At 31.0% G+C, this 72,089-nt stretch overlaps 3 protein-coding genes and 1 non-coding gene across 5 annotated transcripts; 1 reads left to right on the top strand and 3 right to left on the bottom strand.

Moving 5' to 3' along the window:
• Positions 1–6,666: 6,666 nt before the first annotated feature.
• Positions 6,667–13,264, bottom strand: LOC100241158 (large ribosomal subunit protein eL32z). Its single transcript, XM_059738141.1, has 4 exons — positions 12,988–13,264; positions 12,332–12,426; positions 7,238–7,419; positions 6,667–7,059 (listed from the first exon to the last, which is right to left on the bottom strand). Exons 2-4 carry the CDS (start codon positions 12,419–12,421, stop codon positions 6,930–6,932), a joined length of 402 nt encoding a protein of 133 aa, XP_059594124.1. The 5' UTR covers positions 12,422–12,426; positions 12,988–13,264; the 3' UTR covers positions 6,667–6,929.
• Positions 13,265–22,727: 9,463 nt separating this feature from the next.
• On the top strand, positions 22,728–22,800 carry TRNAE-CUC (transfer RNA glutamic acid (anticodon CUC)). Its single transcript has one exon. It is a non-coding gene; the product is annotated as a tRNA-Glu (tRNA).
• Positions 22,801–27,605: 4,805 nt separating this feature from the next.
• LOC104878556 (coatomer subunit alpha-1) lies at positions 27,606–34,337 on the bottom strand. Of its 2 annotated transcripts, none has more exons than XM_059738142.1 (4): positions 34,075–34,337; positions 33,240–33,477; positions 31,377–31,871; positions 27,606–31,010 (listed from the first exon to the last, which is right to left on the bottom strand). In XM_059738142.1, the coding sequence occupies exons 2-4, from the start codon at positions 33,445–33,447 to the stop codon at positions 28,057–28,059; spliced, it is 3,657 nt and encodes a 1,218-aa protein (XP_059594125.1). In that variant the 5' UTR covers positions 33,448–33,477; positions 34,075–34,337; the 3' UTR covers positions 27,606–28,056. The 2 variants fall into 2 exon arrangements, with proteins under 2 accessions (XP_059594125.1, XP_059594126.1); XM_059738143.1 differs by having other exon boundaries at positions 33,240–33,520.
• Positions 34,338–42,487: 8,150 nt separating this feature from the next.
• LOC100266654 (peptidyl-prolyl cis-trans isomerase FKBP62) lies at positions 42,488–47,955 on the bottom strand. Its single transcript, XM_002263530.5, has 13 exons — positions 47,550–47,955; positions 47,334–47,420; positions 45,025–45,285; positions 44,858–44,932; positions 44,680–44,760; positions 44,365–44,559; positions 44,179–44,271; positions 43,910–44,085; positions 43,689–43,811; positions 43,449–43,595; positions 43,234–43,361; positions 42,942–43,062; positions 42,488–42,753 (listed from the first exon to the last, which is right to left on the bottom strand). The coding sequence occupies exons 1-13, from the start codon at positions 47,728–47,730 to the stop codon at positions 42,706–42,708; spliced, it is 1,716 nt and encodes a 571-aa protein (XP_002263566.2). The 5' UTR covers positions 47,731–47,955; the 3' UTR covers positions 42,488–42,705.
• Positions 47,956–72,089: the final 24,134 nt, after the last annotated feature.

The following is a 72,089-nucleotide window of genomic DNA, read 5'->3' on the forward strand; positions in this document are numbered from 1 at the left end:
TACTGTTTCAACATCTTCGACTCAAACCCTCTTTTGTAAATAATTTTTAAATTCTGTTTTTTTTAAATAATCCTAAAATCTATTTTTTTTTAAATTTATTTATTATTATTATTATTATTATTTTCAAATAACTTCATTTTTTTTTTTAATTTCATCATTAGAGTTTTTAGGTCCCGAAAATCCGTTTTCCAATAAAATTCGTTGCCATTTTTCTTCGGCATACATTTTTAGTTACTTCCATGCTTTTAAAATATTTTAAAATAAGCATAGATTCAATTCCATAATTCCGAATAATGGGATTTATGGAATTAATTCATGCAAAATAAACGGGCTTTGGTGGGGGCCCCACATATGTGATTTATGATCGATTAACTGATTGATTGATTTAATTGCCATGCATGATTGATTTATTCTGCTCTATGACATCCTCGAAATTATTTCTTAATTGTGCACTAACCCTTCTCTTGATAGCGCATATTGGTTCGCCACCCAGGTATGTATTTTCTCGCATCATGGTCACTCCTTATGCTTGTTTCTAAATCTCATACGTGCATGATCGATTTGAGTATTCATTGATTTTCTCATTGGTTGCCATGTCAGCTTCATTTTATTAGTAGAGACCCGACTTTAGGGACTTAGAGGGGTGCTATAGTCTTTACCGTACCTTCTCGATAAGTAACTTGACCCCCGAGCCCGATCCGATTTTTCGTAGATCACCTTTTCCAAAATAAGGAGTCACACTTAGGGTTTTTCCTTCTTATTTTGTTTACCCTTTAAAAATAAAACAAAAATAAGTGGCGACTCCAAGTCATTTTCTTAATTAATAAAATCATTTTTTTTCAAATTAAAAATCGAGCTTGCCATCGAGTGGGAAACGCATTGAGCCGAAATGCGGGGTCCACAATTTGTTTAAATTATTTAATATTCATGTAATAGAGGAAAATAAGAAAAATGAGATTAAAGAAGTATGTAAAAACAATTTATTGAGTTTAAATCTATTTTTTAATTTCTTCTATTTTTTTCTCTCTATTTTCTTTTCCTCGTATTCTCTCAAATTTTTCGAGAACCAAACAAAGCATTATAGTTTACAAGCTCGATAAAAAAGAAATTAATAAAAAGTAATTTTCAAAATGATTGACCTACTTTGGTATTAATTTTAAAAAATACTCAAAATAAAGATTTATTTGACTATGTTTTTTTAAACTTATTTTTAAAAACTTATTTTTATTTTAAAAATAACTTTTTGAAAACATAATAAAAAACGGGTTTATGTTTTCCTTTTGTTTTTAAAAACTGATGAAAACAACTTCTACTTATTCTCTAAAAATTGTTCTTTATTTAACTTCGTTTTAAAAAATTATTTTCAGAGAATAATAGTTAAATAGTGTTAGAAATTTTTAAAACTAATTTAAAAACAGTTTTCTATTTTTTAAAACAAAAAGCTTTTTTTAAATCATATAACCTAATAGACTCCAAAATATTAATTTTCAAACTTACAACACATTTGAAATGCTAATTTAAAAGAAAAAAAGAAAGAAAAAAACATACAAACAATTTTTTTACTATGAACTTTTTTGTTTATAAAACTAGTGTATGATAATACAAAATTTTAAAATATGTGAGACCCAAATTACATATATTAGTTTCAAGTATTGGTGGGGTAGGTTCATTTAATCTGAAAAAATGAAAGCCACATTTCTTATAGCGTGACCTTAACATATTTTTCTCATGTCTATTAAGTAAGTGAAAGAATAAGACTCGGGACATCCTGTCTTTCTTTGACCCATTTCCAAGTTGCAACAGAGAAAGTAGACTTTGATTCATACCTACCATATGATATGCCCGCTCTTGTAGACCATGAATGCCTTCACCTCCAAGCAATAGTCAAGTTCTAATCTTTTCTATCTCTTATTTCTATTCTTATGGTTTGTACTTATAGTGCATGTGTGGATCCCTATTTTTCAACGGACCACGGAAAAACGACTAAGAGACAAAAAGAGAGTAGGAGGAACATTTAAAGTTACATGTGTTAGGAGGATAAAATGACGGGTCTACACATGAAAAATAATTTATTAGGAAACTAATTTAATTCATTTCACCGAATCATCTGATCATAGAAAAATGGATGATGAAGGCAAGAATAGCATTAGGGTTTTTTTAATGCTCCATTATCACTTGGTGCAGTAATTTATTAGTTTCATAGTCTATTGTATAATGACGTGTCACATGAATCAACCGTAATAACACTAACCAATCAAGACATAAATGGTAAACAATTTGGTGTGCTTACATTTGTATAAAATTGCTTGGAAGTTGGAACCTCCTAATTTCCAAAATTCCAATTTCCAATTTAATTTTCAATTTCCAAAATTCCAATTTCCATTTTCAATTTAATTTTCAAAATTCCAATTTCCAAAATTCCAATTTTTACATTCATTTATTTAATCTTTATTATTTCCGTCATTATTATTATTATTTTATTTGCTTGTTTATTTATTTATTTATTTTTAAAATTTCACTTTTAAATAATTTTTTTAAAATTCCGATTTCCTAATTTAATTTTTAAAATTCCAATTTTTACATTCATTTATTTTATCTTTATTATTTTCGTCATTATTATTATTATATTTATTTATTTATTTTTCAAATTCTTTATTTGAATAATTCTTCACAATTCCAATTTCTAAATTTAATTTCCAATTTCCAAAATTCCAATTCTTAAATTTAAATTTCAAAATTCCATTTCATAATTTAATTTTCAAAACTCCAATTCTCAATTAATTTCCAAAATTCCAATTCTTAAATTTAATTTTCAAAACTCTAATTTTTGAGACTTCAATTTTCAAATAAATTTCAAAACTCCAATTTTCTTTCAAATAGTTTTAAGTCCACTCAAATTTTCAAATATTTTTAATTCACAAATTTTCTTTAATTTTCAAATAATTTTATGTTTCTCTTTATTTCAAATAAGCAAGAATGAATTTTCATAATTCCAAAATAATGAAATTTGTGGGATTAATTCATGCAAAATAAATCGGGTTTTGGTGGGGGCCCAATATTCACAACATTTCTTTTAAAAATAATTCAAGTGAATTGCATGATTGATATTGTTTGATTTTGATTGGTTTTGTGTGAGATATTTTACATTTATCATTATGCACTAACTCTGTTTCATGATAGCGCTTTATTATTTACTGCTAAGGTACGTTCCTACTCCTACTTCATTTATTTCTTCGTTCTCATGCTCGATTCACTTTATTATTTGATTATTTCATTGGTATCTATTGATTTTCTAGTCCATTGTCATATTTGATTTACCTTATTTAGTAGAAACCCATTTTTAGGGGCTTAAAGGGGTGTTACGGTTTTTATCGTACCTTCTTAATAGGTAACTTGACCCCTTAATCCAGACTCGATTTTTCACAGACCTGCTTTTCCAAACAAGGAGTCACACTTAGGGTTTTCTTTCTTATTTTGTTTTCCCTTTAAAAATAAAACAAAAATAAGTAACGACTCCAAGTCTTTTTCTAAAAATCAACGTTTTCATCGAATAAAATGAAAAGCGAGTTCGCCATCAAGTGGGAGTGCATTGAGCCAAAATACGGGTCCATAATATAATAATTTAAAATTGTTCAATTTAAAATGTGACATCAAAAAAATTGTTTGAAGCTCTCATTTATTATTTTAATTAATGTTTTAATTATAATTATTTTTAGTTTTTTTGATGAAATATGTAAAAATTTTCATCTTAGTTATTATTATTTTTTAATTACATAATATTTATAATTAAAAAATATTTAAAATTTTTAAATATATAAAATTATATAACTTTAACAAGTCATAAACAAATAATTTTAACACAATTAAATAGATGGGATTGACAAATTGAATAATCAAACACAATCATTGGATATGACACAAATATCATTACGCTCAAATCAAACAAGTTAAAATTGGTGTCTTTTACTTTGTTCATGTCAAAATTACAACCCCTACATTTAAGTCATTTCAGTACACTATACAATTTAGTTTTTAAAAGAACATATGTGATTGACTTTAGGGGTAGAATTATTTTTGTAATAATTATTTTAGGCTATGTTTGATCGGGGAAGTACTAAGGAAATAAAAACAAATTTTAAGAAAAATGGTTTTTTTTATGTTTGGTTTTACCATGAAAAATATAAAATATAATTAAAAATTATCAAAAATTTATATTTGTTTAAATTATTTAATATTCATGTAATAGAGGAAAATAAGAAAAATGAGATTAAAGAAGTATGTAAAAATAATTTATTGAGTTTAAATCTATTTTTTATTTTCCTTCACTTTTTATTTTCTTCTATTTTTTCTCTCTATTTTCTTTTCTTTGTATTCTCTCAAATTTTTCGAGAACCAAACAAAACATTATAGTTTACAAGCTCGATAAAAAAAAAATTAATAAAAAGTAATTTTCAAAATGATTGACCTACTTTGGTATTAATTTTAAAAAATACGCAAAATAAAGATTTATTTGACTATGTTTTTTGAAACTTATTTTTAAAAACTTCTTTTTATTCTTTAACTTAAAAATAGAATTTAAAAATAAATTTTTGAAAATATAGTAAAAAACGAGTTCATGTTTTTCTTTTATTTTTAAAAACTGATGAAAACAACTTTTACTTATTCTCTAAAAATTGTTCTTTATTTAACTTCGTTTTTAAAAATTATTTTTAGAGAATAATAGTCAAATAGTGTTAGAAATTTTTAAAACTAGTTTAAAAACAGTTTTCTATTTTTTAAAACAAAAAGCTTTTTTTAAATCATATAACCTAATAGACTCCAAAATATTGATTTTCAAACTTACAACACATTTGAAATGCTAATTTAAAAGAAAAAAGAAAGAAAAAAACGTACAAACAATTTTTTTACTATGAACTTTTTTGTTTATAAAACTAGTGTATGATAATACAAAATTTTGAAATATGTGAGACCTAAATTACTTAAATTGGTTTCAAGTATTGGTGGGGTAGGTTTATTTAATTTGAAAAAAATGAAAGCCACATTTCTTATAGCGTGACCTTAACATATTTTTCTCATGTCTATTAAGTAAGGAAAAGAATAAGACTCGGGACATCCTGTCTTTCTTTGACCCATTTCCAAGTTGCAACAGAGAAAGTAGACTTTGACTCATACCTACCATATGATATGCCCGCTCTTGTAGACCATGAATGCCTTCACCTCCAAGCAATAGTCAAGTTCTAATCTTTTCTATCTTTTATTTCTATTCTTATGGTTTATACTTTATAGTGCATGTGTGGATCCCTATTTTTCAACGGACCACGGAAAAACGACTAAGAGACAAAAAGAGAGTAGGAGGAACATTTAACGTTACATGTGTTAGGAGGATAAAATGACGGGTCTACACATGAAAAATAATTTATTAGGAAACTAATTTAATTCATTTCACCAAATCATCTTATCATAGAAAAATGGATAATGAAGGCAAGAATAGCATTAGGGTTTTTTTAATGCGCCATTATCACCTGGTGCAGTAATTTATTAGTTTCATAGTCTATTGTATAATGACGTGTCACATGAATCAACCGTAATAACACTAGCCAACAAAGACATAAATGGTAAACAATTTGGTGTGCTTACATTTGTATAAAATTGCTTGGAAGTTGGAACCTCCTATTAATAAAATGTAATTGTTATTGGGAAAACCTCATCAAAACCTTATGGAAGATTTTATATTTGGTCATAGTATTTAACACCTGACCATGTTATATCGAAATTTTATATCATTGGTACATTGGTCACCTTGTTCATACTTGATTATTTTTTTCATTTTTGATACTTTAATGAAATCTATTATTTAATCTCTCATCCCTTTTCAGCCCAAAGGACATTTGCAAACACAAGGAGATTAAAATAGCAATGGTAGGTAGTTGGTAAGGTTCCATTAACTTGATTCTTAAGTGCCAAGGTCTAATTACATTGACAAGTTTGGAGACAAGACAAAAACCTGATATATTGTCAAACACCCTTCCATTCTTTTCTTCTTTACTCTCGTCAAATGCACTTCCGCTTCCAACACCTTTTTTGCCCCTCACTGCATTCATAATCCAACAATTTGCCTTCCCAAATAGTTGAAAGGTGTCTCACCATATCCCATGCTTTTTCCTTTTAATTCACTAGAGTCATGTTTAAAATTGTTAAAAAGAATAATTTTCCTCTTGTATGGATGTCATAGAAAAAAAATATATATATGAGAAAACAAAAACGCTAAAACTATGTTTTGATATCTGAAAAATTACTAATAAAAGGAAAGCATTATTAAAAAAATGGTTTTTTTTCTATATTTGAACGCTATATATATAAAGGGTGAAGAAACTAAAGCAAACAAGAGGAAAAATGATAAAAAAAATAAAAATAAAAAAAAAGATTTTCTAGTAAATTTTCCTTAAATAAATGTTGAGCATTAATGAGCAATATAATCTTCTTTCCCTCAATTTTTCCACAAACAATCCTGTAAAAGGAAAATTATATAATTTTTTTAACATTTTTCTTCATTCTCTACTCTCTTACCCTCAAAACCTTTTCGAGAGCCATTGATAAATTATGAAGAGGGGCAAACCATATTTAACTTATTTAAGGGATACCAATGACCAAATAGAGAAAAGAACATTAGCAAAAGCAGTAAGAGTACGATTGATACGATATTTAGAGTGCATTCGCAAAAAATTACGAAGCAAATAAGCTAATGATTTCCAGATCTCATCATCAAGTGAAACCCTAGACCAAAAAGTAAAGACAACTACATATTTGGCTTCAATACCATAGAATTCAAAGCAAACCACCCAAGAACTATTGATCAGCCCAGATTCTTGATGGTAGCTTATGTGCCAAGGGAACAAAAACAAAATCAAACAGAAATATTGCATCAGACCTTACTCATCCTCCTGGCTGCGCAACCTGGCCAATTTGTTGGTAACAACAACATCCAGCTGTGCTGCACGCTCAACAATGTCCTTCCTCTTCCGGGTTGAAATATTGTGCGCTATCTCAGCACAGTAAGTTCTGAAATTACATCAACCAGAATGAGGTAATGGCATGTCCATAGGAGATTATCATGTTTCAATTTTCATTCAATAGATTGAACTCAAAATCAAAAACCTTTGATGGGGAAATTTAGAATGATAAGCAGAGCACATTGAAAGAAGAAAGTAGTATAAGAGACAATAGGGAAGAGTACTACCTGTTGTGCATCATCAAAAGTTCAAGCTCTTGTACATTGTGCACAACAAATTTCTTAAATCCATTGGGGAGATAATGGCGAGTCTTCTTGTCTGAACCATAACCAATGTTGGGCATGAGAACACATCCCTTGAACTTCCTCCTCACCTGAGAATCAATTCCCTTGGGCCTTCGCCAGTTAGACTGTCACAGAAAAGTACACATTCTATTAGTAGCAAACTAGCAATTCAATTGTTCTCCATTTAAAAGGAATATCAACAAGCCAAGATAGCACACCAACAAATGTGGTAAGAACTAAATAGGAAATGAATAAACGAGGAAATCAACATAACCACATTGGTGTTCATATTTTCTCTTTGATAGTCAAACGCTGAACATCCATCTACCCATCAACACACATAATCATTTCATATTTCACATGAGCAGGCAAATATCAGTAACAACCAGCAAATGTTGAACCAAATCAAGTTTTATACAATCACATCCTGCAGTACTGACTTTCAGAACTGAGAGATTGTCGGTCCTCCTTTCAAATATTACTGAAGATGAAGTCACACATAATTCACTGTGCAGTGTGCCCATGTTATTTGCCATTTCCTCATTCTGGCCTCAATTGCTCAAGGATTGCTAATTTACAGGCTTTTAATGGTTCCTAATTACCATGAGAAGAAATGTTCTTCCTTGAAAACCTAGAATTACGTAAGGATCCCATTATATCAGAAAGCCGTTATCACAGGGAAAAAAAGCCACTGGCCATATCACTGTTTTTCTGGATGATATTTAACTTCTATTTTGCCAGTCCGTATTGGGACTCAAAAAATTCTTGCCACTTGAACCAAGACTCAAGGACACCATTTATGCCACTGTAATCAGTTCACACTTCTGTGAGCATTGATTGTATAACAGTCTCTTTGGGTCAATTTTAATTAATGGCAAGGATCATCTTTGCAGCTAGTGAATGTTAAATAAAAGAAATTAAATGTTTGCATGAAGCATGGGGGTGCCCTTTCTTTTCTTGTTTTAAATATTTTTTTTTTTTCTTGTCTTCAAGCGGCTAAAAGTCTCATAGCAGTTACTTTTACTGGGATACCAATTAATTTTTCTAACTATAAGGAAAAGCTCTGGGAGCTGTGCCTTTTAAGGGTTTACATCCACCCTTTCATTTTTGTCTACAGTATGTTATGATGTTCCCCTTTTCTGTAGAATAGCTCATCCTTCTTGGATTGTTGCATTCATCTATTATGAAGCAAATTCCTTATTTCTTAAGAAAAAAAATTACTAAGCAAATAAATACTTCATCCTGCACAAGCAAAGTGCCTTCAGTCAGAAACATGATCAGGAGCAAGTAAAAGAGTGCAAATTTTTTCTGGTGCTTCTCAATCCCTTCAACAGTACATCATTTATTGTTTTATTTTTTATTTTTTATCTTCTTTTTTTTTTTAATTTTATTTTATGAACTATTGATTAAGAGTAACCGATCAAAAGAAAATAACTTTTCATCAAAGTTTAATTATATTTTTTATCAATGCTCCTTGTAAGGTTAGGCATGGGCCTGTCGTTTCTTATAGCCCTTCTTTGTTGCCCATTGTAGTGGGTTGAGCCTTAGCAAAAAAGGGAAAGCCCAATTTCAACCTGTTTACAAAAAAGGAGAAAAGCCCACAAGAATTCCCAATCCTCTTCTTTGTGCAAGGTGAAGCAGTGTGACGTGTCTCTACTATTTGATCCGTGTGCATCAACAATGCGTCAATGTTTAGAGGAGCCAACCTCAGTTGCTAAAGAAGCTTAACACTCGAAGCTACAAGATAAGATACTAAAATAGGTGGCAATGGTTTGAAGTAGGGGTGGTGAGGAAGCTAACCTCAGCTTCCCATTTCAAGAGGGAGCTCCCAAAGTCGGAATACTTAGTTAATTATAGAAGCCTTGTTGGGACAAAGAGAAGGCATGGATAGAGCAACTATGATTTAGCATCTGTTAGTTAATGAAGTTTGGGATTATTTCTTGGAATGTTAAGAGGATCCAATTACAGGGAGAAACATAAAACCATTAAGCCTTTGGTTAGATCTCAAAGGGTGGATTTAGCATGCATATAAGAAACAAAGGTACAAAAAATGCCAGTGCAACTAGTTCAAGAGTTTGGGAGTAGGTAGATGCCCAAAATGAGGACCAATGGAAGCTAGGGGTTTAGTGGGAGGTACTTTGGTGATTCAGGACAATAAGATGTTGGAGTTGATTGACATGGAAGTATCAATGTTCTTTATTTTTTGTCATGTCAAAAACTATGAAGACAACTTTAATTGATATTCTTAGGGTGTAAGGGCCAAAATCCAAAGGGAGGAGACAGGATTTTTTAGCAGAATTAAGGGATATGAGAGATACCTAGGAGGACCCTTGGTGTTTAGGAGGAGACCCTTAGATTTCCTAGGAAAGGATGAATTGCACAAGGTTGTCTTCAACAATGAGGCATTTTTCTAAGATCTTAGCGGACCTAAACTTGAGGGACCTTCCTCTGATGTGCAGGTTAGGGATCTCAATTAGCATCAAGGCTGGACCCTTTTTAGTTTCAGAAGAGTGAGAGGATCGCTTTCTAGGCCTAACTCAAAGTGTCTTACCAAAGCCAACTTTTGATCACTCTCCTCTTGTACTCAAAGATGGTCGGTTGATGAGGGGGGAATCTCCATTCAGATATAAAAATATGTGGCTTAAGATTTGGTGGTCGAGAGATAATGTGAGTGATCCTTTCAATTATATTCTGGCAATGCAGTTAAGGCCTTTGAACAAGACCAAAAATTGTTGAACAAAAGGTTTTTGAGAATGTCTCAACCAGAAAATTAGATGGAAGTGTCACATCTTTTGTTGGTTGATGATACCCTAATTCTTTTTTATGACAATCAAGAGCATTTGAATCATTTAAGTTAAGCCTTTATGTGATTTGAAGTAATATCGGACTTAAAGATAAAATGGGAAAAATATTAGCTAATTCTAGTTGGAGAAGTTGTAGATGTTAAGGGTTTAGTTTCTGAATCCGATTGTAGGGTGGGAAAACTTCCTACTACCTACTTAGGCCTTCCTTTAATAGCTCCTCATAAATCAACGAGGGTATGGGATATGGTGGAGGAGAGAGTTAAAAAAGGTTCACTATGTGGAAGAGCGATACCTCCCAAAAGGAGGGAAGCTCACATTGATTAAAGCATGTTTTCAAGCCTGCCAATTTATTTCTTGCCTTTGTTTGTCACCTTGAGAAGGCTAAGTCTAAGACTAGATCAAGTCTCCAAAGACTTCTTTGGGATGGTAGTGCTCTTCAAAAGATTCCTCATTTGGTAAATTGGATCATTGTCTATTCAAATAAAAATCATGAAGGCCTTGGAATTAGAAATCTAAAACTTTACTTGGTAACTAGAGCTGGAGATTTGCAACTGAGAGACAGTCCTTGTTGTAACAAGTTTTGGGAAGGGAAAGGGGGATGGTGCTGGAAGGATGTGCAAGATGATTATGGAGTGGGGTGGGGGTGGGGGTATTTAAGGCAATTAGAAACGGGCAGAATGATGTTTAAAAGCAAGTCTTGTGTATTGTTGGGAATGACATAAGGGTAAATTTTGGGAAAGCTAAATGGTGTAGTGATATGACTTTAAAGGAGGCTTTCCTAATGTGATGTTCTATGGTTATCACCAAAGACGATTGGGTGGCAAAGTTGTGGGAGGAGGCTAGGAAGGGGCGTTGATGGAGCCCTCACTTTTCAAGATAGCTCAATGACTAGGAACTTAAGGGAGTGGAGACGTTTTAAAGGTTTTTGCACACAATCTCAATTAGAAGCAATGAAAAGCATATGATGAGTTGGAAGGAAACCAAGAGTGGCATTTTCTCAGTGAAATTTATCTATGATTCCTTACCTAAGGGTGGAAGAGACTATTTTCCTACAAAAACATAGTTTGGAACCCTTGGCTGCCAATGGAAGTAAGATTTTTTGCATGGGAAGCCGCTTGGGGAAAGATCATGATGATGAATCAGCTCAAAAAGAGGGGATGGGTTGTGCCAAATAGATGCTATTTGTATAACTATGATGATGATCTCAGCTGATCATTTATGCTTCCATGTGCCAAAGCAAGAACATTGTAGCAACTAGTTTTTTCAATGTTTGGTGAGACATGGATGATGCACTCTTCGATTAGAGGGAACCTTCTAAGCTGGCATGGTTTATCTATGGGGAAGAAATAAAAGAAAGCTTGGAGGACTGCTCCTTTAGGTGTGTTTTGAACTCTATGAAAGAAAAGAATAGATGGTCATTTCAAGATGTGTAGCAGTTAGATCAAACAATTTAACATTCTTTTAAGGCTACTTTTTTAGATTTGATTAAAGTGCACATGGATCATTACTCAATATCCATGATAGGATTTGTTGATTGGCTGAGCTTCAAGTAAGGAGAGGGAGGGAGGTTGTTTCCTATTTTCTCTTTCCTTGGTTAGCCTTTTGGCATATATTGCATACATTCTGTGCACCTTGGTGTGCCTTTTCGAAGGCACTATTAACATGTTCTTTTTTATTGCTTATAAAAAAAAAATAGATTCAATAACTAGGATCCTTACAACAGCTAGTGAAGCATATAGCAAACAATCAGTAGGGAACTGTTAGAAAAATCCAACCTAAACTAAGCTTTACAGCTCATTTTTGTTCATTGACTAGCCTAGACATGGGAAACTAAATACTAATTTTGGGTTTATTTTTAAAATAACTATATGGTATTTCACTTTGCCTCTCAAGTTCACAGTATGAACTACTAAGAAATGCTAGCACATACCATCATCAAAGATTCTGTGGAAAGGTAACATCTCACAGCTTTATATAATTTGGTCATCAAACCTAGATTGGCTTGTCAGATGGCTAAAAAAGCACAAATCATCCAGATTAAGCTTAATATCTAAACCTTATGTTTGAACTTACTCTGTTATTGCTCACCTGTGACCTAGTTTTCCATGATTTCACTATGTCTTTACATATTTTTTGTTTATCCACATATCAAAATTTATATAGTGATTACCATTAAAGAAAAAAACGAATTCATTCCTACCAAGCTAGCAAGAAAGAACTACGAAAAATATACCTCCACAGAAACCTTTCGATCACTTTGGGGCCTCTTGAACTTTTTGACCCTCTTCTTCACTATCCTCTTGGAGAGCAAGGGAACAGCCATTGTTTCTACATAAATCCCAAATTTCAACCGCAACAAATAAGGATAAAATAACTCATAAAAAAATTGAGCAAAAAGAAAGAGAACATCTCCAAGATTGACTACCTGAAATCTGAAGAAAATTAGAAGTACAAATGGTTTCTAAATCAAAATAAATCCCATTAAATGACACAGATACACGCAGATTAGAGAGCTACCATTAGCACATTCCTATAAAATCAACCTAGCCATTTCTAAATTTTTCCTCAACTTTCAACTCTAAATGTGCAAAATGACTCTAGGATCCAGATTATTTGCACAAGAAAATAATTTCTATACAGATCCGCAAAGAAAATGCGGAAAACATGAAGCTAAAGCTCCGTTCGGTTAGTGAGAAAGAGAGGGAAAACAATAGGAAAATAATAGTAAAACAAATGCTAAGTCCGAAAAATCCTGCAGCACAGTCCCACGTAAATAAAAAAACTTCAAGAAAACAGAAAAGCTTCCAAAATTCATTTTTTTTTTTTCTTCTCTTTTCTTGTGCTTTCTCGCCAGCCAAACAAGCAATTCAAAGAGAGATTATAGCTCACCTCCTCGATACGACGCACTTCGGAGGAGGACCTAGGGTTTCCAGCATTTATATTTATCTACAAATTTCCTGATTCGGTGCTCTGGTACCCACCGTAAGCACTTGGGTTGCTGCTGCAATTCATCCAATAGAATCGGAATATTTTTTCAAAAATAGAAAAAGGTATTAATGTTGTTTTTAAAAATTAATCATGTTGAAGTTATGTTTGTTTCGAAAAATTGGAGAGAAAATGTGAGGAAAAGAAAATAAAGGAAAGAAAGAGCAAAGGAAAATAAAAAAATAGATTTAAAAATATTTTTTCAAACTAATTTCACTTATTTTTCTTGACTAAATAATTTTAAAATACACAAAATTTTAATTATATTTAATTTTTTTTCCATATTTTCATAAATCATTTTCCTTAACATTTTTTTTAAACATAGTTATAAAGTATCATTTGAAAAATTTGAGATTTGCAATTCATAATTCAAAATGTTAGCCTTATAGATAGTGGAAATTTATTTATTTATTATTAATTAGGCTCAATATAATATTATTGATGATTTTTGAAAACTTTGCATTTGATAAGTGGTTATTAATATTTATATTAATAAAATAATAATAAATATAAATATATTTTTTATTTTTTTATTTTTATATGTTAGAGTTTCATTGATTTATTGATAGCCAAGAAAAATATTAATTAAATAGTTTATATAAACCTACTTTATTAATCAAGGCTATTTAAACAAAATAAATTAAAGTATATATGTGACATCCGATATTGGATAGAAAAGAAAGTTCTTAATACTATATAAGTTTGGATTAAACTCTTTTAATAATATAGATATGTTTTAAAATTATGAGTTCACCCAAAGTTGAAATTATCTATACTATTGGGTGTAACTCGTTACAAATGATATCAGAATCAATCTTTGACCCCAATATAAGGGTTTGTTTGGCCCTCGCAATTCCATGGCACAATAAGGACATTATGTCTACATGAGTGGTGTTTATGATATCTCACATCGAATAAAAAAGAAAGTGTCTAACATTATATATGTATGAGTTGGGTGAGGGTCCCTTTGGACCTAAAGCGGATAATATCTATACAATTGGGTGCGGGTCATTATTGTCCATATAATTTTATATATAAATGTTTTTAATTTTAAAAAAATAATTATTGAGTATCATTATGTTAGGAGAAAAAAAATAAAATAACTCTTAATATTCATGTTTCATCATTTAAATTTTTTACAAAGTATATTTATTTTTTAATAATTATTTGTGGATTAAAATTAACACCAAGTTTAACATAATTAATGTATTATTATATCAATGAAAAAAATAACTCAAAAGAATTTCTTATGAAGGCATAGACCATGCATTCTCTATTTTGAAGAAAAGAATTTCAAAGAAAGAAGAAATACTCCTATTTATTTTATTCTTGAGAAATGAAGGAAAGATGTCACAAGTTTCACTCCAAAATTGGGTTAAACTTATGTTAAGTTGTAATATATCGAATCATAAGAAGTTTGATAACATAAGAAATGAATATCTAGTTCTTCATTTACCTTCAAATCAATGTTCAAGAGAATAGATTGTCAATTTGGTAGCAAGGACATTGAAATAAGCTAGAGGAATTAGAGATTAAAAAAATTCAGCCAAGATCATTTTAGTGAGTGAAGTCTCGTTCGGAATAGTTTTATGTTTTTCACTTTAATTAAAAATTGAACTTGAAGTCAATGTTATAATTTTAATGGGTAATAATAGTATTGTAAAAGTTTTATTAAATATGAAAGAACTTTGTGCATAAGTCAAATAAACAACATTTTCCTCACTTATATTAAGTTCTTTTTTTAAACTACAAACTCTTTAAATAAAATCAACCAAACATGTATAGAAGCACTTGTTGAGCTTTAAAAAAAATTGTTGAAATAACAATTTGTTTCAATGTTTTTAATGTTGATATGAAATATTGAGTTATTTGGAATTTGCATGAAACTTGTAATAGCAAAATGTAGTAGAGTGAAAATATATACATACACTCACTATGCATGGAGCCAAAGAATTTAGGCTACGTTTGGTTTAAATCTCAATCTCATGTTTGGACTGTGACCTAATAGGGAACAAAGAGGGATAACTTATTCGAAACTTATTTCTAATTCTCTATGTGGGATATAAAAATCTTGTGCATTGGCATAGGATATTTTCATCTAGGGATATAAGTATCTCATCTTAATATCATCTCTTACTTAAAAAACAAAACCTAATATTTAGCTAAGACATTTCCACGGGTGCACTCCAAGCAAACCAAAGGATTTTAAAGAGAGTTACAATGTTTGCATGTTCTTTAATGTCTTTAACTAACATTGAGGCCTTGGACCATTAGAGGTGACTGTTTAGTCGCCAAGAAACTTTTCTTAGAGTCTTTCAAGACTTACTTTTTTTCTATAGATTTCATCATTTATCACTTCAAATTTATTCTTCAATTTATTTATTTGTTTTTAAAAGTATTTTAATTTTTAGATTTTTGGATGGCATTGGGTTTATAGGGATGCTTCAATCTCAATGGTTTATTTTCTATAAGTATAGTAATTCAAGTTGTAATCTCATCTAATTTATAATTAGTAGACTTCCTAGTCCGAGTTACTTTAGGCACTTTATATTATAGTTAGGTCACTCTATGTTACTTTATATTGTAGTTGTTTTGTTTGTTCTTTGATATGTATGCAATATATATGACTTGTTGAAGTGTATTAATTTCTTAGAGAAAAAGCATACAAATTACTTTCTTTAGCCTATATATATGATTATTGCATCGATATTTATACATGAATGACTCAGGTTATATGTCTTAAAAAAGAAATCTAATCCTTGATTTTAGAATAGAAAGTATCTCATAAAATTAGGAAATAAAATTGGAATAAGAAAAACAACTATATCGCAACTATGAACAATTCTAACACAACTACAACACAACTGTAGCTATAATATAGTTGTTTGTTCTAGATTTCCTCCAAATTTCTACACTCTCCCTCAAGTTGGTTTGTAAATGTTGAGTTGTAATTTGTAAAATAATATGATTTTATTGTTTAATTGAAAATATGTTATTAATTTAATTGTAGTCTAGCTAGTTAGGATACTCAACTCTCACCTAAGAGGACTCGGGTACAAGTCCCGATAACAAAATTAATTTTCTATTTTTTTATTTTATTTATTTTGTTACTTTGAGACTTTTTTTTATATAGGCCCATATAGCACTTTGGGTTGGATGATCATTTTGAGATATCTTAGAATATGATACATAATTTTCATATGTTCCTCAGTTGCATTATTCATGAGTCGTCTAACTACACTAATTGAAAAAACAATGTTTGGTTTTGTGTGAGAAAGATAGATGAGTTTCCCTATAAGTCTTTGATATTTTCCTTTATCGATTAGAGCACTTCCTTCAACAATTCCTAGTTTAGTAGTGTAGTCCATAAGCATGTTTGTAAGTTTACAACTAAGCATCCTAGTCTCCTTTAGCAAGTCTAGAACATACTTACGTTTGGCGACTGTAATACCCATTTTTTATCTAGCAATTTCCATCCCAAGAAAATATGTGAGATTCCCCAAGTCTCTAATTTCAAACTCATGGGCAAGAAAACTCTTGAGTTTGTCTATTTCTTCCTCATGATCTCCAATGAGAATTATGTTATCCACATAAATGATGATAATGACATTGCTTTCGTCAACTGTGTACAAATAAAGTGTGGTCAGACTAACACTGTAGTAACCAAACCTCTTTATAGGCTTAGTAAAATAATCAAATCAAGGCTAAGGAGATTGCTTGAGATCACATAGGGATTTTTTTAGTCTACAGACTTTATAATATTTGTCTCAGTCTTAAGGCTTGAAGGAATTCTCATTTACACTTTTTCTTCTAATTCACTATTAAGGAAGACATTCTTGATGTCCAATTGATGAAGAAGCCAATCTCAATTAATAACTAGTGACAATAAAACACATATTGTGTTCAATTTGGCAACTAGAATAAAAGTTTCTTGGTACTTAATTCTGTAAGACTGCATAAATCCCTTAGCAACTAGCCAAACTTTGTATTTGTTAACACTCTCGTTTGCTTTGTACTTGACTATGAAGATCCATTTACTTCCAATCAAATTTTTTCATTTTGGAAGTTTATCAAACTCCTATTTCCCATTCTTTTCAAGAGCTTGAATCTCTTCCTCAATGGTTGTCTTCAATTCAGGTATTTGTGGGGCTTCTTAGATTTTGTTAAGAATCTAAATATTCATAAGATTGGAAATAAAAACCCGATAACCTGATGACAAACTCTTATAGAAGACAAAGTTATAAATCAGATGATTTGTGCAAGATCTTTCTCATTTCCTTTTGGTAATTGAAAAATTGAATTCATCTTTTGAATCATTAGGATTAGAATCAATGTTACTTAAATGTCTCTTTTGAGACCAAATTATGTTCAATTTCATATACTAACTTAAGATGTGTTTGTTGCTCTATATTTTCTTGATATTACTATTTTTTTTCCTTGAGTAGACAATGAACTCAATGTTATTGATAGTTTGAGATTGGTTTAGGTGAAAGTGAGTACTCAACTTAGTGTCTATGGAATCAATAATTTGGAGTAGAAAAAATAGGAATAGAGTTGTGACTATGATAGATTCAAGTGTTTGAGGATTGCAATGGTTTCTATTTCTCAAAATTGGTATTCCTAAATTTTATTCTCTCTATGAATATTGGTTTAAGGGTAACAGGGTTGATTTTCAAAGAATGTCACATCTATGGAGGTGTATAACTTTTTTATGACAAGAAAGTAATACTTATAGCCCTTCTGGTTTGGAAAGTATCTTAGGAAAATAAACTTAGAGGCCAGATCAAGCCTACTTCGATGTTGTTGGGAAGTGTGAATAAACATTGTGCAACCAAACACTTTCGATGGAGTGGAGGAGATGAGTTGAGTCTTAGGGTATGCTTTGAGAAAGACTTTACATGCTGTTTGGAAACTCAAGACATGGAAAGACATTTTATTGATGAGATAGGTTGCAGTAAATACACCCCAAAAAATTATTTGGGACATGGGAAGAGAACATTAACTTCTAATAGGTGTCTATTCTTTTTTCTGACTATCCCATTTTGTTGAGAACTTTGATGAACTATACCTTCTTATAATCCCCTAGGATAGAATTAAAACAATCTTTAGCATTCTCGATTTTCAATACTTAGTATTTTAGCATGAAACTAGGTTTGGATCATGTTATAAATTTTTTTGAAAATTTGTCCCATTTTTTATTTTTCTTTCATTAGAAATATCTAAGAAATTTTAGTATGATCATTTACAAATGACAAACTACCTAGTCCCTGTTATGTTCTTTATATTAGATGACCTCTAAACATCATTATGTATCATGGAAAAAAGATGAGATGATTTGAATGATTGAATTGAATAAGACTTAAAAAAATTCTTATATAAGTGACAAATTTTACATTGAAGAACATTTGAACTTTTAGTGAATAATGATAGAAAGAGTTTTTGAGATACAAGAAACTAGGATATTTTATATGATACTATCACAAACATCATTATCTTTATTAGAATTAAAAATATAAAGATATTGTTTTTCAACAACTATTGGTTGAGGTTGTTTTTCAATATAATAAGTAACTTTGAAGATTTAGAGTCTTGAACATACTTCAACATTGTCAAATGTTTTCCTTGAATTCAAATCCTAAAAATCATAATGGTTTGGGAAAAGTTTAATAACAAAGTTTTTTTCTTGAGTCAGTTTACTAATAGACAACAAATTCCAATCCAAGTTCGAAACCAAAAGAACATAGCCAAGAATTAGGTCCTTAAAGATGGCAACAAAACTTGTACCAACCATCTTTGAAAAAGAACCATCAACCATATGAACAGTAAAATTCCCAAAACAAAATATATAATTTTTGAAAATTTTTGGCATTTCTAGTCATTTGATCAAAAGCTCCTAAGTCAACAATCCAAGGACTTTAATTTTCCTTTTTATTTTCAAGACAACAAGAAAATTATATTTTCAAGCTAAGGATTTGAACTTGATGATAGAATTAGAGGAATTTGCCCCTTGTTAGGATTGGTTGAATATTTTTTGCAACAGTTCCAATTGCTCTTTGTTGAATGGACTAGAATTAAGTGATGCTGGGTTATCCTCAATGGTGACATGGTGTCCTCAACTTTTTCCATCATTTTGAGGATGCAATGACTTCCAATCCATTGATTTCCCATGGATTTTCTAGCAATTGTCCTTGATGTGACCTGGTTTTTTATAGTGATCACACCAAGGTCTCCCTTTTCTTGGTCAGTTATCATTAAAATAATAGAGAGGACCTCAAGCCACTAAGGTTAAATCCTTAGTGATAGGTTGATTGGTTTATGACCCCAACATGACTTTCTACTTTCTTCTTAGTGCACTTCTAAGGCAACTTCTTGGATGTTGGGTGAAGGTTTAGTTCCCAATATTTTGCCTCAAACTTCATCTAGATTTTTGTTTACCCTTAATAAAAAATTGTAGGTTTGTTTCTTCTCAACGATCTTCCTGTATTTGATTGTATTTGTTGGGCAATGCCATTTGGTGGTTTCTTACATGTCCAACTACTGCCAATAGCGAGTTAAAAGACTAAAATATTGAGTGACAAACAAATCACCTTGGTGTAAATCATGGAGGATCCATTCTATTTCAAATGCTTCTGTTATGTCTTTTATATCAGAAAAAGTCTCCCTTGCCATTTCTTGGATTTCTTGTGCCATTTCATAGGGTATAAAATTTTTCCCTACATCATTGTTCATTGAGTTAATTAACTAAGATATAACCATATTATTCTTAGTCTTCCATCATTTGAATCTTATGTCTCTTTCGTAGATTAAGGCATTGCACTGGTGAGACAGTTATCCTTCCCTTTATCACATATGAACATCATGACTATATGAGACTATTGAAGATAGTTTTGCCTATTTGATTTGTGTTCATAAGAAGAGTAGTACCATTTGATTCTCTATTGTTGCTCAAAATAAAAGCTTCTTAAGTAGGGGTGACTTTTGGGGTTAAGGAGTCCTTGGTGGCCATTCCATATTTGGTCATGGATAGATTGAATAGTCTAGAATTAGATTTGATACCTTGAAGAAATTTGAGAAAGAAACAAATTTTTTTTTTCTCTCTTATTTTCAAACTGATTACTGTAAACAATATTTATACATGAATGGTTGAGGTCATTTTCTTTGGCAAAGAAATTTAATCTTTGATTTTAGGAGAGAGTTTATCATAAAATCATAAAATAAAATTATAATAAGAAATACAACTATACCACAGTTGTGACGCAACTCTAACACAACTATGACAACTATAATTGTAACACAACTGTACATTCCAAATTTCCTCCACATTTCCACCTACTATGTTTCCTTGAACCTTTTTATATACATAAGGCTCATTCTCATTTTGATCAAAGTCAGAAGTTTTGACTATTTGATCAAAATATTTGTTCCATGAGTGACATGCTTGCTTTAATCCATAAATATATTTATGTCACCAATTTTAAATCTTCCTTGAAATCCTTTGATTCATCTCAACATCTATGAATTTATAGGATGAGTCATTTCCATGGTTACACTTATATCTTTACTATGACAAGTCTTGCTTCAATTGGAGCTTGCTTTCATGTTTATATATGAAATTAGTTTAACTATTTTACATTGAATGCAAAAGTTTATTTTGGGCATAATATAATAAATATATAATTTATATATTATTAAAATTAAAAATAATTACAATAAGTTAAAAAAATATTAAAAAAAAAAGTCAAAAACTTAAAAGTATTTTATCTTCTTTTTTGTATTTTTGGAATAAATATCATAAAGATAAAAATATAAATTTATTAATATTTGTAAAAAAAAATTAAAAAACTTCATTTAGCTTTATCACATGCTAATAGCTACATATTTAAAACATTATTACATTTGTTTTAGCTATATCATTTTCATATTGATCATTTTACAAATGATGACATATTTGTGTTATTGTGTTTATCAAGTACTTGATGAGTTTGCACCATTATTTACTTTTAATTATTTAGCTACGATTGATAAAACAATATCTCATTTGAAAAAGTAGCTTGACCTTTTGGAAATATGAAACAGGATTTTTTTTTATAAAAATATCTTAATTAATTTTTTACTCATTTCATGTCAAAATAATTTTTTAAGAAAGAATATTAAATACATTTATTTTAAAATGAGGTTATATTTGCATTTCTTAAACATGGAAGCCATTTTGTTTAAAGTAGGTAATATTTTGTATTTTTGTGCTTTTGGCTCAAATATTCCTAAAAATAATCCTTGATTATGATTTAAGAGAAATAACCTCAATTTTAAGATAAAAATTTACAGTTAAAAATATCCGCAATCAATTTTTTTATACTCATTTCATGATTAAATTGTTTTTTAAAACAAGCACATTTATGCATTTATATTTATGATTTAAAAAATGTGGAAATTATTTTCTAGAGTGAAATATAAGTTTTTTTTTTCTAAAATAAAAATAATTTATGTACACAATATATATATATATATATACACACACGCGCGCGCGCGTAGGTGACAAAAGTTTATCTTAAACCTGTTTTGTAGAATTAAGAAATTTGGAGTGTGTTTGTTAGTGATTTTAGGAAGTGATTTTAACTTAAAATGTATTTTTTTTAAATAAAAAAATAATAATAGATGTATGACAAATTTTAGGAAATAGTTTTTAAAATATGAAAAATCACTTATAATGTTTTTTAAAATATTGATATGTAATTCTCCTAAAATACTTTCAAAAAAAAATATTTCCACTAAAAATACTTTAAGTAGAAACATGGATAAATGCATTTTCAAAGTTTGAAAAAATTTATTCTCTCATGTATAGGCTACTTTTAATTTTGTAAACGTGTTTTAAAGCTATAAGGGTCTCTTTGGGTTCAAAACAAATAATATCTACATAGTTGGATACAAATCATTACAAATGGTATCAAAGTTAATTTCTGACCTTGGTGTGAGTTTATTTAACCTCATAGGGGGAGTTTTTTTATTTAACCCTATAATCTTGTAAGACACAATGAGGACGTTGTGCTTATATAAGAGGGAGTTTTTAATACTATATATATATAAGTTCCTTTTAACATATAAATATCTTTTAAAGTTATAAATGACATTTTAGGTTCAAAACGAACATTATCTACACGATTAGATGCAGATTGTTACAAAGAAAGTTTGAATGCTTTTGAATCAGCAATTGAGGTACCTTAGTTTTTGTTTTACTAGTTGCAAAGATGATTTCTTCCAATCTTTCATTTTCCTCACTGTCACATTTTGATGTGACATCGAAACTCTTCATCTATCCTCTTCCCTTTCTTCTTTCATATTATAATATACCTTTCTTTTTAACTGTTGATCCATTCCCAATTACACTTTGCCCACTTCAATTTACATCTATAAGGTGGGATATCTATATAATTTCCTTACAAATAAACACATAAATTATCACAACTGTCTGCTGATCTCCAATAATTTCCATACGTGGATAAATAATCTAACTCATAATTGGGTTTCAAGGAAAAAAAATTGCAAATTCCATGGATATGCTGCAAGTTGCTTTTGTAAAATGATATGACGTTAATATAATTTATTTAATTTATTTAATTTATTTTAATTTGAAATACTTGACCAATTCCGTTGTAGTCTAGTTGGTTAGGATACTCGGCTCTCACCCGAGAGACCCGGGTTCAAGTCCCGGCAACGGAATTATTTTTGCTGAATGGCCCATGGCCCATAGAGCATCTGAGACATTTTTTTTGTATGGGCCAGCCCATATAGCACTTTGGTTTGCGTTAGTTGACTGCCAGTCAGGTCCATATCGCACTTGGGCAAAGTTGAGAAAGCATATCATTTTGTAATTTTATCCATTAATCTCGTATTTATCCTTAATTTAGTACATTCTAAAGATTTATTGTTTTATTGTCTTAAATTTAAAAAGAACTTCATTTAACTTAAGTATAAATTGTACTTAATAGTGTTTAGTATTAAGGTAGTAATTTTTTTTTTGTCTTAAATCTGAACAAAGCTTAATTTAACTCAAGTAAATAATACTTAATAGTTAAGCATTAAATTATTTATTTTTTCATTGTTTTCTTTAACTTAAGTCTTAAGCAAGTGAGTTGATTCTTAAAACCATCTGCTTCAATTCTTAAATTATTTTTATAATGGATTATTTTTTACTTTATTATTTTTCCTAAGATAATTTGTTTTAATGAAAAAATGTATTTTTTTTACTTCCATCTTACTTAAAAAAACAACTTGCTTTAAGACTTAAGTTACAAATAAATAAATAAACAACTTCTTTTTATTGTTTTGTTTTTATTTTACTCAAGTTTTGAAACAAACTGTTTTTTTTATAAATCGTTATTTTTATAATTGTTTTTTTAACTTAATATTTTTTGTGAGGTACTTTTGTTTAAATGGAAAAAATATTTTTTACTTTTATCCTCAATCTTAAAAATTTATTATTTTATTGTTTTAAATTTAAATATAACCTAATTTAATTTAAGTGTAAACGGTGCTTAATATTGTTTAGTATTAAGATGCTAATTGTTTTTTTGTCTTAAATATGAACAATTCTTAATTTAACTCAAGTAAATTATTTGCTTTTTCTTTGTTTTCTTTAACTTAAGTCTTAAAACAAGTGAGTTGGTCTAAGAACAATTTGCTCTAATATTTAAGTTATTTTTTTAATTTATTATTTTTCCTAAGAAATTTGTCTTAATGAAAAACGTAATTTTTTTTTTACTTCCATCTTAAATCTTAAAATAACTTATTTTATGACTCAAGTTAAAAATAAATAAATTAATTAACAACTCCATGTTGTTTGTTTTTATTTATTATTTATTATTATTGTTGTTTTATTTATTTTATATATATATATACTTTAAGACTTGAAATTGAAAAAAACAAACAACCCTTAGTTTTATCTTAATTTATTCACCAAAATCATTTTAATATTAAAAGAAATGAACAAATATTTTGCCAAAAAAAAGTATAGACAAAAAATTAAGTGACTAGAAAATGTGACTGTCTAAAATTAATATAAAATAGTTCGGGAAACATGTGGAATAGGTTCAAGATTGCTTATGGTATAATATTTATAACTAGGTTGGGAGCACTTATTTTAAAGTTCGAGCAATCTATAATAGATCCCAAACACACTATGGTTGAACATTTAAGGACAATGTTAGTATTAATTTGTGACTTAAAGGCAATTGGTAGTAACTTGACTAATGAAGAACAGGCCACAATTGTTATCCACCATTTACCTAAATTATGGGGGCAAATGAAACTTGTGCTCAATTACCACTAGAATATCAAAACTTTTATTGATATTTCTTGTCATATTGAGTTGGAGGCTGAGCGCTTAACGGTGCAACACACTACACTTATTGTCCATGCGGGGCAAAGATAGGTTAATAAACTTAAGTGTAAGAGACAAGGAAAACGTGGTGTAGGGAACTCCATAATCCTTCATTCCCAAGCCTTGGATCTCATAGAGTACATGTATGCCCTAGATACATGCATGTCCAAATGACTAATACTTTATAAGAATGAGTCGAAAGATACATCTTTATGTCCTACTTATGGAATGTCAAGGTGATAGATAAACAATGTTGGGTGAGAAACACCAAGAGGATTCTTGCAAAGGTATTGTGATATATCCCACCCATCCATAGGTTTAAGAGGATGTTTCAATCTCCCAAAACAACTAAAAACCTAAAATCGCATGCTCAAGGAAGAGAAGGTTATGGTCAACTTCAACACCCAATAAATTTCTTAACATGACAACTAGTGGACCAAATGTGGCTTGAATTTACTTCAAATTCTAGAAACATTAGATTTGTCATTTATCACATGCACAAGAGAAACTTATGATCAACTTCAACACCCAATAGATTTCTTAACATGACAACTAGTGAACCAAATGTGGCTTGAATTTACTTCAAATTCTAAAAACCTTAGATTTGTCATTTCAATAAATGGTATCAATTGTCACAACTCTATAACCAATAAGCATAGTTATTAGTTTGTCCTCACAATAACTTATAACTTAATCAATCATACATGTAACAAGATTTAGGAACATATGTTTGTCAATTGTATTGACCAAAGTTATCCAGAGTTATCGTATATAGTATTGACATGTAAAAGTGGGCCCTACTAGTGGACAATCAAATGAATCGGCATAATATTATGATACAATGGATTGTGATGATGGTGTTAGTACACTACAAATGGTTCATGCTACAAAAGTTGAGTGCTTGATTAATCTAACATCATTTAAAAAATTACTAGAAGATGTTGAAAAACTTTGTATACTAAAAGCTCACAAAGCTTTTTGCATTAGTTAAATTGTACAATGTGAAGGTAGATATGGGTGGTCAAATAAAAGCTATTAAGATTTATGGACCAAGATATGCTTTCATTATATGAGCAATATCGATCTACTATAGTAGAGGGAATATGCTCTCTATGAACAATGAGATGTCTGCTTCCATGTTCGAGGCTAAGAAAACAAATGATTATGATGAAGTAATTTTTTGCATTAAGGTTTTTATTTTACTATTTAAATTTTTTTACTCTTATCTAGTCAATCCCTCACGCCTTAAATACGACATTAGAAGGTTCCATTTTCCTTATCAAATGTTAAGAAAAATGAGGAAAAAATACGTCCAATTTTTTATTTTATTTTCCTCAAAATTTTCATAAATAATAAAAGATTACTTTCTTTGCTTTAAAAATAAAATAAAAAATCCTAAAGTACCGATTTGATATCAATATGGAGCATTAAATTTGGAGGTTATAATTAGATTTAAACCATTGATGAAAGCCAAAAAATAGACTTAAATGCCTTGTTTAGTAACTGTTTTTTAAAACAATTTTCTAGTTTTCTAAATAAAAAAACAAAAACAAAAAACAAAAAAAACATTTTTCTATTCTTAAAAACAAAATCACAATTTTCAGATAACATATTTTAATTATTTTCCAATGTTCACTTATTCTCTAAAACTTATTTTTAAAAATAGTTATATAAATACGAAAAATGAGTATAAATAAAACACTACATTATATAAACATATAGAAAGATTAAAAATAAAATACTATATATAAAAATTATTTTTAAAACATATTTAAAAATATAAAAGACATAAAAAATATTTCAAGTTTCTAAGCATATTTTTGTTTTATAAAACATCATAAAATAGTTTTTTAAAAATTGTTCTCAAAAATCATTCTTCAAAATTGTTTTTTAAAATACTTCCCAAACAAAGCCCAACCAAGCATGTAAAGAAATAACAAGACAACGAAATGAGACACGAAACAAGAAAACGAAATCATTATCCAAATACGAAGACATTCGACTCTCTTAACCTCCCTTAAATACCCTAGTGCTTTTTTTATATCACGGAAAAGAAAAAGGAAAAAAAAAAAAAAACCACTAATCTTTTACCATTTTCTTTTTTCATTCTATTAACATCACGAAGGAAAAAAAAGAAAAGTCGCAGCTGCTTGTATTACTCCGCCTTTAATACGTATTATTAAATTTTGGGTAAATTTGGACCGTTCGAACAGAAGTATATAGAAACGGGACAATAATATAAATAAAATAAAAGGAAATTGGACCTAAGTAGCAAGTAATAAGACCCATTTAGCCACGTGACCACCACAAAGGTGGCCCTTGGTAGAATAGGAAAATCCTTATTACATACATCAATATTTGGAAGTAGGCTTCTCAAGGCCTCAACCCAACACAAATCTACAAAATCTTAAGCTCTTGCAAACCCCTAGCAGTTAAGCTTTGGTGCCGGGTAGAAAAAGGCAATCAAAATACTTCTCAAAGCACAAGATTAGACTCATGATCGCTATGTATAGCAGCTGCTACAACCAATTTGGGTATTGTGCAAGATGAATTCTAAAAGAGTTGAGCTCACTAGTAACCCATCCAGAGGCAGTAGAAAAGATGATGAATATGCTAAATTCACACAATCTTTTATGCTTTTTGCTTGTCGAAACAGGCTGGAGTTTCTTTCTTAGTCCTCACTGTTGCCTAATAAAAAGGACTAGAATCACACCAAAAAAAGCTATACTACCAATGAAAACTCCCCAATGTATCATTATACTGTTCTTGTTCTATCACACTCTAAACATGAAATTATACCAACATTATATACCAATAAAAAACACATACTAAATATCCTGTGAATTTGTAGAGATTCAACAAAGAATAAATGATATTTCAATCCTGCAGTTAAGAAGCAACCTCCAAGCATTCAATATACTCAAATCAAGACCATAAACCAATCTATAGGCTAATCTATGGTCTCTTGACTTCATATGCTTTGTCAGGTAGGCTAATCTATAGATCCTGCGGATAGCCACTGGAAATCACTAAACAGGAACAATGGGAATGTGAAAAACTCACATAGTTAGGGAACTGAACCACCAAAAACCCTTGGAATCTCCAATGAAGTCAGGAAGGAGAAAGAATTGAAGACTTTTGAAAGGATACCAAAAAATAAATATCAATTACCTAAACATTGCAAAAATATAGAAATTGTAATAGTTCTTTCATGGCCAACCAATAGAAACCCCGCATTCATCACAGAAATAAGCAGGTTTGCCCAATGGCATCTGCGTACACCGACATGCAAGTCGTCTTGCCTATGACACCTAATTTAACAAAGGCCCTCAGCCATTCTTGTCTATGAACAACTAACAAAAATAGCCAAAGTCAAAATTCTCAAGTTGTTTATTACATTTAAAATCATAATCAACTAAATAAAGGGGAAGAAATGGATAAAAGCCAACAAAAAGGAGAGAGCACAAACAATTCATTTGAAACTTAACTCTTTCTTTAGTATTTCTTACCTTTGCTTGCAGAGATGAATCAATTGACATGACCAGTTCCACTGCCAAAAGGATGAGTTTAAAAATGCTCCTGGTTCAGCAGCTTGATCATCTTATCTGGGAAGGAGAACAGAGCAAACCTGAAGCATCCAACCCAATAACTGCAAGATCACAAACACTACAAAGCTGCCCTTCCTGGCTAGGCACAAACCGGGAACTACAGAATGGGCAAGAGACATCCTTCTGTCCTCGATAAATCGGCACGTATGTTGCCCCACAAACCACAAATGGATTTCTGAAATCATAGTTCAACTGTGAGGCATCGGTCATGTTCCGTTCAGCAGCCTGCAGTACTTGCCTGGCTGTCTTTGCTTGGTTCTCAATAGTGGGGTTTGTCTCTAGGAGCCTCCTCGCAAAGTTAGCAGCTGTACTGAGGTTCCTAGCCTTGTAGCAAATAGTCATCGCATTCAGCAACGCAAGCCTTAAGTGAGGCATTTGAAGGTTGCAGTGAGTGAAATAGGCTGCAAGCTCTTGCTGCCGCACTGGATCGTCCTTGATTTCCCTCCTCTTAAGCTCCATTTTCAGACTCAAAACATACTCTTTGACAATAATAATCAACTCCTTAACTTCATCTACTTCCCTTCTTGACTCAACCACAATCAAAGGAATGGTGTGGAGAACACTGAGGAAAAGCCGAAGAGCCTCAGTAAACTTGCCACTTGTTGTAGCCTTGTAACCAGTCTTAAGCTTCTCTTCCAACTGAGAGAAATTGAAAACAAGTGCTGGTGGGCCCCGCACATTAGGGCTAGCAGACTCATTCCATCCACGCTCAACTGCCAGTGATATCACTGGTGTAGTTGAAAAGGCACGTAGATAGGTGTGGCTTCCACTGTGAAGATCAAGAAACATGGATCTTAAAGGAGCAAAGTTCCGTATTCCCAGTTGCCTGCTCAACAACCGCATTGCAGTATCAAAATTGCCAGCTGCTGCATGTTCTGCAGCAAGAGATGATCTCTGGGTCCAAATCTGGCTTACTGGCATCCCAGGAGTTGGGGCCACAAAAACTGAAGAACGTGCATTGACAGAAGCCCTGGGTGTATCTGGCTCTGGAGGGAGCTCCAAATCCTCAAGGTCCCATCCTCCCTCTTCATCATTTTCTTCAGGAACTTCTCCATCTTCCAAAATTGCTCCAACATCCCCATTCTGCAAGCCATCCACATCAGCCATATCAAGTTCCTCTCCCCAATCAGCATCAGCAGCCTCTTCATCTTCTTCTGGGGCACCCCTACCAATGTTATCCAGTCCACCCTCAAATACACCTCTCATAACTCTCAAAAGAGGCCAATCTCCACCACACATGATGGGGGGTGGTGGCATCAGAAGGGAGGGTACTTTTCCCTCAGGCAAAGGTGGAACATTATCTCCCAACTCAGCAGCTAGCCGCTCAGAAACATCATGTAGCCCATGGGTCGAAGCAGTGATGTATGCAAGTGGCAAATGGCCAGCATTCTCCAAAATCTTAACACGCTCTCGAACATCACCCAAATATAGAGCATTATGAAACTGACCCATGACATCATTTTTTACTTCAGCAATTTTCAGCATTTTGGACAGTTTTTCCATATTCCCAGTTATGAGATAAAGGAAAGATAACCTTTCAAAATTCTTCGTCCTCTGGTAGGCATATTCCACAATGCCTGCATTGCCCTGACGAAGAGCCTCAACCCCCAGTCTATACCAATGATCTTTCTCATCAATTTCCTTGGCTGAGGCAACTGCAATTTGGATGTTTCCACTTTCCAGTGCCAAATTGAACCGAGTTCTCTCATCTTTCACAAAATGGAGAGCAACTTCAGGGAAACCCTTCTGCTGCAAATAGGCAATCATTGCTTGCCCACAGAGCTGTGAGTTCCTTATCATGCTCATAACATGGTCATATTTCTTCTTCAGTAGTGAGAGCTTGAAGATATATTCTGTGGCATCAATAACTATTGCCCTGTTCTTTCCATCACGATCCAAGCAAAAGATAGTATTTCCAGAAACCTTAGTGATATATATGGGAACATCAAGGGTTCTAATTATCCCACTATCTCCATTGGGCAGGCAGTATTTGATGTGATTCAGGGTCGTGTAAATAAAAACACCATTATCATCCCAGGCTCCACTCTTTACACGGATTGTCTCATGAAGCGTACATTGGTGAACGAGTTTCTTGCTGGCAATAATAATAGCATGTTTGCTGAGCAACGCAACACTTTCCATGTCGTTTGACCAAACAATATACTTGACAAAGGGTGTTTGAAGATCACCCAGAACAATCCTCTGCTGGAGATCAAATATAACCACTCTATCCTCAGCCCTACACAGCAAGTTACCAGTTCCAGCATAAAAAATTGCATCAGCAGCAATAGGGAGGCTACCCTTCTTAACAATCTCATTCTTTAAGTTCTTGACTAGTACTTGGTTGTTGCTTTTGTCAAGCACAGCGAACCTATTTCGGGCCACAAAAACAGCAGATCCTCCAAGACCTCTCTTTGCCTCTTGTGCACTATCACCCCTACCAATGCTATCTTTTGGTATCACATACAACTCATAAGATCCTCCATCAACATCAGAACAGACAAGAACAGCATTTTCTGTAGGACTGTAAGAAAGAGTCCTTGGACCTTGATTCAAGCTGGTAGTACCAGGCCGTCGAATTGGAATCGCTTGTGTGTCTCTTTGAGTTGAAAACTCATAAAACCGCAAAAAGCGATCTTTTGCATAGAACAGAGAATCACCACTCACTGCAAAGGCAGGGCGTTCTCTCTCCAACTTAAATACAATCATGCCACTGTCGTGACCAGCTGCAAGGAGGTTCATCTCTGGGTGAGATGCAAGAATCCAGAATCGGTCATGCTCTCGGCGGAAAGTTTGAACACCAGTCCGCTTTGTCACATCCCACACACGGATACTTTTGTCTTCAGAATTGGAAACAATTATGTCCTGCTTTGCATGGAACATAACACATGACACATTATTCATGTGCCCTCTCAACGTGTCCACTTCCCAAGCCTTTGTGTCTGAAAAGAAGAAAAATGTGTTGCATCAATACTTAAGTTCACTGTAAGAAGTACAAAAATCACAATACAAGAAGAGGCCTGTTTGGAAGTTTTACATTTTGGACTTCCTCAGTAGGAACTTAAACCAGTTTAGCTCAATATCGTTTAACCAAGTAGGATAAATTTCAGACAAACTAAAACATTATTCTTACCAGTTTTTAAGAACTTGGCATTTTACCCTGTATTTGTCAAACAGTGGCCCAATCTTCAGGACTAGTTTTTGGAATTAATTAGCCCAGATGAACTAATTCCCCCAAAGAGCCTAAAACCTATTGCATGTCAAAATAAAACTAAGTGGGAATAAAGCCCCAGTTTTCACATATTTACCATTCATCCGCCAAAGCTTCACTTGGCGATCATCTGCTCCTGAGACAATCAGAGGCAGTGTGGGATGGAATGCAGCCCAGTTAACCCCACGGTCATGACCTTCCAAGACATACTTAACAACAGCATCAACACCACCAAAAAGATCTGCATTCATCTGACTCAACCGCAGGATGTCATCTGCAGGGGACACGGTCTTCTTTCTCAGGGCACCAATATCCCAAACACGAACAGTCTGATCTAGGGAAGCAGACACAACAAGATCTTCCTTAGGGTGGAACGAGGCGCACATTACATAATGGTTATGCCCAGTCAACACAGAAATACAAGTGCGTGATTGCCAGTTCCATATGCGGATAGTCTGGTCATCACTCGCACTCACAATCCAAGGGTACTCATGGTGAAACTGCACAGTACGAATGTAATCAAGATGTCCAAGCAGGGTAAAAAGACACCTATGCATCTTGTAGTTCCAAACTTTGATCTTGTAATCATCACCTGCAAAAGGCAGCAAGTTTAATAATACATCTACTGCATTAAAACACTGCAACAAAGTACCACTTGCAATATATTATAGTGCAAAGAAAGGAGTCCCCTTTCAACAATATTTCCAAATTTTGACATCTTGTTTTCATATTAAGCCATTTTGAAATTCTTGAATACCACTTTCTGCTATGGTTGATTCAATTAAAAATCATACTGACATTAAATTAAAATAATTCAAAAGTCAGATGCCATTTTAATTAAAGAATTGAACTCAAAGGAAGTTAACAGAAAACAGAAAAGAAAGAACTAGGGTTTCATTTCCTTTTTTCCTATTTGGAGTTGGGAAGAATATACACAAGGGAATTATCCACTAAAAGCTTTTGCCCTTAACATTCACAACAAAGTAGTAAAAAACTTTTCTTATGGTTCAGTTTTGCAGGACAGTTTTTCCAATAAAAATTCTCACAAGAAAATAAACCTTTGTTATAGAGGGAACTTTTTCCTCCAGACATAACCGAACAAGCCCTGTGAATTTAGAAATTTTGGTTAAAAGGGATGAAGTGATCCCTAAATTGTGAATCTAACAACTTTCATGTTTTTTCTTGAAAATTAATCAATTTTTTTTACATAAATGCCCTTTACCATTTCAAGTATTTACAGATAGGTTTTAAAAGGAAGGGTCATTTTTACAAGAAAATAATGAGAGCATTTTTGTCCAAACGAGGCCAAAAAATAGTAGGAGGTCAAATTTCAAATTTTGGGTTTTCAAAAACCCTTTTAGTCAAATAACCCGTGAATTTAACTCAAGTTTTACAGAAAATTTCCATTGAGTTCATTTAGCTTCCAAAGAGAAACAGAACAGATTCTTTCCAAGCCCTTAGATCCCTTTCTACTTAATAATTCAGCCCATTTCCCTTTCTTCCCAAGAGAAGGGTAAGATTGATGTTGTATAAAAAATATGTTAATAGGCATCAAATGAATCACAAAACAAAATGATATATACTCTGTTAGTTGCTGATGTAATGTAGGATAGAAAATATAAAAAAGAAAAAAATTAAAAACATTTTTTTAAACATGATTTATTTTTATTTCTTAATTTTTTTTCTTTTTTTTGGGCCAGGACTTAACTGAACCTGGTGAAGAAGAAAAACCCCATTTCCTCAGTTTTATTAGCAATAAATGGTGAGCAATTTCCTAGATCTATGGAAAATAAGCAATAATGAACAATGCAAAAACACAAATATCTTTTATCAATAGCAAAACACAGGTTTTCAACTGTCATTACTACAATTGTAATAGACAGATCCCTAATGGAATGATAGATTCATAAATGTGTAGCAGAATCAAACTAAATTCACATTCAAAACCATAATTTAATACCTCCAGACACAAACAGGGGCTGAGATTTGTGAAAATGCACACCACGAACTGGTCCATCATGCTCGTCGAATCTATCAATAAGAGTCCCCATCCGATAATCCCATAACTGGATCACACCGCTGTGAAGACTTGCAAGGATCCACGGTCTCTTACTGTGGAAACTCAGTCCCTTCACCCTATTACTCTTCGTTTCAAACTTTGTCAACATCTTCTCTAATCACGTAGTCTCTCTCACTCACTGCAGAAAGCCCAATTCCATCAGCCAGAGCTCAAAGTGCACACTAGATCAAATCAAATAAAATCAAATCAAGCCCAAGCCTGAATCATCTCATCACCTACATGCCAAAACCTAAGGTCTGTTTGATTCGCAGGAAAATAAAGGACAATACCGAACCTCATAACAAACCAGGATCTACAATTATTGGAATCTTCCAATTTTGTAATCCTTTCACACTCTATGCATCCAAACTATACATCAATTACCTTCCGCAAATCAAATGGTCCGTTTGGTTCGCAGGAAAATAAACAGTAATTCCTAAACCCACCACAACCCATGATCCACAGAATTACTCGAACCCCCCATTTTCCTATTCCCTCACACACTCGACAATACCAAATTTCACGCCAATTAATCCAACGGCCCGTTTGGTAGCTGAGAAATCGCGGGACACTGAATAAATGCTTGAATCCCACATCAATTGGGAGTGCCACAAAATATCCATCACAAGATTCGAAATTTCCATCTATTTTTCCCCACAATTTCTCAGCAGCCAAACACCGACAGATCGACAAAGAAAGAGAACTATGGGTTGACATAAAGATTCGAAGATTTTACCTCAGATCTGATCAGAAGAAGAAGGGATCGATCAAAATCGAGCGCATCCGAAGAGTAGAAAGAGAAATTAGAGGGGGGGAAAGCAGAGAGAGAAAACAAGGGTTTTCAGTTTGTCTACGCAGATCTGGCTCTCGTTTGAGTGTCTGCGTTTAATTTTAGACAGAGAAAGTTGCACACTAGCTCTGTGACTCCGTGGGTGACGATAACGCCTAATTCAGTTTACTAGGGCCGATCTTTTCGGTTGGATTTATTTTCGACGGCTGTGATCATTTTGGTGAGTGAAGCAACACAAGGCTTATACCTTAAGCAAGATTCAGAACGGCTTATTCAATGGTGTAGATTTGTTATAACGCTTAAGAATGACTACCAAAATTAAAAATCACCGACAGTAAAATTGTTAAAATTAAATAAATAAATATGGCAATTTTCAGAATGAAAATTTTTTTTTCCGTGTTAGACCAGAAAAAATTATTCTTAAATAAATTTATTGAAAATATGTAACATCATTTTTAACCCCTATTTTAATATAGCATAAAATTCATGGTATATAAAAATCTCTTTTAATATCATTTTACTTTTAAATATATTATTTTATTTATTAAATACGCAAAATCAAATGACGTTAAAGGTTAAAAATTACAGACCCGATATTGTATACATAAAATGTTATAGCATGTTTGGTCGTGTAATTTTAAAACAACTTTTTATTTTTAAAAACAAAAAAATTATTTTTAAAAATTTTTAATATTGTTTAATCTTTATTTTATGAAAACAATTTTTAAAAATAAAGTGAAATAGAAAAAAAATTAGAAAACAAATAAGAGTTGTTTCACTAATTTTTAAAAACAAAAGAAAAATATGGGTTATGTCTTTTAAAATTTGTTTTGAAAAACTATTTTTAAATTAAAGAATAAAAAACAAGTTTCAAAAGATATAGTCAAACAAGTACTTATATTTTTATTAAAAGTGAAATGACTTTTTTAAGCCAAAATATTTAACTTTTTCTATTCAATTAAAAGTAAACAAACATGACTGAAGTGAACTTATTATCAATAAATTCAGTTTAATTATGTTAATTGACATCAATAGACAAGTTTTAATTGAATAAAAAAAATCAAATATTTTGATTTTTTTTTTCTATCCAAACAAAAAATAAATACCACCTTAGAATGTAAAAATTAAAAATTAAATAAATTTATTACGTGTATGAAAAAAAAAAAAAGCACCGTTTGGTAAGATGTTCGTGTTACATAGTAATTTAATTATAATTTTAAGGGTAATTAAAGAAAAATAAATAAGATGGTGAATTTCTAACATTGAGTTTAGTGTACTTTTTGGGTAAGTGTAGCGAGGTGCTTGCACATGTCCAATGGATCTAGACAATGCTTTTAAGGCTTGGGAAAATGTTGTGAGAATGTATGCCATGTGGGTTTCACTTGCCATTGAGAAAATGAGACAAAATAAAAACTTATGTGCCAAAAAGAGTTAGTATTCACTATTTTCCTTTAAAATTGGTCACTACAATGGGGTAGAAGGAGATGATAGAAATGTTTTAAATTTGCCATTTTTTATTTGATTAAAAAAAGGCAAAATAAAACATAGATCAAGGTTGTTTTTTTATAAGCTCATGTATTTCAATAAAGACTAATAATAATATTAATAACATCAAATTGATCAAGGAAATGAGGCATATTAAATGGGTAAGTTGCCAAAAGTATAATCATTTTTTAGGTGAGAATGAAGGAAAGAAATGAAATGTCTAGATGTGTAGTTTTTTTTTTTTTCTTTTTTTTTCAGATGTGTTCTCATTCAATTGTGAGACTTAAAAATGATCAAAGAAGTCAGTTTCCAAAAATAAATTTTACATGGAGTTTGAGTACCACTATCGAGTAAGAATGCACATGAAAAATGTAAATCTATGAAATAATGGTTCCACTAGGGACAATTAAAGAGTTAAGCTTAAACTCAAGTTATGGGAAAGTTGGAGTTTTATTGATGGATCAATGCATATCTTCTCACGCATTGCATTATACATTCTATCATTCATTTGTATGCTATTTAGTACGTGAAACTAAGGGCATGATGACTTTATCTCGTATAATTGTATGTTCTTAGGAATTTATAAATGCATCCTTCTAAACTCTTTTTACATCAATTATTTTAATGAAATTTTTTAAGACATGTTCCTTGATGAAATCCCCAAAGTACCTTTCAACACAAAAGTACAAATATTTCCCTCTTCTTCTTCATCAATTCTACCTCTTCTAATATCTCCATAACATTAACCAAATTTAGTAAAAGAGTTGTGCTTCTTACCAATGGATAATAAAATAAACATATCTAATGATGTTGTAAGTCCATAGGTATTACTTTTATACTCTTTTTTTTTTTTTTTACATTTTTATTACATTTTTTTAGGTTGGAAGAAGGAAGAGTTGTGGATATCGATTGGAGTTATAGGGTCGAACATTTTATAGTTATCAGACCTTGTACCTTTAGACACTCTTAAGGGTGTCTAGTCGTATACTTTTAGACATCCTTAAGGGTGTCCTTATTGGGAACCTCGCATGGATTGCTTCGTTCCTAAGCCCTATATCAATAGGGGTGCATGCAACTATCCTAAGGTTCTCAAAATCCAACACAACAGAAAATATATATATATATATACATATATATATTCAAAAACTAAAACAAATATGGATGTAGAGTTAAAAAACTCATATCTACAATTTGGAAGTTCATAGATCAATTTCCATCAAATAAAGATTTTGAAACTGCGATGGTCGATGTAAAACTCATCAACCTAACCATCTTCTATCTGATCCCCCCTCCATAGGTCTTAGCATGAGAGAAGGGTGGGTTTTTCTCTCTCTCTCTCTAAAGGGTGGTTAGGGTTCCTCTCTTTGAAATTTCAGAAAATTGAGTAGAATATTAAAGTCTTAACTCCTAAAGGGTTATATAGGCTTTCTTGTGGGCTTAAGTGACTTAAGCCCAAATTGGGTTTAGATCACCTAATCTAGCCTACTGTGATCCTAATTAATTAATTAGCTCTTATGGGCTTCAATTAATTAATTAACTAAATTCAGAAAGATCATTTATAAGATTTATATATATGTATGTATATATATATATATTCAAAAACTAAAACAAATATGGATGTAGAGTTAAAAAACTCATATCTACAATTTGGAAGTTCATAGATCAATTTCCATCAAATAAAGATTTTGAAACTACGATGGTCGATGTAAAACTCATCAACCTAACCATCTTCTATCTGATCCCCCCTCCATAGGTCTTAGCATGAGAGAAGGGTGGGCTTTTCTCTCTCTCTCTCTCTAAAGGGTGGTTAGGGTTCCTCTCTTTGAAATTTCAGAAAATTGAGTAGAATATTAAAGTCTTAACTCCTAAAGGGTTATATAGGCTTTCTTGTGGGCTTAAGTGACTTATTGGGTTTAGATCACCTAATCTAGCCTACTGTGATCCTAATTAATTAATTAGCTCTTATGGGCTTCAATTAATTAATTAACTAAATTTAGAAAGATCATTTATAAGATTTAGTGCAAACTTGTGTTTTTACTAAAATACCCTCAAAGCATCTGCCACTATGAATTAGGAGTTTGAGTAAGTACCATTGATACTCATAGGAAAATAGTGACTCGTTCACAATCCAATTTTGAAGTTGACTCAATATTTCACTAAAAAGAATCAACTACACTATAACATCCTATGAACTTACAACGAGCAAAGTTTGAGTCCGTGATTTGTTATCAATTGTATGCAAACTTCCCATAAACTTATGTCTATAATCTAATAGGGTAGTGCTATCAACCATCAAAATTACTTTTCAAATCCTTGAGTTATAAATCCTTTTATTATGTGATCAATTGACATATTCTAGGGCCAAAGAGCATATAATGAATTCCATTAAAAGAATTATTGTGGTTATAAAGTTTATAATAACATATCCTTTGGATTTCCTAAGGGAAACATACTATCTCAATCTTATGAGATATCATGATGTCTTTATTAAGAATACTTATTGCCACCAATTTCTATCAATAATGACCAAATCCATATGGATATATGACCACTTTAGGGTCTCACCCATATGTTAAAGCTTCTTATTAATTTCAACACAAACTCAATATCCTCTCAAAATTGGGAGTTCATGCAACATAGTAGTTTGGTGAATCATGACTATATGATAGCTTTACATCATGATTCAACTTAGGTCCTATTTAATGTGTAACCATGCACACTAGTGCACTCACCATGGGAACTCCCATCCCAACAACCAAGATAAGTCATCCCTCCAATTAAGAGGTAATGCACTACAGTATCTACTAGATTGTCCAAATCCATGAACCAATTGTGAATAACTTATCATTTTGCAAGAAACCTATTACTTGTATCCTTTGTGCAACTCTTAATGCACCAAAGTCATATACAATACAAGTGATATGAGTTGAATACTCAAATAAATGTTAATCCATAAAAAAGATATCAAGGGGATAGTGAAGTCTAATTTTGTTATATTATGTTTTGCTTTTAAGGGCTCAATCCCAATAATCTTATTGTATATTTCGGGACACCTTTAAGAATGTTTAGAACTATAGGACTGGACACCCTTAAGAGTGTCCAAAAATATATGATTGGACACTTTTAAGGGTGTTTGGAAGTATATGGCCAAACAATATCTTTTATTAAAAAAATTAATTTGTTTCCAATTCTTAATATATTTTGTTTCCAATTCTTTGATCTACTTAATGAAGTTATTTACCACATTATAAAATTGATTTGTAGGTTTTGATGCAACCTAGAGTCCTAATGCCACCTATTGCGAGTAGTTGTTATAGGAGTTGATATCATTGTGCTAAGGGTTGGGCGATTCCATATGTACTTACCATTGAGATATTTCATGGTTTAATTTCTAGCAATGTTATCACATAAGATACTATTGATTTGGATGTTGATGTACAATGTATTATATTATTAATGTTGTATTACAATGTAATCAAGAAAGATATTTGTGTATTTGGATGATGAATCTATTGTATTGTTATTATTGTACAATAATTCAGATGTCAATTTTGTTAGCATTGAGTTGTAAAAAGCATGATATGATGTAACAGTTTTAAATTCATTAATAAATTCATTTATTTATGTTTCTCGATTTCCCATTATTATCCTATTTGCATTAATTGTTTATCTGAGTATACATATCCATATCACTTGTATTGTATATGACTTAGGTACAATAGGAATTGTATAGAGAATACAAGTCATAGGTTCCTTGAAAAGTAATAAGTTGTTCATAGTCGATTCATGGATTTAAGCAATCCAATAGAGACTATAGTATAATACCTTCTAATTAGAGGGGTAATTTGTTTTGGTCATCGGGATGAGTTTCCCATGGTGAGTACGCTAGTTTGTACATATACATGTTGGATAAAACCTACGATGAATCATGTAGTAAGATTATCAATTATCATGATTCACTAAACTACTATATTACACGGATTCTCAACCTTGAGAAGATACTAAGTCTATGTCAAAATTAACAGGAGGTTTTGACTTATAAGTATGACCCTACAGTAGTCATATATCTCTATGGATTAGGTCATTGTTAATGGAGGTTGGTGGCAATAAATATTTTTAATAAAGACAACATGATATCTCATGGTATTGAGATGATGTGTCCCCTTGGGTGATCTAAATGACATATGATTAGGAAGACTATGACCATAACATTTCATTGGGTGGAATTTGACATATGCATCTTGGAGTTAAAGTATGTCATTTGATCATATAATAAGGAAGATTGTAACTTAAGGATTAACAAGGTAATCTTGATAGGTGATAACACTACCTTGTTAGATTACAAACACTAATTCATGGAATATCTACATGCAGTAGATAATAAGGTATGGACCCGTACTACGCCTCATTATAATTACATAAGATATTGAAGTGTAGTTGATTTTTTTAGTAGAATGTTGATATGGGTCTAATAATCCCCACTTGACCTCTTAATTCATGGTGGCATGTTTGTTTCAAGGGATTTGAGTTTCTAGTTCATAAGTGAACATAAGAGCGTTTTGGTAAAAAAATGCAAGGTTGCTTTGGATTTTATGAAATGGATTTCTAGAATGGCCGAATTAATGAATTAGAGCCCAATAGGGTTGATTAATTAATTAGGATCCAAGTCGGCTAGATTAGGTATCCCAAATCCAATTTGGGCTCAAGTTACATAAACTCATAGGGAACTTTATAAATACCCCTATTAGGGGTTAGGGTTCTAATTCTACCTTTCATCTTCTAGAGAGTCTCTAGAGAGAAAAAATCTAACCACCCTCCAAAGAGAAAAGCCACCCCATTTTCCATGCCTAAACTACTTTTGAAGAGATCTAGTAAAAAACTATTAGGTAAAAAAGATTCTTTAAGTTATATGAGCTAAACACTCAAATCAATATCAATACATAAAACAGATATCAATGGGATAATTAAGTTTGATTTTGTTATATCATATCTTACTTTTAAGGATTCAATCCCAACAGACCTAATCGCTATATGACTGTTAATTTTTTTTTATTTTTGGTTTAAGTTTTAATCATTAAATTGGTTTAGTTTCTCCTTGTAAAAACTTTATTGTAAATATATTTTCAAAATAATATAAAAATAAGTAAACTAAAGAATGGTGAACCAACTTTGTTTCTAGGGAATTCAACATTAGTAATTCCAAGATATTTTTGGTTATATACTTATTGCTTTAATAACTCAAGGTATATTTTACCCATTCTCCATCCTTTTCTTTATAGTTCTCTTAGTTGTTTTAGCTTTGGTTGGTAAACCCAACATTATAAGCACTCCATTTCAAGTAATATGATGCATTGGGGAAGAGATTCCAAAGGGAGGATACCAAGTCACCAACCTACTTCCTACCAATATTTCCCTTAATACACCACACTATGACCTCCTCAAACAAAATTTCAAAATCTAAACAAAGGCGGTAATGATAGGGTGTGATGAATGAAAGATTTAACTCAAATAACCAGCCACTTGGGGCTATAAAGGACTACTTACAAGTCACTCAAGTCACAGCCCCATCTTACTTAGATTTGCCTTTAGCTACTTTTCAAGTAAATATTGAGCCTAAAATGATTCTAGTGCTTCCTTTGTTTTATGGAAGGGAGGATGAAAACCCCCTTTAAAATTTATTTAAAATAAAATAATATTAGAAATTATTATTTCTTTTATTTATTTTTAACAAAATAAATCAATTATACTTTTATGAGAATGCTAATATCCATATTTTTATAATATCTTATAAAAAATATAATTATAAAATTATATTTTAATATATTGATAATTATATTTAATATAATTTCAAAATTATAATATAAATTATGATTTTATTATATTATTATTATTATTATCCATATTTTATTAAAAACTATTATTTTTTAATATATGTATGATTACAAAATTATTTTTATTTTTAACAAAACTTGGATTAAATTTAGTTTAATAACATAAATTGAATTTTACAATTTTTTTCTTTACAAAATAAAAATAAAAATTATTTTCAAGAACAATTTATTCAAACAAGTTTTTAATTATTTATTTTTTGAAATGTGTTTTCGAAAACAACATAGCACCCAGGGAATAAAAACACTTAATATTAGAGATTAAATGAAATCTCTCCATTCCTTTTGAATTATTTTTTATTTTGGTCGGATGTTTATATGCATCGTCTTTCGTTGGATTTGGTCAAATGATATCCTTGGCTTATTTCTATGGCTAGATGTTTCTAAATAATCAATCACCTTCTCGAGGAATACAAGTCTTGAATGGTTTTCATGTTCTTGTTGGAATTCGAACTCTTAAATAACATGTGAGTCCGTCTGATGTGGGTTGGAATTTTCCAATACATCTGGTGACATACGAGTACATCGCATTTAATTTTTTTTATATTATGTGCACAAACCACACTCAGATCATGCCTTGCGCCCAGGCACCTCCAACCATGCAACAATATCTTGAGGTATTGACGTCCTATGAGAAGAATGTGTGATGGGTGAATCATGTCGTCCATAGGAAGTGAGCCAACTGGCAGGAAGGATTCAGAGCCAGATGATGTGGAGGGGCTTCAAAAAACCTCCCTCCCCAAGTACCATCCCTACGTATGCATAACTCAAAAACCATGAACAATGATCAAAGGAAAAACACATTCCAATATTCCTCTTGATCCCACGAAAAAGCACTATTCTGAACAACGGACCCGCTGCTCTCACTATCTTGCGCAGTCCAAAGCCTACAACAAAACAAACATTTGCTACTATAATTTTTGAAACAACAGATAGTATCATAAGATCTTAAATAGACTTCTCAAGGCATTTCAACATTCAGAATATGTGACAAGTTGAAACACTACTTCCTTGGCAGTTATAATTTGTTAATGGTAGTTATAGCAATAACAATTTATGTCAACAATCCATTATAAACTCTCAATGCCAAAGACCCCCAAGTGGTTCCAAAACCAAGAAAAAGAACAAAGCAGAAGAAAGACAGAAATATTGAGCCTTCATTCTGTATCATCATCACACAACTGAAGTTCATTTTAAACTCCACTTATGCCTTGCTGTCTATGCTCATTGGTTCTGCCTCCTTAGTTGCTTTCTGCATATCACAAACACAAAACCCCATTAGGGCCATTCATTAATGAAAATGTTCATACATATCAATGTTTGAGTTGCTAATTTTATTTTTATTTTCTTACTACCCAATTTTTTATCCTTCTAACAATGCACCACTGTTCTTATATGCAATATAATAACAAATCAAGAATGCATAGATTAGAAACTTACATTGGTCTCGAGTGCCTCTAACTTGTTCATCCTTGCAAACATGTTGCCATAGAATTTGGCCTCTTTCTTATTGTACTCCTTCATTTTTTCCTTTAAAGTTCTATACTCCAGCTTTACATCCCTGTTTTAAACAAACATTAATAGTTATAATTCTTTCCTCAGTTGGGATCTACTACCTTATTAATGGACATGTTGTGACAATTTCAATCATTGTATTGTAATTATATTATTTTAGATCATGCAAGTTCGTCACATTGGAAATCAGATCAAGAGGCAAGATATAATCTGATACCTGTTATCAGGGTCAATTTCAAGAGCTTTCTTAATATCAAACTCGGCCAAATCAAGATCTGCCAGATGAATATACGCTTGAGCCCTCCTGTAAAGTGCCTTCACATTCTTACTTTGAATGTCTAGAACCTACATGTGGAGATCCCTTCAAAGTTAAAAGAGGTGCAACATGAATTTTAAGTTTAAAGGTGTTCTCATCATGCTTATGGGAGCTACCTTAGTGCACAGCTTCTCAGCCTCCTTGTAGTCTTTCAATTTCAGCTTGCATGCTGCATTATTGAGGTTGCAAGTAACCTTGAGAGTTTTGGCCTGCTTCTTCTCTTCTTCACCAAAAGAGGAATCATACTCAATGTACTTTGCAGCCTGCATTGCAACCAAAAGAAAGATAAATTGAGGACAGAGGAATGGCAGAGACCGCTAATCAATAGATTAAGCATATCCCACATATGATTTTACCTTCTCATATCTCTTTGAGGCTCTTGCATATTTACCAGCCTTGAATAGCACATTGCCTTCTTCCTTCTTCTTGCCAGCAGCCTCAATCTTCTCTTCAGTGTTCATATCCCAAGATTCCTTGTCCTGAAAGAATAGGCCAGGTAACACACGTCAACTTAGTTATGAAATACTATAGATATCATGTGGAAAAAGAATATTTGGACGAAAAAAATATTACAGACCTTAACAAAGGACTCAAGCTCCACTTCATAGTAGACTGTTGAGTTGGGAGGGACCACAGCCAATTCTTGCGATGACTCAGATGAGCCAAATGCATAATCTGAATGAATAGTGAGAAGGGCTACCTCACCCTTCTTCATTGTCATTACAGCTCTATCAAGCCCATCGATAACTTGCTCTGTCCAGAAAGGGAAAAATTCATTCCTCAAGGTCAAAATAAGAGTACAAACCTAAAAACCTACCATGGGTTGAAAAACTGCATTATAATTACCATCATCAGTCTTGAACTCGAAGAGATCCTCTCCTTCACCATGACCCTTCTTCAGAAACACTGTTCCATCTTGCAATTTTCCTATCAATTTTACTGCCAAATTCCAATCAAAAGAACTTGTCAGATAAGTTGTAAGTTTAGGGTTATAGATGACTTCACAACTGAAATGATTCAACTCTTACTAACATTTGACAACAGCTCCTTCATTTGGACGTTCGTATCCCTCTCCTTCCTTTAAAATTTTCTTGATGACCTTTTTGTCATCAGTTACCTCTGTCACAGTCTTCCATGATACCAACTCAAGAGTTATTTCAAGTGTTGCATTTGGTGGGACTGCACCCTCCTCACCAGAGGCTGGTTTGCCTTTCTCCCCAAATCCATCTGCAGGCACCACCAAAAGTTATTAGGGGTATAGAAGAACCAAGAAGCATCATCAATGTTATCACCCTAACAATAGGATTGTTTCAAGTCTAAAAATACATCCATCATAAAACAACTTACATTGTGGCTTCACTGTCAAAATAACCTTTTCTCCTTTCTTCATTGTCTTCACAGCCTTGGACAGGGCAGGACAGAAATAATCTGTTCACAGAAATATAATATCAAGAGTCCATGTACGGTAAACTACAAACACAAGGTTAAATACTTTTAAGTTTAAAAGAAACAAAGGGATACTAACCCTCTTTGACAGTGAACTCTACACCATCAGATTTTGCAACCAAGGTGCCATCCTCTAGCCGAGCCTCATACTTAACTGCATTCATAGCAACATGGCAATATGATTAGTCACTGGAAAGGACATGATTTATTAACCAAAGGTAGGGAGAACAGAGTCTTGTTCAGTACCAAACACTTCATCAAGGTCCTTGGGGTTCTCCCATTTGTCTCCTTCAGTGACAATCTTCTTGAAAATCCCACCATCCTTGCAGATATCCTTGACACTAGTCCAAGATAGCAGTTCAACATCGAATTGGAGAGTGGCATTGGGAGGAATGGTTGTTGAAGACCCAGACTCACCATAGGCCAATTCAGGAGGAATAGTGAAGATGGCATTTTCACCCTTCTTCATGGTCTTGATTCCTTGGTCCCATCCCTTGATCACTTGCCCTATCATCACAGCAAAGGAAGAAGATAAGAGAGTGTTCCGTCTCCAAGGATCCAATAACAGCCAAACCTTTTTAGCAATAAAATCTTTCAAAGAAAATTTATGGTCAATCCAGGAAACATAATATGTTTTTCTTCACTGTAAGTTTAGTTCAAAAAAGTACTAACAAATTATACAAAAAATGATTTTCTGGTGTTTGATTTACTACATAAAAATACTTATAAAAAATTAAATATAGCTAAAACTAATTAAAAATTTATACGTTTTCAAATTATTTCATTTTCATATAAAAAAAAATCAATTTGAAGAAACAAATAGAAATCATTATTAAAATTAAACTTATTTTTTTATATCTTGTTAATTCTCATTTTATTTTTCTTTCCCCCACATTTTTCCTCAAGCTTTTTCAAAGAACTAAACATGTAGTTAAAAAAATGAGTTTTTTTTTTTTCAAAACAAAACAAAAACAAAAATAAAAATAAACATATGGTTAAAAAAAAAAAGCTTACTGCACAGCCATTGTCAAATAAGCTACAAAATAGAAATTGTGACAACTTTTTTTAGAAAGCATGGATGAATATTATTTGACAATGTTTTTACTCAAAATGTTTTTAATAAAAGTGTTTTCTTTAAAAGTGTTTTTAGAAAAATCACCTATCAAGTTTTTCTTCAAAAACCACTACAAGTGATTTTTTAGAATTTTAAAAAATATTTCTTAAATTTTGCACAACACTTAAGGCTTGTTTGAGAATTGTTTTTTAAAATAGTTTTCTATTCTCCAACAAAAAAAAAAAAAAAAAAAAATCACATTTGACAATTAAAAATTATTTTCTATTCTTAAGAACAAAAAATAGAATGTTTTTCAAAAACATCAGTTATTTTTTGTTATTTTTACTTGTTTGATAACTATACAAATATATACAATGATTAAAAATAAAACACTAAATATAAAATTATTTTTAAAACATATTTTAAAATATTAAAAACATTTTAGATTTACAAATAAACTTTTGTTCTACAAAAGTCTTGAAAATAGAAATCTAAGAACGTTTTTAAAAAAATGTTCTCAAAAACTATTTTTTAGAATTATTTTTTAAAACATTACAAACAAGCCCTTACCCTTTTTTTTCTTTTCAAAAACACTTTTTAGGTTAAAAAGTGTACTGTCTACCTTTTTTTTTTTTTTCTGAAAGGAAAAAGGGACCATAAACATGATCAAACAGTTTTCTAAGTCATGTAACCAAAATGGAAAACTCTGGACCAAAGTGGGTACATATCACCACTCAATCCCAGCTCTTAGCAATTTGAAATTCAATCTCAACCACCGAATTAAACATTAACATCATTCTGCAAGTAACTTTATACCTCTCACTGGCCCTACCAACAGGACAGCATATTCTCCAATCAATAGTTTCATTTCTTTCGCATCATTTATCTTCCCTATTCTTTTCTACCCAAGTAAGGAGCCAAGTAAAGAAATGAAGAGATTTCTTTCAGTCCATTACTCTTTAAGTTTTAAAATAAGTGGAAATGTACCATAACTATCGAAGGAGCTATCTTCAATTGTCTGGTAGAAAAACAGAACAAGAAGAGAACTTCCCCAGTATGACACAAACCGATCACTCAGCCCCTTTAGTAGCAATTTTTGACTGCCTAAGGATTTTTTTAGACTACAACACGAAATCCAAAACATGATTAACAATTTAAGCGCTTTAAAACAAAAGGCTAAAATTAGAAACAAATTGTTATCGAGTAACAGGTTTTGCTGGAGTTTTTCACATGCACTGCAGCGGAAAAGACCTCCAGACACAGTTCTGTAAACATAGACTTGCTACCATTGATACAGTTCTCTAGACAAAGGACTACACAAAGTAAGCATATCAAATATATATTTCATAATCGATTTGCGGCATCAATTCAGAACCGGAGAGATCATAATCGGTCAAATGACAACAAAATAATCGAAACCACAAAGTTGAAAAACCAAACAATCAATAATTAATCAATTAAAATTTTCTATCAAATTTCGTCAACAAAACCCTATGCATACCTTGGCCAAGGGTGAACTTGAACGGAGTCCCCCTATCACGGCTGGAATCGAACTGAGTTCCATCAAGCAAAGTCCCAGTGTAATGAACTGAAAATCAACAAAAACTCAAAATCAATCCAATAATTGCAGCATAGTAAAAAAGAAAAGAAGAAAAGAAAAAAAAAAAAGCAAAAAGAATTGATACAGTTGAGAAATGGGTGATCGGGGGATGAGTACCTTCAACTTCATCGCCATTTTCAGGGGTGTCCCAGCCTTCACCCTCCTTGACAAGCTTCTTCTTCAATCCCTGCTTCCCGATCTCCTTCTCCTCCCCGACCTTGAGGATGGGGCTCTCATCGGGAAGATCCATGTCATCGTTCATCTCTTCCGCAGCTGGAATGTCAAAATCCTCATCCATTTCTCAAGAAAAAAAGTAAAGGAAATGCCAAGAAACGGAGAGAAAATGCGAGAGTGCGACAAAATCAGAAGGCTATGAGAGAATGCAGCAAATGTTATATCTGGGCGTGGAGGCTCGGGGGTAAGAGAGGGGCTTTTATGTAGAGAAAGCTGAAGGCAGACCTGGTTCTAGAGACTTCCAAGGGTTTAGATTAACACGAAGGGCCAGGATGCTTCCAGAGACTCCTTTTTAATTATAAGATTTGTTCATCACCCATAAGAATGACTGATTGGCTGCCACTTGTATTTCTCTATGTAAATCTTACTTCCTCTTCCCTTTCTTACCCTTTTGGTTTTTTCTATTTCTATTTTTCCTTTTTCTATTTTCACTCATCATTTTATTAAAGAATTGGATAATTGGTCATTATTATTGAACGGAAAAAAATTATTTATAGTTTCTTATTTTTATTTTTAGTAAAAAATGATAAAAATAATAGGTAGGGTCATTACGCTAATTCATAAAATAAATTATAAAAATTTAGAAATGTGCTATTATCTTAGCTCCCTATCATAGTTATACTAATCAAGTAATTACAAATGTCTTAAAGTTTTAGGAACGAGAAAATACAAGACTTTTAAAATATGTTATGTGTCCTATTTCTACTCAACCATCATTAACATGTATTAGAATTCCAATTGTATTTTTGTCTCTCCTTCATATTTCACGAACTATGTTTCAGAGTTCTCTACCACATTTTACCCAATTGAATAAGATTTATCGTGTCAAGTAAATCTTAATCCTACTCAAGGCACATGAAAAAGGAATGTAATTGATCCTATAAATGTAGGGATGAAGGTACCAATTTTAAACATTTTTACCAAAAATCAAAGAAGCAACACTCAAGCACCAAGACATGTGTCCACTTCCTATCGATTGTCTTGGACACTACAACACATGTCCACCTCTTGTTATTTGTCTTGAACACTATGGCAAGTCTATATCCATTTTTTCAATACCTTTGTTTTTGTATGAGATCTAATTGCTACAATTACTTTTTCTTTAAGGTAACTTTATTTCTTTCTTGCATATTTTGCTTTGCTTTTCTTGTTTCTTACCTCTTACTCTCTAGGATATATGGTGAACTCTAAGAACTGGATGAGTCCCAAGGATCTATGTTTGGGGAATTGTAGCAAGTGGACATTAAAATTGTGTAAAATCTAATGCTTGAAATTTAGGGAGCATGTTACTACGATCTTAGGCATAATGAAAACATAAAAATTTTAACTTTTGTCAGATAAGGTGTGTTAGATAACTTTACATGGGGTTTGTGTAATACCTAGTAGTAATGAATTAAATAGCAATAATGATTATCTTAGTACTTAACCATAAATGTGCTTAATTAGAGGCTAAAATTAGTTTAATATTAATTTTGTTTAATTATAAATAAAACCTTTATTAAGGTTAAATTTGATTAGTTAATGGTTTAAGCATGTGTATTAGCTTCTTAGGGGTTAATTAGAATTATGAAAACCTAAGGGATTGATGGGCAATTGCAAACATAAAAACTTACAACTAGAAGTACTAAATTGCAAAAATGGGAAATTGGTCATGCAAGCTAGCTTAGAGGCTCTTTTATAAGGGTTGTTAACCCTCATTTCTAGCCCTGTCTCTACAACAAGCTGTAGAGTTTAAAGAGAGAAAGGGAAGAATCAAGGTAAGAAAAAAGATAAATTTAGTGATTTTGGTAGATTTGGGTTCCAAATGATCTTTTGAAGCAAATTAATGGTAAAGTTTGTTTAAAAGCTGAGTTTAATTAGATATAAACATATTTTAATTATAAATCAAGGTTAATTAAGGTTTTAAATATTTTGATTTAAGTATCTCTTAATGGAAGATTCAACATGCTTGTTTGTTTAGTTTCCTTTAATTGAAAATAAATAAATTAATGAATCAATGGATTAATTAGGTTTATTTGAATACTTGGAGTTGCAAATGGATTAGGTTTAAGGAAAATTAGAATAAGTAGTGTATGCTAATTAATTGGGAAACATCAGTATGCATTGCAAAGATTGTTCAATTCGCCTTAAATTAGATTAGTAAACTTGTAGGCATGATCTTTACTGAATATGAAAATTTAAGTCATCAACATCAAATTGTTAAAATTAACAATAAGAGAAAAATGTCAAGCTTTAATTATGAAATTTTTATGACCGAAAAACCTAAATTATATTGTTTCATTTCAGTTCCTTGTAATAGCTAAGGATGTCCACATAGAAGGATTGCAAAAGAGAAGTTGGTGTAAGGTAGAAAATTTTATACCATTCCATTGTGAATCTTGGTTTCATTTCTTGAAGCAATTATTGAAATTTTCATGTCATTACTATGATTTGATGAAGTATTTGAATGTGCCATGGTGTTCTTGGTTTATTGTTTTAAAATGTTGTAATAATATTTGGATATGTATTGGTATGGGGATTCATAGGTTCAATATTGAGGAAATGGTTCATGGTATGGTTGCATTGCAAGAACAATATGGAATAATGATAAATAATATCTAGATAATAGATTGATATGTGGGAAGTGTTTATGTGAAGTTACAGGCACTAGCTTTCGATATATTGTTTATGTGGGACCGTGGGTCCTTGGATGAAAGTCCCTAAAGCCCTTGAGAAAGACACTTCGATGTGGATGTATGGGGTTGGTCTTACACTTGGGTTTTAATCCCTAAAGACATAGGGTTGGTCCTATCCTTGGGTATGGGTCTTAGAAGACATAGGGTATGACTTACCCTTGGGTGATAGTCCCAAAATAGTTTAATATGTACATTGGTGGGGGTTAGCAGCTTATCAAGTGCGAGATGATGGATGAAGCAAAACAGAGATGAAACCATCAACATGCATACATATTTAACATTATTATATATTTCCTAATGGTTATAAACTGTTTATCATGCATGCTATTATATGTTTAATTCAAGGTTTTTAAGGATATGTATAGGATGGTTATAAACTTTCCTACTGAGTTGTGAACTCAACCTATCACTTTCACCTTTAAATGCAAGTTGGAAGACATTAGTTGAGGTTAATGCTTGAGCATTGCTTTTGTGTTGATTGGATGTTGTTTTGTTCACGTTGAAAGTGTTTTAAGGCTTTTGCCTTTGTATCACACAAAAACTAAATCATTTTTGAAAGAATGATGTAATGTGTATTTGTTTTTGTACACTTGTAATGTGGGCTACCCTTAATGAACCATGAGGTTTTGGAATGTAAAAAGTAATGTGGTACAAGTTTTCTTTTGTGAAACAAATCATATTTTGTTAATTAATGGTTACAAAGTTTATCATAGGATGTATATTTTTTTATAACAGGTTTCCACATCCCCATTTTGCACAAAATCAACTAGAAACTCAACATTTAAATTTTTGTTTCCCTAATTTTAGGAGCACTAATTTTGTATTTGAGTATTAATTAGTAAGTCTAAAATTCAGGGTGTGACAGTTTGAATGTTCCTAAACCAAATCTTGTTGTTGTGAAGACCTCAAAAGGCTGGTGAATCTTTTATCTGATGACTTATTCATTCTCTTAGCGCTTGAGGAATGTGAGCTCCTCATTTTTTTCTCTAAGAAATATAGAGAATGCTTGTGGCTAGGGTTCAAACATTAAAAGTATTAGGATAGAGCCCTAAAAAAATGACACGATGAAGTAAAATTTTGGATTTTATTATTTATTAATAAAGTTTCAATTCGTTTTTATTTATTTTATTTCCATGCAATATACCTTGTAACTTATATTTTTTGCATTGTACATGACTTAAGTACATTAGAAATTGTACGAAAGATCCAAGTTACAGATTCCTTGAAAATAGATGACTTGTTCACAAAAGGTTCATAGACTTAGGCAACCCATTAGAGGTTGTAGTGCACCACTTCTTAATTAGAAGGATGATTGGTATTGAACATCGAGATGAGTTTCCCATAGTGAGTGCATTAGTGTGTATGGACACATTTAGGCATGATTTCAACAAGCTATTTCATTGTGTTATCTCTCAATCTTGAGAGAATATTGAGCTTGTGCTAAATGTAGCAATGGCTTTGACCTATTGGTGATATCATAAGCTAATCATATATTCCCAATAGATTAGGTTACTATTGATGGAAACTAGTAGCAATAGGTATTTTCAATAGAGGCACCATGATATCTTATGAGATTGAGACATAGTATCCCCTTGGGTGATCCTAAGGAAGCGTGTTCATGTAAATTATGGTCATAATAGTTCCTTAAGTGGAACTTGACATAAACTCTTTAAGAGTTAAGACATGCTAGTTGAATATTCAATAGGAGGATCTATAACTCAAGGATAATAGATGTAGTCTTGAAAGTCTAATAGCTTACACCTTGTTAAACTATGAACTCTAGTTTATAGAGAGACTAAATGTAATGGATAGCAAGTCATGGACCTGGGCATAAAGTGTCTTATTGTTATTTACATTGGATATTAGAGTATAGTTGATTCTCTATAATAAAATGTTGAATCAATTACAAAATTGGATTATGAGAAAGTCAATACTCCTATGGGTCCCAGTGGTCCCTGCCTTGAGCTCATATACCATGATGATATGGATTATGAGGGTTGGATTAACCCAAGGTTCATTGTGCATAAGAACGTTTTGGAAATTATGCAAGGTTGCATAGGGGTAAGTGAATAAGGTCTTTGGATTGGATTAATTAATTAATTAGTAGGTCTTATTAAGTTAATTAATCAATTAGGACTTGTTTTACACTAGATTAAGTGACCTAAGCCCTTAATGAGTTCAAGTCACTCAAGCCCAATAAGAAACCTATAAATACCCACAAAGGGTTAAGGGTTTCCATAATTTTTCCATAGAATTATCTTTTACCTCCAAAGAAAAAGAGAGCCACAACCCCCACTCTCTCTTCCTCCCATTGGAAGTGTGTCAAAGTCGTGGATTAATTCATTGGGCAAAAGAATTTGGGTCTATAAGACTTCCTATGACAACAATCTTCGTCTTTATCATGTGGAATAGATTCAGGAACATCTGAATCTCAGGTATTGATTTCGTTAGCACTTTTTGAATTCTTATCATTTAAAAATATTATTTTTCCATTGTACAAAGTATTTAGAAAGCCTTAAGAAGTTTTTACATGTTTTTAACTTATTTCAGGTTTTGGACATGGAGTGATCCGGGTTTTCCCTACAACTAGTATTAGAGCTCTAGGTTAGTAAGCATGTTCGAACTTCTCTAGGATGTGTTAACTTTGGTTTTGAAGGGTATTTATTTTATCCTATATCCTTAGGGATAATTATGTGTATGATAATATGATTGTTATATTGTCCATTTTTGGTTTATTTAGTTTGCTCTAAACAGGTTGTAAACCTCATAATAAGAGGCATATGATTTTTCTTGTTCATAAAAATCCAATTTTTATTCATAGAATGGAATGTAAGTTTCGATTTGAAAAGGGCATAGGATTTTGCATTTTGGATGTAAAGTTCTATTTTTTCCCATTCTTTGTACCCTATGGAGAACATGCAAGCAATCTGAAAAGTCATAAGAGGTTTATGCATAATATACTATTAGAAACTTGGAAACTTAGGAGAAAAATGGTCACTATAAATGTGAAGAACAACTCTCGAGTTCTGAAATTCTACATGAGCACTTGAGTGGCAAGATTAATGCTTAAGCACCTTAACCAATCAAGGGGTGCATCCAATGCTACAAATGATCGAGCAATGCATCCAACGCTGACGTCATATCCAACACACCTGAAGTGCATCAAATGACATTCAAAACTTTTAGGTGCTTGAACGCTCATGACGAGTGTTTAGTAGTAAAATGAGTATTTTGAGGTTGTTTCCTATTTACTAACCCTATTTTTGTTGCAAGTAGAATTTGGTATTTTTGGATTTTGGAAATTCAAATATTTAGGTTACCAAATAAGCAATAGGATCCCTAAGGTCATGGGGTTTGTTTTATTTTCTTTTATTATTTCCTTTTTACTCATATTTTATATATGACATGTGTTAGAAAATATTTTTCAAAATGGTCCTCTAGGCTCTCCCTCTTAAGAGAAGGAGGAAATCGTTTTGATTGAAAATGAAAGTTTGAGGATGAGAATATGAAAACAATCCCTCTTTGGCACAAAAGTCCTAATTCAAGTAATAAATAAGGATATTAGAAATTCTTATGATGGATAATTTATTTTAAGATAGTTATCAAAATTATCTCGAAGTCTCTCTTCCAAAATATTAAGTGGGAGAGGGTCATAGACAAGCCCATAATCTCCAAGATCAAGACCCATATTGATTTTGGGCCTATAAAGATGGGCAACCTTAGGAGTCAAGGGATATATACCATCCTAAAAGGACAAGACTATACATGTTTGTAGTAGGAGTGACCAATCTTAAAAATGGAACTCTTCACTTGATAACATTCATGTTAAGGATCTTGGTTATGTACTTGACTTATAAAGAAGTGGTAGAATCACCTAAAGTGGTTCCACTACACGTGTTAGGGGCTAAACACAAAGGTATGTTAATCAATGCTTTAGGATAACCTTTTAAGGTTTAAGACAAGTTGATTAATTAGAGAGGGTCTCTATCCTAGTAATAAGAATCATAACCTACTTAAAGTAAGCTTGATTCTTATGATATTAGGATACCTTGCATGGATATATGTAATTTGAGAGCACTACATTTTTTGTTAAACTAATTATCATATTTGCCTTGAGTGATTAGTTTCATTATTAATTCATGAAATATTTGATTTATTGCAAGAGGCATGTCTTATAACCTTATCACCTATATTCTCATTGATAATAAGTTGACAAGACCAAATTTTATTGATTGGAAAAGAAACCCAGTCATAATGCTCACAATAAAATAGCTAAAATGGGTAACTTAGGAGCTTGCTCCGCCCATTCCCAATGAGTTTTCTATGTAGGAAGAGAAAAATGCTCATTCCTAAAAGCAAAGGGCAAATGAGAAGGCTCATTGTATCATACTTGGGTATCTCAATAATGTGTTGCAATAACAACACATGGACAATGTCACTACCTATGAGATTCTCTAGAGCTTATAGGAGATGTTTAGTGATAAGGGTAGACCAACTAGGCAAGTTGCCTTATAGAGCATCATGAACACTAGGATGATAGAAGAAACTCTTGTTAGAGATCATATGATTCATATGATTGCACTTTTTAACGAGATGAGGATCCTTAGAGCTAAAGTCAATAAAAAAACCCAGGTCGATATGATCCTAGAAACCTTATTAGACTCCTTCAAGTAGTTTAAGCTTAACTATACTATAAATAAGTTAATGATGAACTTGTCAGAGTTGATGAAAGAACCTTTAATGGTTGAGGGGATCCTTAAGGACCCTAAAGGTGTTCATATGGCAGTGAAAGATTCTTCAGGTTCTTCCTCTAATAAGAAAAAGAAGAATTCTTTTAAGAAATCTAAACAAGGAAAAAACAAGGTTGGGAAAGAAAATAGTAAGGGTAAGGACAAGTGTTTCATCTATGCTAAGAAGAGTCACTGGAAAAAAGAATGCCTTGACTACTTAAAGAAAAATGATGGTATGTCTCATTCACTTTTAGTTGAATTGTATTTAGTGGTGGATTCATGGTGGATAGATTCTAACACCACTAGCCATATTTGTAATTCTTTATAAGGGTTTCAACTAAGGATAAAATTGAATGAGAGAGAGATGTGTCTGACTTTGACATCTGATGCGAGGATAACTATGTAGGTAATGAGAGACATTACCCTAGTATTAGAAAATAACAAACATCTAGAGCTCAAGGATTGTCTTTATGTACCTAAGTCTAGAAAGAATTTGATTTCAGTTTCTAATTTAAATAAATTGGATTATTCAATTTATTTCAATAAAAATGTTTTTATTGGAAGCAATCTCTTTTGTATTACTCATATTTCTTTATTATCTATTGAAAATAATCATGTCTCACTTATAAGGAAGGTATTTAGCACTAATTAAACTTATCTATGACATTTACACTTAGCTCATATTAATCTAAATATGACCAAAAGTCTGGTTAAGTCTTGGAACACTGCACTTATTAGTTCTAGAAGTCCTTCTAGTATGCGAATCTTGTATAAAAGGTAAAATGACTAAGGGACCTTTTATTTTTAAAAGAGTTTGAGTTAAAGAATGCTTGAAGTTAATGCATACTAATATGTGTGGACCATTTAATGTCCAAGCAAGTAGAGAGTATAAGTATTTCATCACCTTCACTGATGATTACTCTGAGTATGGTTATGTTTACCTTAGGAAATTTGTTGTCGTAGATAAATTCAAGGAATTTAAGGCAGAATTGGAGAACCAGTTAGGTAAACGCCTCTAGATACTTCGATTTGATCGAGGTGGAGAATACATGTCTAATTAGTTTGATTTTTTCCTTAAGAAGCACGTAATTATGTTCCAATTGATTACCCTTATTACTCCATAACAAAATGGAGGGGCAAAAATAAGAAATTGAACTCTATTAGACATGGTGAAATCTATGATGAGTTTTCCAGCATTACCTACATCCCTTTAGGGATATGCCTTAGATATTGCTAGATATCTTTTGAACTTAGTTCTATCTAAGTTGATACCTTTGACTCCTATAGAGATGTAGATTGACCTAGTTTACACCATATTCACATATGGGGGTATCTAGTGTTGGTAATCCTAGATTAATAAATTCCTATGTTCTTGTAAGGTGCATGTGTCTGTTCTTAAGGATCTTTAGGTCTAACATCACAAAAATAAATGGCTTCAAAAACCATAAAATAATACAAATCTAGATATTAAAACTCATACATGTGATTTGGATGTTTTCAAATAGAAATCCATTCGATGAAGAGCGTGTCTAAATACTCTAAAGGTATCATACACCTAAAGTCTTTCACCTGATAACTCGAACCATGTTTATGGCACTCAAAAGAGTGGACTCTGGAAGGGAGGAAGCTTTGACTCTCTCTATCTCTATTAGAGATGGAAAATGACTAACCAAAGTCATGGAAACCCTAACCCTATCCCCTAAGGGTATTTATAGGGTTTCCTTACTGGACTTAAGTGACTTAAGCCCATGTAGGCTTCAGTCACTTAATCTAACCCAAAATAGATCCTAATTAATTAATTAACCACATAAGGTCATCTAATTAATCAATTAACTCAATTTAGAGACTTTGTTCACAATCCCTAGTGCAACCTTATGTAATTACCAAAATGCTTATGCACAAAAGTGAACCCAAAGTCAATTCAACCCTCATAAACCATGTCAACATGGAATATGAGCTCAGAGCAGGGACCACTAGGACCATTAGGATCTATAAAAGTATTTGCTCCCTCAAAATCCAATTATGAAATTGATTCAACATCCCATTATAGATAATCAACTCCACTCCAATACCATATATAAATAACAATGAGATAAAGTTTAGGCTCATGACTTACTATCTACTACATGTGGAACCCCCATGAATTGGTGTCTATAATTTAAGAAGGTAGTATTATCACCTATCAAGATTACCTCTCAAATCCTTGAGTTACAGATCTCACTTATTATTTGATCAACTGTCATACTTTAACTCCAATGAGCATATGTCAAATTCATTAAAGGAATTACTACGACAACAAATTTTATGATCACATGTCCTTTGGATCACCTAAGGTGAAACATTGTCTCAATCCTATGAGATATCATGATGCCTTTATTAAGAATACTTATTGCTACCAACCTCCATTAATGGTGACCTAATCCATAGGGATGTATGACTACTTTAGGGTATCACCCATATGTTAAAGTTTCCTATTAATTTCAATGCATACTCAATATCCTCTCAAGGTTGAGAGTCATACAATATAGTAGCTTGGTGAATTATGATAATTGATAACCTTACATCATGATTCACTATAGGTCTTATCCAATGTACATTACATACACAAGTTCACTCACCATGGGAAACCCATCCTGATGATTAAAACAAGTCATTCCTCCAATTAGGAGGCGATGCATTATAGTCTCTACTGGATTACCTAAATTTATGAACTAACTATTGACAACTTATCTACTTACAAGGAACCTATGACTTGTATCCTCTATACAACTCTTAATGCCCCCAAGTCATGTATAATGTAAGAGATATGAGTTAAATGCTCAAATCAATGTTAATGCGTAAAAATGATAGTAAGGGGATAGTCAAGTTTGACTTTATTACATCATGTCTTGCTTTTAGAAGTTCAATCCCAACATCCAATACACGTGCTAAAACCAAATATAGATAAGTTGGAAACAAGATTAGAAGTTTATCAGTTTGTTTAGTATCTAAAAAGAACTAGAGTTTATTACTTTTATAGTCAGGTTAACCAAAAGGTATTTTTGTGTACAAATACTAGATTTATGAAACATGACTACATGATGAGTAATAAAGTTAGGGATGATGTCGATTTGAGAGCACTAAATGAGACTCCCACAACAACACATAATATTATGGATCTAATACCAACAATCCTTGTTTCTAGTACAAGCGTACCTCATTCACTACAAGAAAACTTATTTTTCCTGACAAAAATTTAGGGGCGAATTGTAATTTTGTCGCTAAAAGGAACTTTTACCGATGAAATTTTAGATATCGTTGCTAATGTCAAATTTCTGAAAACTTTTTGTAACGAATTTGAATTTTTCGTCGCCAAAAGACATGGCGGGAAAATTTGGCAGCTTTTTTTTGGCGCAAACGTTATTGTGATGAAAAAAAAACCTATTTGCCAACGAAAATATTTGTTACTAAATACAATTTTTTTGTGACGAAAATAATTTCCTTACTAAAAGTCACAAATTTTTATCCATATTTGCTTACAAAATGGTTTCATCAGTAAATATATTATTTTCTGACAAAATGAGTAATTTTGTCATTGAATAGTGTTGCTAAATTGTAATAGTAATAAGTCATATTGACAAATAGATAAAAGGTTTATGCTATAAAATAATATAATACGTATTTTTTGAGACTTGATATTTAAATTATAATATTTTATTTATATATATAATAATAATACTAATTAAAGATTCATAAAATTAAATACTAGAATATAGATTTATAGAAATTTAAATGTTTTTTTATATAATAATAGTATTGTTATGAAATAATAAAAAGGTAAATTATTTAAGCAATTAATTTTTATAGTGTAATATATATGTTATATTTTTTTTTATATAGATAATAACAAATAATCCAAGATATAATATAAATTTATTTAAATTTCAATATTATTATATGATGTTAACCAAACATAAATAATTTTAAATCTTTTTTATTATACAATGTAAAAGTTATTTTTGCAAGTTTAATATAGTAGTATTGAACTTAAATTAGCTATGAATAAGTAATGATCCTCTAATTTGTTCTCATTCAAAATCATGTCGTCTAAAGTAAATTTATACTAATATTTAACTACCTAGTTTAAATTAATAGATTTTTATAATTATTACTTGGTTTTTAAATAGTTTTTCATAATTGAAATTATCAAATAAATTACCTAATGTCTATAAAGACATTATATTTGCATAGAATTTCAAATAATACTTGTGTGTATAAAAAATATCATATATTATCAATACATATATGATTGCAATTAAATATTATATGATATGATATATGGCATTATATGCCTAACTACTATAATATTAATAACAAAATAAAAAATGTGTCATATATATATATATATATATATATATATATATATATATATATATATATATACACACACATATTATAATGGGTATATGAAGAAATTAATATATTAATGATATAAATTGTAACATTTTATAATAATCAACAGTATTTGAAAGTATATTTAATGTTAAAATGATAATTTATTTACTTTATAATATGTGAATAATTATTATATTTTTATTTCATTCATGATTTTTGTGCTTTCAATAATAAATTAAATGGAAAATAAAATCAAACATTTAAAATTAATAGATTTATTAAAACTTTATCTTAATATTTTAATATTTAAAATGTATATAAAATTTAGGTGTAAACATATTATATATAATGTAGACACTTTAATAACTCAAATAAATGACTATCCTAGTGGTGTATAGTTAACTTCGTAAGCTTGGGAAGTCTGAACACTTTATTGATCTCATTATAAATTTTTATTTTTAATTGTTAAATATTAGTTTATCATAAATGATTACTTATTAAAAATAAAATCATAAATTATATCACAAAATAGTAAATGTTGTATACTAACTTGTAAAGAAGTTTTTATATTTGTATACAATTTTTTAATAAAACATGTAAAACAAATATAGTTATCTAAATAATTGTAACATATCATAAAATAGTATATCATTTATATTTATAGTGATTTATTGCATTTGATATTTTTGTTTGAAATATAAGAGAAAGAAAATGAAAAAAAGATAAAGATGACTTGTTGACACGAATTTTTGCACTTAGGCTTATTCACTTTGAAAGTAAATTTATACTAATATTTAATTACCTAGATTAACCTAATAAAAATATTTTTTTTTAATTATTGTTTAGTTTTTAAATAATTGTTAATATTAGAAATTATCAAATAATAACCTAATTTTTGTCAAGATATTCTATTGACGTAAATTCCAAATATGGTTTATGTTTATAAAGATATCATATATCATTAATGAATATATAATTGTAAGTTAAATATCATATACATTGTACCATATGCATAACTACTATATTATTATTTTAGAAAATAAAAAATGCATTATATATTAGTAATATATTATATACATAAAAAAAAATTGTAAGTTATCTAACCACTTCTTAATTAACAATTGATTAGTTTAATTTTTAAATAATTTTATGATGTATTAATGATCTTTAGCTTAACTACTAAAATAAGATAATAAATTATGCCACAAAAGTAGCAATTATTATAGCTACTAATTTGTTAAGGATTGTTTTACACTTTTATATGTTTTTTAATAAAATATTTAATCTATGATTTTTATTCCTTACTTTAAATTTCAATTTTTATTTTACTCTAATTTCGAATATATAAATTCTGATTTAAAAATTTTAAATTTTAAATTTCTAAATTTTAAATAATACAAAACTCATAAATCTTACATTTTATTTTTAGTCAAATTTGTAATTTATAAATTCTAATTTTTTTATTTTTTTATTTTCTAAATTTTAAATAATAAATAGTCCCAATAATAGGCAAATAATAAAGTTTCAATTTTATTTTTAATCTAATTTTTAATTTATATTTTTAATTTTAAAATTTTTAAATTCTAAATTTTAAATAATATAAAACATAAAACATCATGAAATGCATTAAATGCGCCGAGTTGTAGCAGCAAGCTTCTGAGATTTGGTTGCAGAGACGACACAATGGATGGTGTGGAGTATTGGTTGGGAAATGAAATGAAAAGAAAGTGAAATAAAAAAGAAAAAAACAAATCTCCCAAGCACCCACGTAGCACTGGGACTTTGAAAAGTGAGAAGACTTTCTCACCAACTCTCCATCATTTGCCTGCAACTTTGAAAATGAAAAAGAGCATCACTTCCCACCACATCTCTAACATCTACCATAACCTCCTGAACCTTCCACCATTTTCACGATCTCATCTACCTTCTTAAAAAATCGTTTCCCACTTGCAAGCCATATCCACCATTCTCCACCAAAGTTTACCGAGACGGCAAAGTTTCTTATCTGCCATTTTCATAGGTCTGTTATACTACAGAAATCTACCACCGGTATGTTCCCTTATAATTTTTATTGGTTTTTTTTATTTGTTTACATGTTTGTTAATACTTGATTATTCTCTTTATTTCACTTAAAATGTTGAAATAATTTGTGTTTAAATTTAATAAGTATTTATTTTTCTTTCTCTCCAATGGACTTAATTTCTTAACAAAATTTTCTAATAATTTGGTTTGAGTTGAGCTAAAAATAATTTGAAATTGAAAATGTAAACTAATGTAAAAATAATTTTAGTTAAAATTCAGGTTTTTAAAGTAGAATAAAATTTTTGTCTAGTGGAAACAAGCAAATTATATAGAAAAATCTAGATGTGAGAGAATATAAATTAGGTTATTAAAAATTAGTTTATAGAAAATTAGTTAAAATAATGCTAGTTTATGGTAGTTTAAAAAACTGAAATAATTTTGTGAGTTAATCCAAACATTATATTAATAAATAAATAGTCATCATTTGAATTAATTTATTTAGTTTCACTTTATTAGTAAAATAATAAAAAATAATAAAGTAGTTATTAGGGAAGGGTAATTTTTGCATGGATTAAGTAATTTCAATGAAAAAAAGAATATTAAAAAAATGAAATAATTTTTGTGAGTTAATCCAAACATTATATTAATAAATAAAAGTCATCATTTTAATTAATTTATTTAATTTCACTTTATTAGTAAAATAATACGAAATAATAAAGTAGTTATTAGGGAGGAGTAATTTTTGCATGGATTAAGTAATTTCAATCAAAAGAATAATATTTAAAATAAAATTGTTATTTTTTTAAAGTTAATTTAATTAAGGAAAATACATTTTGATAAGAAAATAGAATTTTAAGCTAATAAATAAAATCTGATTTGTTACCTTTGACCTATCCATTTCAATATATTAGATATTATATAATGGATTAATATTATATATCATCTATATGTTCTATCAATTAAATTTATAAATGACATGTTTATATAATTTTATTTATTTGTGCTTTACCACATTGTTGCCTAGATTTGCTTCAAGGATTAGGTAAAAATGTAGTGCTTTTCATTTACATTTTTATTATCACAAAATGAATTATTTAGAGTTTCAACAACTTATGTTAAAATGGTACATTACATAATTCCCTTTATAATTTGTAATTAAAAAAAATCATTTTTAATTATTTTATTTATTATGTATTATATCTTGGAATGTTAATTATACCATTATCTTTATCTTGTAATTATAATTTTTTTTCATATTAAGACAATATAAGTTAGAAGAACTAAACTTGATAAAATAAGTTTAGGAAAAACAACAAACATCTTTTTATTAATAATGAAACTACATGCATGAAACCTTAGATATCTCGTTCAAGTATTAGTGTAGGACAAGTGTATCTTATCATATACTTAAAGACAAATAAGTTGTAAAATTATGAAAATGACTCTCTTTGAGCCAAATTCAAGTTGACAACTTATATGTCTAGCATATGATTAGTGATTTGTCTTCAAATAATGCTTGAATTGTCCGTTTGGACAGTTTAGGATTGCATAATATTTATTCAATCACTGATTGGTGCTTTGTCCATATTGAAAGATTATGACAGTTATTCCTATTGTTCTCTGGGTGCATATTTGGACAAGGTGACATATTGTTAGTTGCTTAATTAAGCTAACTAATAGTTTGTTTGTGCCTTGGACAAGTCGTGTACTTGGAGAACTATGGGGAAATGCTGTCGATTTTTTCTCAAAATGGATCGAAGCAACTTGGTGATTGACTCTTAGATATTATGCAATCCTAAATGGGATAGGAACCACCACCTAATTTATGTAGGAAGTACAACTCATGCATTAGATTTTAACATTTACATGTATATAACAAAATATGTAAGGTGAGTTAGAGTTTTATGTTGGTTAGGCCCAAGTTTCCATCTTATTCAAAACAAGCCAATGAGTTGGGTAATTGAATTTTAGTGCAATATTGGGGAAAATGACATTTCATGGAATTCAATATTGGGCATATGAAATAATATGAGAAAAACAATGTAAGATTGAGAAATAGAAATCAATATTTTACCTTTATTGAATATGAGATTCATTTTTAATTTACAGGATAATAAGAATGGATAGGGATTGGATGTGGTTGCCAAATAGGTTATCTAGAGATTATGTTGAAGGGGTCAAGTCATTCATTCAAGTTGCAAAAGAACACTTGCGATGGGATAACAAGACACGTTGTCCATGTCAAGATTGTCAAAATGCACGATTCAATGATTTGTTGACAATTGAACGTCATTTGATTAGGTTTGGGTTTTCTAGAAGTTATCAAAAATGGATTTTTCATGGGGAAGAACATGAATCTCAACCTAATGAGCAAAATGATATTGGTGTTGATACAGAAATTGTTGACGCTACTGATGCTGATATCCTTAATGAAGTTGTGGATGCATTAAATGATGCATGTGGACACATAGACAATGATATTAACTTAGAGGAATCCACTACTCATGGAAAATTTGATTACTTACTTGGTGAAGCTAATAAAGAATTGTATCCGGGTTGTAAAAAGTTTTCTGCTTTGACATTCCTTGTGAAGTTAATGCATATTAAAGTCCTCAATCGTTGGAGTGACAAGTCTTTTGACATGTTACTCCAAGTTTTAGTTGATGCTTTTCCAGAAAGATCAAACATTCCAAAGACATACTATGATGCTAAGAAGATGTTAAGAGATTTGGGCTTAGGATATGATTCAATCCATGCATGCAAGTATGATTGTGCATTGTTTTGGAAGGAGAATGAGACTCTTGATAAATGTCCAGTGTGTGATGAGCCACGATATAAGTTCTGTAATGGAAAAGGTAAAAAAATTCCTCAAAAAGTATTGCGTCATTTTCCACTAAAATCAAGGCTACAAAGGTTATTCATGTCAAAGCATACAACATCAGATATGAGGTGGCATAAAGAAAAACGAATCAGTGAGGAGGGAGTCCTAGGACATCCAGCAGATTCTGAAGCTTGGAAGGATATGGACACCCAATTCCCTTGGTTTTCGCAAGAACCTCGAAATGTTCGATTAGGGCTTGCAACAGATGGTTTCAATCCATTTGGGAGCATGAGTAATAGTTATAGCATGTGGCCAATTGTTCTTGTGCCATACAATATGGCACCATGGAGATGTATAAAAGAGATGTTTTTCATGTTATCATTACTAATTCCAGGCCCACAAGCCCTAGGGAGAGATATTGATGTATACCTACGTCCTTTGATAGAAGAATTAAAAGAGTTATGGCATGAAGGTGTTCAAACATTTGACGTGTCAACAGGAGAAAACTTTCGCATGCATGCATGTGTTTTATGGACAATAAATGACTTTCCTGCTTATGGGAACTTGGCTGGGTGGAGCACAAAAGGATATAAAGCATGTCCAGTTTGTAATGAAGACACATCGTCACTAGGTATTAGAAGTAAAATATGTTACATGGGTCATCGACGTTTTTAACCTCTTGATCATGGATGGCGAAGGAGTAGACAACACGATGGTAAGCCGGAGTTTCGACCACCCCTAAGAATGTTCTCTAGTGATGAAATATTGCAACAATTGTGTTGTCTTAAACATCGAAAGCCTGGTAAGCATCCAAACAACATTGATAGAAAGCGAAAGCGGGTGCCTGAAGAATTAAATTGGACAAAAAAGAGTATTTTCTTTGAGTTGGAGTATTGGCCAAAGTTGAAGTTGAGACATAATATTGATGTTATGCATGTTGAAAAGAATGTATGTGATAGTGTTGTGGGAACTTTATTAAATATTGTAGGAAAAACAAAAGATACAAACAAAGCTCGCTTAGATTTGGCTGATATGAATATAAGGAAAGAATTGCATTTGCAAATACAAGGGAACAAATTGGTAAAACCCCATGCATGCTACACATTGACTGTAGAGGAAAGGAAAGAGTTCTGTAAGTTTCTAAAGTCTGTTAAATTTCCAAATGGTTATGCTGCAAATTTATCTAAAAATGTTAGCATCAATGATGGGAAGATCTTAGGGTTAAAGAGTCATGATTGTCATGTTTTGCTGCAAAAATTACTCCCTATCGCTATTCGTCCATATTTTAATAAAGATTTGTGTACAACACTGGTTGAGTTGTGTAGTTTTTTCCAAAAGTTATGTGCAAAGACCTTGTACGTGAATGATTTGGAAAAATTAGAAGAAGGGATTGTCCTAATATTGTGTAAGCTTGAGAGGATATTCCCACCAGCTTTCTTTGATGTCATGGTTCACTTGATGGTACATTTACCACGTGAGGCCAAACTTGCTGGACCAATTAGCTATTGATGGATATATCCATTTGAGAGGTACATTTTTACCTTTTTTTGTTTATTAATATTCTCATCTAACTATGTTACACAATACATGTGTTAAGGCTTATTTATTTACACTATTTCTATTTAGGAACTTAGGAACATTGAAAAGATATGTGAGAAATAAAGCTCGACCAGAAGGTTCAATTGCAGAGGCATACATCGTGAATGAAGCTTTAATGTTTTGTTCAATGTATCTTACTGGAATTGAAACACGTTTTAATCGAAGTGAAAGGAATGAAGATCGATTTGAAGATCGAGTACAAGGATGTCTTTCCATATTTTCACAGCAGGCTCGACCATTAGGCAGTCGACAACATCTCCAATTTTCGAAGGAAGAGTTAACTAAGGCACATTGGTATATCATGAATAATTGCCCAGAGTTGAGACCATACTTAGAGTAAGTTTTAGAATCAACATTAAAGATATTTTTTTAGTACCTCGTTACTTAATATCTATTTAATGATGTAGTGAACATACAAAAGAATTGGAGAAGACAAGTTCACATAACTTAGAGAAACGACAAGAACAAGAGTTTCCTAAGTGGCTTGCAGATCGTGTAAGTTTTATTTGTGTAATTTGCTTGCTACAATATAGTTGTAATGAACTAATATAATTTTAATAAGATTTGATATTAAACTATAAATAATTATGTATATCTATATTGTAGATGAAAGCTTTGCGTGTTAAACAATCACCAGAAGCAACTGATGAACTATACTCATTAGCATGTGGACCAGATAATCGAGTCCACACATACATGGGTTGTATTGTTAATGGAGTTCGCTTCCATACAAAAGATCGTGATGATCGGCGTATCACCCAAAATAGTGGGATATGTGTTTCTAGGGAGCATGATGGTGAGGAGATTGATTTCTATGGTGTTTTATCAAATGTGGTTGTTTTGAACTATGTCTTGGGGTATAAGGTTATTCTTTTCAAGTGCACATGGTTCGACACAAACCAAAAGAAGAAGAGAATAAAACATGGCTATAATTTTACCACAATCCAAGTTACCTCCACCTAGTATGACAATGATCCTTTTATACTTGCTACACAAGCACAACAAGTTTTCTACCTAGATGACTACAAAAATGGTCATAATTGGAAAGTAGTACAAAAAGTGAATCATAGACACATGTGGGATGTACCAGAAAGGGATACTAATATAGAAATTGATGAAGAAGTGTGCGGGGGAAGTGATGAAGAAGCTTACCAAGATAATGAATCTCATGAGCTTAACTGGTTTGTAGAGCAAGATGATGGATTTGAATTTCAACGATCTGACCGCTTAAACATTGATCCAGAAGTTGTTAATGATAATGTTTTGATTTTAGAGAACATGAATGACAATGATGATAACTTCATATGTGATGACATTGAGGAAGAAGATGAAACACTAGATGATTATGCTAATGAGAATGAAATGTGGCTTTCAAGTGATAGTGAAAGTGAAAGTGATTAAAGAGACTGGTAAGCTACATTTTATTTACTTTATTATATGTTAAATAACATAATGTAATCTAGATCTAGTTCTTTAAATTTATGTTATGTGTTGTGATATTCCTTTTGTATTATTATTTATTTGTCTTTATTGTTATTTTATTATAGATGGCTCCTGGACGAAAGCGGTCACCTTCTGAGTTAACTCAACCACCCACAACAACACCCATGACTTCTTTTTATGTTGATGTTCCAATGCACACATCCAATGAGGGCATTAGTAGTTGTAAGAAACTTCTTACATTTATATATTTTACTTATTATAATTTTGTAAGATATTTTATTTTATTTTTTTTAATTTTAAATTGTAATGAGATGTAATTTATTTTTAGTCTTTTTATTAACTCTTATTAATTGTTAAAGTTTAATCAATAATTTCATGGTAGCACCTAATAAAAGAAATGTAAGAGGCAAAACTAGAGGTGTCATTCTTGACAAACTTATTGAAGCTAATGGGGGCAAACCTCTTCCGATCACAATCAAGCCATCAGATGGGAAGCAAACAGGAAAATATTGTGAGAAATTGTCAAATGAGATTGGGTTAACAGTGAGACAACATGCACCTGTTAGAGTGGAAAAATGGAAGCAAATGCCTCGAGCTGAGATCAATACAATGCTTGATCGAATCAAGGTAAAGTTGCTTGAAATATATATTTTTTTTAGCTTGTAATTATAACTAATTGTTGGTTATCTCTAAACTTACTTTATCTCATATTAGTTCTTCCCTTGTTTGACAATGAAGGAAAAGTTTGCCCTAGATTTGACACAAGAGCATGTGAAGAAAATTTTAGAAAAACAATTATCTGACCGGTTTAGAAATTGGAGATGCGATTTGCACAAGCACTTCAAAAAGTTCCCAACTGTGGTGGAGGCTAAGCGAAATCCTCATGAATCTGTGTCAAATCAGGAAGATTGGGACTATCTTTGTGATAGATTTTCAAGTGAAGAATTTAAGGTAAAGTTTTCAATGAATAATCATTCAAACCTATTTCTTATTGAATATTCTACTAACTATATTTATATTATTTTCAATAATAACTATTATTACAACGTCGTTCAGCAATCAATTCAGTAAATAGATCAAAGATGCCTTTTCATCATCGAGGAGGCTCTCGTTCATTTATCCAACATGGTCTACAAGTGGTAAAATATAAAACTAAGGTTCTTTAGTTATTCATATAACTGATAATTCTTAATATTAATGCATAATACTTGACAATCAACAGAGAATGGAGAGATGGTTGGTCAAATTGAACTATTCAAACTAGTTCATTGGAAAAGTCAAGATGGATGGATAAATCAAGAGGCTAGAGATTATTATGTAAGATTATTTTGATAGCTTTCTATGTTTAAATCATGTTTGGGATTATGAATCTTTGTGGAAGTGTCATCATGATAGTTTATTTACCATGTGATGATAAATAAGGCACTTCCTTGGTAGTTTTCATAAATCTTTAAATTTTGATTTGGTTATTGATTGCTTGGGTGTTCAATGTTGTTAAATTGATTAATAGCAGGGAAAATTTGGCAAAGTCTAAAAATTAGGGGAGACTATGCCAAAATTTCTATTGAAATTTTATCTTACCAACTTATTATTATAACTTTTCTTACTCAAAATTACATTTAAGATTATTAGTACTTGTAAAGTATTATTATATCAACTTGTATACTAGATTCTTATTTCAATTTTTATATTATTTAATGTGTGATTACAAGCTAATTAGGTTCTTCTTAGGTAGAATCCTTGAAGTAAACTTTTGTTTGGGCATTAACTAATCATAAATCTTTATTGTTAAATATTTTATTATGTGGTTGGTAAAAATTTGTGGAAATAGTAAAGAATTAAAGAGGGATTAGTATATTATTAACTTGAATATATAATAGGTCAAATTTTGGAAAAAAACTAAGAAATATAAGAGAATATGCCAAAATTTAAATAGGATTTTTAACTTGTTAACTTCTTGTTATAATTTTCCTTGCTTAAAATTAAGTTGAGATTCTAAGTACTTTTCAATTTTTACCATTTTATTATGTATATAAGAATCTTGTTTACGTGATAACAAGTTTAGATACTTTTTTTAGCCATTTCTTTGCTTAAAATGAAGTTTAGGATTATATGTGCTTGTGGGGTGTTACAATATTTGTATAAAAAATATCATATCCTTATTTGAAATCTAATATTAAGGGATTATTCCAAAATTTAATTAGGATTTTTAACTTATTAACTTCTTGTTGTAATTTTCTTTACTTATAATTAAGTTGAGATTCTAACTACTTTTCAATTTTTATCATTTTAATATGTATATATGAATCTTGTTTATGTGATAACAAGTTTAGATACTTTTTTAGGAATTTCTTTGCTTAAAATGAAGTTTAGGATTATATGTGCTTGTGGGGTGTTATAATATTTGTATAAAAATATCATATCCTTATTTGAAATCTAATATTAAGGGACTATTCCAAAATTTAATTAGGATTTTTAACTTGTCAACTTCTTGTTATAATTTTCTTTACTTATAATTAAGTTGAGATTCTAACTACTTTTCAATTTTTATCATTTTAGTATGTATATAAGAATCTTGTTTATGTGATAACAAGTTTAGATACTTTTTTAGGCATTTCTTTGCTTAAAATTAAGTTTAGGATTATGTGTGCTTGTAGAGTGTTACAATGTTTGTATAAAAATACCATATTCTTATTTGAAATCTAATATTAAGGGACTATGCCAAAATTTAAATAGGATTTTTAACTTTATAACTACTTGTTATAATTTTCTTTACTTATAATTAAGTTGAGATTCTAACTAATTTTCAATTTTTACCATTTTAGTATGTATATAGGAATCTTGTTTATGTGATAACAAGTTTAGATAATTTTTTAGGCATTTCTTTGCTTAAAATTAAGTTTAGGATTATGTGTGTTTGTGGGGTGTTACAATGTTTGTATAAAAATACCATATTCTTGTTTGAAATATAATATTAAGGGACTATGCTGAAATTTAAATAGGATTTTTAACTTACTAACTTCTTGTTATAATTTTCTTTACTTAAAATTAAGTTAAGATTCTAACTACTTTTGAATTTTCACCATTTTAGTATGTATATATTATTCTTGTTTATGTGATAACGTGTTTATAAACACTTTTTTAGGCATTTCTTAGCTTAAAATTAAGTTTAGGATTATGTGTGCTTATGGGATGTTACAATGTTTGTATAAAAATATTATATTCTTGTTTGAAATCTACTATTATTTGCCATATAATAACAAATTAAGGCACTTGGATGTTTTGTTGTGCTAAAAATCAATTTGATTATTAACTAATTTGAAATTCCAATGCTTATATTTATTATATATAGTAGGTATAATTTAAAAAATATCTACTAAATATGGGAGATCATGCCCAAATTTAATGGAAATTTTAATTTACTAACTTATTAATTATGTTTTGGTTCTTTTTTTTTTTTTTGTTTTATTTTTTATTTTGCATATATAGGAGAAGATGTTGGAGCTCCAACGCCAGCCTATTGCAGAAGGAGCTGTGGCTATGACTGAGGCAGAAATTTATGAGAGAGTTTTGGGACAAAAATCAGGATATGTCAAGGGCCTTGGTTTTGGCCCTAAACCAATCTCATTTTCTAAATCTAGACCATCATCTTCTGAGCGTGAAATTGAGTTGGAGCATAGACTTGTTGAGACTCAACTACTTGTGGAGACTCAACAACAACAACTTGAGACTCAACAAGATCGAATTGACCAATTGGAGGCCTTGGTACAAAAACAAAACCAACAACATCATCAACAATTTGAAGAAATATTGCGTCATCTATGATCAAGCCAAGGGTCCTCATGATCCATTTTTTTATGATGTGCATATGATGGACGTTCATTTATTTTTTTGCCTATGCTAATATAGTTTTTTGTGAGAGACACTTTGTTAAACTAATACTTTATTTTGTTATTTATATTAGCATAGATATTATACTACTATGATCACATGTTATGGTTACATATATTAATTACCAATGAAGTTATGTGATATATATTTTGATTTTTGTAAGCAGGTTTCAGAATTAACTTTTCTATTATAATTAATGTTTTAAATACCAAATACCATACATTTGTAATATGAAAAATAAAAAATGTAAATACATTTCCTAACAAAAAAAAATTATTACTAAAGATATTTCCCGATGAAATATTTTTGTTGCTGAAGATTGTTGTATCATCCACAACTAATTTATAATTCACTGGCATACGTTTTAGGGACGAAATCATTTTGTAAATAAAAAGATTTAGCAACGAAATGAATTTGCCAGTATTAATGATAAATATTTTAGTTGAAAAAATCCTTTAGCAATGAAATATCTATTTCATCAAGAAAAACTTTTAGTGACAAAATGGAACTTTCGTTGGGATTGCAAAGCCTAGGGAGACGAAATTAAATTGTTACAAAAAATATTTGGTAGCAAAATAAATTCGTCAGCACTAAGTATTGACGAATTTGAGGACAAAAATTTATATTTTTTAGTGGCAAAAATTCTTACTTTTGTTAATGAAAAATTTCGTTGGGGAAAATATTTAGTAACAAAATTTTTATTTCATCAGGGAAAATATTGGGCGACGAAATAAGATTTTTGTCAGGATACTTTTAGCGACGGGTCTAGGGCGACGAATGTGACACGAAACATTTTTCGTTGGGAAATATTTTTGCAGACGAAATTTAGACTTTTAGTGACAAAATATTTTATCACTGAAAGTCAATT

This window comes from Vitis vinifera, chromosome 7 (genome assembly GCF_030704535.1).
Source record: "Vitis vinifera cultivar Pinot Noir 40024 chromosome 7, ASM3070453v1".
Lineage (NCBI taxonomy): Eukaryota > Viridiplantae > Streptophyta > Magnoliopsida > Vitales > Vitaceae > Vitis > Vitis vinifera.

Excerpts from the sequence above, each read along its gene's own strand:
- LOC100266654 (XM_002263530.5), bottom strand. The coding sequence starts at position 47,730 with ATGGATGAGGATTTTGACATTCCAGCTGCGGAAGAGATGAACGATGAC. Across the intron at positions 44,933-45,024 it reads GGACCTTGATGAAGTGTTTG|TTAAGTATGAGGCTCGGCTA; the intron begins GTACTGAACAAG and ends CTATGAATGCAG. Across the intron at positions 44,272-44,364 it reads TGAAGGAGCTGTTGTCAAAT|TAAAATTGATAGGAAAATTG; the intron begins GTTAGTAAGAGT and ends GGAATTTGGCAG.
- LOC104878556 (XM_059738142.1), bottom strand. The coding sequence starts at position 33,447 with ATGTTGACAAAGTTTGAAACGAAGAGTAATAGGGTGAAGGGACTGAGT. Across the intron at positions 31,872-33,239 it reads GCCCCTGTTTGTGTCTGGAG|GTGATGATTACAAGATCAAA; the intron begins GTATTAAATTAT and ends TGCCTTTTGCAG. Across the intron at positions 31,011-31,376 it reads GAAGCTTTGGCGGATGAATG|ACACAAAGGCTTGGGAAGTG; the intron begins GTAAATATGTGA and ends TCTTCTTTTCAG.
- LOC100241158 (XM_059738141.1), bottom strand. The coding sequence starts at position 12,421 with ATGGCTGTTCCCTTGCTCTCCAAGAGGATAGTGAAGAAGAGGGTCAAA. Across the intron at positions 7,420-12,331 it reads ATCGAAAGGTTTCTGTGGAG|TCTAACTGGCGAAGGCCCAA; the intron begins GTATATTTTTCG and ends TTTCTGTGACAG. Across the intron at positions 7,060-7,237 it reads CTTTTGATGATGCACAACAG|AACTTACTGTGCTGAGATAG; the intron begins GTAGTACTCTTC and ends ATGTAATTTCAG.